General features: G+C 33.4%; 7 protein-coding genes across 9 annotated transcripts; 3 read left to right on the forward strand and 4 right to left on the reverse strand.

Moving 5' to 3' along the window:
* Positions 1–14,318: 14,318 nt before the first annotated feature.
* LOC120204526 (transcription factor bHLH120-like) lies at positions 14,319–15,303 on the forward strand. Its single transcript, XM_039204582.1, has 3 exons — positions 14,319–14,672; positions 14,757–15,104; positions 15,202–15,303. Exons 1-3 carry the CDS (start codon positions 14,409–14,411, stop codon positions 15,286–15,288), a joined length of 699 nt encoding a protein of 232 aa, XP_039060513.1. The 5' UTR covers positions 14,319–14,408; the 3' UTR covers positions 15,289–15,303.
* Positions 15,304–18,793: 3,490 nt separating this feature from the next.
* LOC120204621 (gibberellin 20 oxidase 2-like) lies at positions 18,794–20,468 on the reverse strand. Of its 2 annotated transcripts, XM_039204689.1 has the most exons (4): positions 19,814–20,468; positions 19,424–19,742; positions 19,075–19,352; positions 18,795–19,004 (listed from the first exon to the last, which is right to left on the reverse strand). In XM_039204689.1, the coding sequence occupies exons 1-3, from the start codon at positions 20,344–20,346 to the stop codon at positions 19,089–19,091; spliced, it is 1,116 nt and encodes a 371-aa protein (XP_039060620.1). In that variant the 5' UTR covers positions 20,347–20,468; the 3' UTR covers positions 18,795–19,004; positions 19,075–19,088. The 2 variants fall into 2 exon arrangements, with proteins under 2 accessions (XP_039060619.1, XP_039060620.1); XM_039204688.1 differs by having other exon boundaries at positions 18,794–19,352.
* An 11,374-nt stretch (positions 20,469–31,842) lies between these two features.
* Positions 31,843–33,101, reverse strand: LOC120204658. The gene is made up of 3 exons (XM_039204716.1): positions 33,033–33,101; positions 32,240–32,455; positions 31,843–32,187 (listed from the first exon to the last, which is right to left on the reverse strand). Exons 1-3 carry the CDS (start codon positions 33,099–33,101, stop codon positions 31,843–31,845), a joined length of 630 nt encoding a protein of 209 aa, XP_039060647.1.
* Positions 33,102–36,175: 3,074 nt separating this feature from the next.
* On the forward strand, positions 36,176–38,121 carry LOC120204659. Its single transcript, XM_039204717.1, has 4 exons — positions 36,176–36,445; positions 36,517–36,864; positions 36,906–37,373; positions 37,446–38,121. The coding sequence occupies exons 1-4, from the start codon at positions 36,176–36,178 to the stop codon at positions 38,106–38,108; spliced, it is 1,749 nt and encodes a 582-aa protein (XP_039060648.1). The 3' UTR covers positions 38,109–38,121.
* A 1,781-nt stretch (positions 38,122–39,902) lies between these two features.
* LOC120204624 lies at positions 39,903–42,033 on the forward strand. 2 transcript variants are annotated; one of them, XM_039204692.1, is made up of 5 exons: positions 39,903–40,086; positions 40,703–40,950; positions 41,247–41,460; positions 41,624–41,781; positions 41,891–42,033. In XM_039204692.1, the coding sequence occupies exons 1-4, from the start codon at positions 39,958–39,960 to the stop codon at positions 41,744–41,746; spliced, it is 714 nt and encodes a 237-aa protein (XP_039060623.1). In that variant the 5' UTR covers positions 39,903–39,957; the 3' UTR covers positions 41,747–41,781; positions 41,891–42,033. The 2 variants fall into 2 exon arrangements, with proteins under 2 accessions (XP_039060623.1, XP_039060622.1); XM_039204691.1 differs by having other exon boundaries at positions 41,903–42,031.
* Positions 42,034–42,906: 873 nt separating this feature from the next.
* LOC120204622 (transcription factor TCP19-like) lies at positions 42,907–44,031 on the reverse strand. The gene has a single exon (XM_039204690.1). The coding sequence runs from the start codon at positions 44,004–44,006 to the stop codon at positions 43,014–43,016; it is 993 nt and encodes a 330-aa protein (XP_039060621.1). The 5' UTR covers positions 44,007–44,031; the 3' UTR covers positions 42,907–43,013.
* A 4,838-nt stretch (positions 44,032–48,869) lies between these two features.
* LOC120204626 (dehydration-responsive element-binding protein 1D-like) lies at positions 48,870–49,537 on the reverse strand. Its single transcript, XM_039204695.1, has one exon. It carries the CDS (start codon positions 49,491–49,493, stop codon positions 48,885–48,887), a length of 609 nt encoding a protein of 202 aa, XP_039060626.1. The 5' UTR covers positions 49,494–49,537; the 3' UTR covers positions 48,870–48,884.
* Positions 49,538–67,262: the final 17,725 nt, after the last annotated feature.

Raw genomic sequence — 67,262 nt, forward strand, 5'->3', positions numbered from 1 at the left:
GCGTTACCAAAATCTGAGTTCGGGAGTCGGTTACGTGTGGGGAAGGATTAGCACCCCCACAACGCCCTAAATCGGTACCTAGTCGATTAATTAACGTTTTTGCAATGAACTTTACAAATTCGAACTTAATTTAATTTTTGATCCCATAAAACAATGACGTAAATTTAAAAACATTCAAAAACACTCAAAATAATTAAATTTAAATTACCAAGTCGTTTTAGAAAGATAAAGGATGTTCGATTATTTACAAATATCGAGACCAGATCTTAAATATATAACAACCTTTTCTCGATATATCTAAATAAACGAACATTTCTTTTTCTTTCGTTCCCAAATTTTAGGTGACGAATCAAATTTTTGGTTTCACTTTCGGGATACACTTTTATTTTAAAATCATTAAAAGCGGACCTCAAATCAGTTATGACTGCCCACTTCAATAATTTTAAATTAAAAGGGTATTACCCTTAATCCAATTATGTGATATATGTCAAGTTATGCAAATGAGGTTATCATGCATATTATGCAAAATAATGTCATGCAAAAACTAATTAAAATATGCCATGCACTCAAACAAATTTCTAAAAAAAACTAAAAATATATATATATATATATTTACGACATTAACATACATTAGAATAAAACCATATATACAATAAAACATACTATTAATAACTCGACTTCACATTCAAAATTACCATGAAGGACCATAATAAAATAAAATTAAACTAAACATGCAAAGTAGGAATTAACTATTAAATTAAAAAACATGCTAAGTGACTAAATTGTCAAACAACCAAAATTGCAAATTACAATTCAAAAATAAAACATAAAAACATTTCAGGACTAACATGAAAAGTGTTCATAAATATGAAGACTAAATTAAGAAGGCACAAAAGATTCGTTCAAGGACCAAAATGAAAGTTCTGTAAATTACACAACCAATGTAAAAAACAATGCAAAAATGACCCTAATATGCAACTGGACTAAAATGAGACACGCTGAAAGTTAGGAGACTAGATTAGCATTCCAAAAAGAAAAAAAAAACCTCGAATTGGGGACCACAACAGAACAGGTTGAAGCTACAAGGGTCTAATCAGCTATTATACCTAAAACACGGATTCCCCTTTGCCCACTAAACGCTGCCGTTTCACTAATCCTAATATATGATTTTTTAGGTGATGAGTTACCCTAATTTCACTTCCCTTATCCCTTCAGCCGCTCTCCCCTCTTTCAAGCCTTCATCATCTCTCGACTGTTCCTTCAACCTCACGAACGGAGCTGCCCAACATCAACCAAGCACAACACCGACCACCTCACCAGAAGAAGACCACCGGAGATCTAAACCACTGAAGACTGCAGACCCAACCCTACTATTTTCTCCTTCCAGTAACCCCAGGAGACCTCGACTACGCTGATGAAAGTGAGATAAGAAACTACGCGATGCAAGTAACCTCAAACGACCCTCTTATCTTCTATTTACTAACGACAACAACATCTGAATCATCTCTAATCGTCAACTAGACCACCTAATCAAACAGGTAATGTAGATCTTTTCTCTATACCTATTTAATTTTATTTAGTTCGAACATGCTTTAAATAATAATGAAAAAAAAATCATTACTGAAATAATGAAAATGGTTGAATACCTCTTGAAGCTTAGTTACTTGCGTGATCTGCCTGTTTTGTTCTTTAAACACGAAGGGAGAAATACCCTTGGTTTATATGGTTCAATTAATTGCTTTTCGACAAAAATAGTCGATGGTTTCTCGTTCTTCTGGTGAATTCCTAATCCTCTCTTGTTCTTTTTCGTTTCTGTCCCTAGTTCCTCTGGTCTCTCCCTATGATCCTCCCTTCTCTTTTTTTTTCTAATGCTCTCTAACTCTCTTTGTCTGTGTAATCTCTCTGCTCTCTTTTCTTCTCCCCTTCTTCTGTGTTTTTCGTTGGTTTTTGTTTTCACTGTCCCCGTGAAGTCTTTTTTTTGTTGTGTGTCTACGTGAAGTCCCCTCATTTCTGATGGTTTCCAGTAGTTAAACAAAACTGACCTCCCCTGTTCTTTTTTTGCGTGTCCCACGTTTCTGGTAGTTATTTCCCCACTACCTCTTTTTCTGGTTTCTAACTTCCCAGACAAATTAAGCATCTACACAAGGAACACGATGGTGCAGGAGGTGTCGTAAACGGATGCTCGGATTGTCGTGAATCGACGAAAAACCAATTGAAATCGAGTTATTACCGATGATACTTTCGACTGAAATTAACGACGAACAGCGATGATTCACGACAAAAGGTTTGAGGGGTTTTGTTCATTGGTCGACAACGAACACGATGGCGGTTTTGATTTGTCGATTGGAGGTCGGACGGCGAGTAGATCGGAGATCAAAGTTGGTTGACTGGGAGAGGAAATATGAACATTTTCTGCATAAAATGCACGGGAAATGGGGTTATATTAACTCCTAAAGAAAAATGATCAAATCATGAGTTTAGCCACTGAATTTCTTGCACTTTTTAAAATGGTCTGTCAACTTTGAAATTTTACAATTTAATCCATCGTTTCTTTCAAAATACCAATTAAATCCAATACTTTATAATTTCTTAAAATTTAGCCCCTAAATTGGGGTGTTACACAGAGATTCATTTTGAACAAGGGTTCGGGAGTCGATTATGCGTGGGGAAAGATTAACATCCTCACAACGTCCGAAATCGGTATCTAAGCGATTATGCATCATTTAAAAGTTGAAATTGGCAAACTTGAATATATATTTAAATTGTGATCATTTTTAGAAAAAAAAATATAAGAACAATTTTCGGAAATACCTTCCTTGTTAGTTAAGGGAGTATTTTTATTTATTCCTCGTACAAAATAATATTACCCTAATTTAGATAAAATACATTTATTGAATATATTAAAAATAAATTCATTTAAATATAAAATGCATTATTTTATTCGAACAATTCTTGGAAACACACTCCTTATAAGTTTAAGTGCGTTTCCACGGAATATCCTTATAAAAATAATATTATTTTAATAAATATTGTATATGCATTTGAAATTGATATTGAGAATAATACATATAAATAGTGGAAGCCATCAAGCATATATAAATAAACCTATAATATAATATATGTGATACAAAATATATTAATATATACGTAAATAAGTTTACATACAGAATAAGTTACAAAGCATGATAAAAGGGAAGCAAACCGTATAAAAACATATATAATGATAACAATATTACGAACTATATTATATACACAAATAAATAAAAATATGGATAACATTAAATATAAGTACTATATCGAAATAAAACAATAAATAACAGGCATTATTAAAATGGTATGCGCGTAAAATTAGAAGGCAAAATAAAAAACTTTAAAGCCCCAAAATAGGGATCAAATTACATACATATCGAAAATAAAGGGTGTCTATACATGATATACTCCAAGAAGGGTGACTAAGACGTAAAAACACGCTTAAAGTTGAGGGACCATTACATGGGTTTCCCTTAAACCCGTGACCTAAATGCAAGAACGCACCAAACTTACGGGGACCTATGCGCGATTTGACCCTAAATAAATGACCACAATGCACAAAGGAGCCTAAAGTCAGGGACTTGTACGTGAATAACCCACGTGGGTTGTTCATGATCTAAACGACGTCGTATTAGTCAGGGTATAAATACCCAAAGGATCGACCTTTTGACCCTAAACCCTATTTTCAATTTTTCTCTCTCTCTGAAAGAGAGAACTCTCTCGCTTCTCTCTTCTTTCTTCGTCGGGGGAAGGCCGACAACCTCCGACCACCGTTTACTGTAAACCATTTATTGAAATCCTTCTTCTGACGCACACGACGGCCAACGACCTAAAAAGCAACCCCAAAATGACCCTCGACCTTCCTTTAACAGGCATTATTAAAATGGTATGCGCGTAAAATTAGAAGGCAAAATAAAAAACTTTAAAGCCCCAAAATAGGGATCAAATTACATACATATCGAAAATAAAGGGAGTCTATACATGATATACTCCAAAAAGGGTGACTAAGATGTAAAAACACGCTTAAAGTTGAGGGACCATTACATGGTTTTCCCTTAAACCCATGACCTAAATGCAAGAACGCACCAAACTTGTGAGAACCTATGTACGATTTGACCCTAAATAAATGACCACAATGCACAAAGGAGCCTAAAGTCAGGGACTTGTACGTGAATAACCCACGTGGGTTGTTCATGATCTAAATGACGTTGTATTAGTCAAGGTATAAATACCCAAAGGATCGACCTTTTGACCCTAAACCCTATTTTCAGTTTTTCTCTCTCTCTGAAAGAGAGAACTCTCTCGCTTCTCTCTTCTTTCTCCGCCGGGGGAAGGCAGACAACCTCCGGCCACCGTTTACTGTAAACCGTTTATCGAAATCCTTCTTCTGACGCACATGGCGGCCAGCGACCTAAAAAGCACCCCCAAAATGACCCTCGACCTTCCCTTAACTCGAATCCGAACACCAATCCACCTAATACTAAACCAATCGTCCTAGATATAAGAAAAACAAAGGGGTTACCTTCAGTTTCCGATGTTTTCTCCTTTCTCCGGCGGCGAGGTGCGTGACTTCGAATGGTAAGATCCTCATTTCTCTCTCTCTGTTTTCCTTTCCTACTTATCTATTCGAAAGATATCTGATCTTTTCTTCCTTTATTTCTTTTCTCTTTTCTCTGTTGTTGTTGTGGTTCTCGAATGGTTGTTGTTGTGTATCTTTGGTTCTTGCAGGTGGGTTCATTTTATAGGGATCCATGACTCTCCCTTCGAACTGGTCGGAGATGAAGAACCTTCTGAGTCATCGGGCTATGGCGGTGGCTAACTAGAGGCGGCGCCAATTTTTTTAGTTAGGTGCATTTAATGCACCCAGATCTTTCATATTTGGCCGGTGATATCCGAAAATGGCAACAACCGTGGCTGGAATCTAAAGAGTCAACTTCGGCTAGATCAGCGGCTCACGGGGCGGGAAGCGAGTGGTGAAGCTCACGCGCTGATGGTCATCCATAGCGGCTGCTAATATCTCCTTAGGGTAAAACCCTAATTCTGATCTAATCTGGATCGTTGATCTCTCAAGAGATCCAACAGTATACTTTGGGCGGCGCTGAGATTAGACTATAACCCCTTTCTGCATTGGGCTACTACGATTTGGGCCTGATTTGGGTTTTGTTGTTGGGCCGAGCCGATTTGCTTGTAAATGGGCTCCGAGTTTACTTGTAATTGGGCCTAATTTTGGGTTGTTGTATTTGGATATTGGGTTTGCCTGGGATGAAAATTTAATTATTTAATAATAATTATTATTATTATAATCATGACGAAAACCACTGTCTACAAAGATATTCTTTATTATTTAATAATATATAATTAAAATAAAAAATTAAATTTGAAAGTTGGAGTGATCAAATTATGAATAATTTAAATTATGAATAATTTGAAAGTTAAGTAATTAAATTTAAAAATTAAACTTCAGTGACCAAAATAGGAGTGAAAAGATAGTTGAGTGATGAATAATGTAATTTACCTATAAAAAAGTGTCATGTTGTAACAGTTCCGCTAAAATTTTAACGGAGATGTACCAAAATGAAACAAAAAGTAAACGTTATGTCTGATTTCAAAATAAATGAAAGTTTAGATACTAAAATAAATAAAATTGATAATTTACGTACTAAATGTGTAGTTTACCCTTTTAAAAATAAAAAGGGCACATCTAGTGGACGGATAGAGTAGAATAATTAATGTTTAAATTTATTTTTCTTTAGAAAATCTTTTTCTACTAATGTAAACCGACCATTTCACACAGTGTGAATCAATTAATAAAATTGTAAAATCTTTTAACTTGATAAGACTATAAAATTGGTGATTCTTTGCCCTAGGTTTTTGACAACTCAAGTAAGAATGATAGCCAAGAGACAAAGAAATGTCTTGACGTTATCTTTAATCTATTTTTTATATGTGCCGCAAATGACAAGGAAACGAATGCACGAAACAGTTAATAATATATATATAATATGTATGAAGTATCAATTATATTTATTTAATAAAATAAATATTTCCATTTATTTATTTTTATCGGAATTATATACTCTCATTCAAAGATGGAGGCGATTAGGCATAAAAGCAATAAGAGTAGGCATTACGAATGCAGAATCACCGAGAAAATAAAATAAAATACTTCTAAATTTTTTTGGAGGACGAAAATAAATATTTAATAAAAATAATATATATATATATATATATATATATATATAAAAATTTTACATTTTTACAAGGATAACTCTCTTACTTACCCCTTGATCTATGCCCGACGACAATCCCATGCGGCTCGGCACAGTGACTATTAATCCCAACAAAATTCACTTGTTTCGTGATATTAAATATGTGATATAATAGTAGACAGTGACAAAATACAAGAGGGACTACCGGGTATGTCATCGATTTTAAAAATTATAATTTAGATCTTAAAATTTTTAATTCGTCTCTTCAAATTTTTAGAAATTCATATTAAAGTTTAATTTTTTTAATATTTTAATTAAACTCAATCTCATAATTTTTAAAAATTCTCATTAAACCTCTCAAAATTTTAGAAATTTTAGCTAGACCCTAATGTTTTGTGAAAAAAATAAACTAAACCCTTCAAAAATTTATAAATTTAATTTAAACTTTTCATTTTTTTAAAATTTTAAGTTGATCCCAAACTTTATCACTAAGGTAGTAGATACCAATAGAAATATCAAGTCTCATATTTAATCTTAGACAATTCCTTTTTTTTATTCTTATGAAAAGATATTAATCATTTTATAATAAATCTTAAATTTGTATATTTTATTGTTTAATTTAAATTTGGGTCCATGATTTATGTCTACAAGGGATCTCAAATCTTCAAGCAAGTGATCTGGCCATTACACTGTTGGGATAACGGCTTTATTTATTTATTTTTTTAATTCAACCCCACACCAAACTCATGGAAAATCGAAACACCTTTTTTTTTCTTCCATTTTTGTAAGAAGAAAAACAAAAGATTTCCCACAGAATGAATCGAAACTAACACGTGCAAATTATAATTATTATTTTAAGCTATAAGCAATATTTTTTTTCTTTTTCAAATGATTTTTACTGTATTTTTTGTCGTCTCACTTGTGCACAAAAGAGCAATTTTGATGTTGGCTTCGACTATTAATTATATTTAGAGTGTTGAACAACTTTTCAAAAGTATACATTTAGGTGAATATGTCAACACAATTGTAAAATTTCTGACCATTTTTACAATTATTTATTATTATTTGTCGCTCTTATGTGCTTAATAATTTTTAGGTTTAATTCTGCCTCCAGCCCCTATAGTCTTTGGATTTTTAAAAATTAAATACCAATTATATATACAGAAGTAACAGAAAAGAAAAGAAATCTTAAATAGTTTTAATTTCAATATAAATATGGGTGTTTAATTGTCGAAGTCATGCATGATATATATGTATGTATGTAAATTATATAAATTACCTTTAGGGCGTGTTTGGATCAAGGAATGTGGGATTCCCATGGGAATGGAATCTACATTCACATGTTTGGTTGGCCGGGAATCTCATTCCCGGTAATGTTTTATTACCAATAGTATATTTTTGGGGGTATATTACCGAGAATGTCATTACCTCCCTTTCCTTAGGTATTGTTGGATTACCGGCGTTTTGGACTAAAATGCCCTTAAATTTTTTTTCTTTCAAAAATATCATTCTTCTGTCATTGAATAATAAAAATTCTATGAAGGTTAAATTACAAATTTATCCTTAAAATATTTTAGATTTACAAAAAAAAATCTATAATTAAAATTTTATATGAAGTTCAGGGGTTCAAATAAAATTTTACCCTTTTATTAAACCTTTTTATATTTTCAATTTTGTAAAAAATATATATAAATTTTATGAATTTAATTTTTTTAAAGAAAATATATAAATATTATATAAATATTTCCAACTTGTTAAAAAAATAAATATATAATAAGGACAATTTTGCCAAATATACATTCCAATAATCTTTTATTGCTTTAACACAATACGATAATATTACATTCCTGCTAAACCAACCAAACACAAAATACAACATTCCCAGTAATCCTATTCCCTGGTAATCTTACATTCCGTGAACCAAATGCACCTTAGAATGAAAGAGAATAAAGAATACATATGATAATAGTTAAAGGTAATAAAAATAAAGCAAGAATGATTCTCTTTCGAACTCTTGGATCACGTAATAATGCATTGAAAATAAAAAATTCACCAAATATTGTTCTCGAAGAATTAATTGCTGAAATGGAGCGATTGCAACAGTGATCTTGTAGGTCGCCAGGTGGTCCAAACGACTTATTCAGGTCATCATGGAAGTCGTGCGACCTTGTAGGACGCCATGCAGGGAGTGCGAACTCCTTCTCTTTCTGTTTTGCTAACACACGTTAATTTATTATATTATTATGGTGGGGTTAGAATTAGGTAATGTGTGATGTAGTGGGCATGAGGTTTTGTATCTTTTTAACATTATGTTGTTTTCAGTTTTGATTTTCAAGCATCAGTTTTCCTACAAAAAGTGCTTTACCATCAACCAAAAACTTTCCATTTGTCCAACTACAATTCCATGTAATTTGAATAATTTAATAATATATTATTTACCTAAGAATAATAAAATTCCATGTAATATAAGGAGAAACATTGTTCACATATGCAATTCTTTGGTCCCTCCCAAAGAATTATTTGAAATATTTACGCTTCTTCAACGCCTTGTATGTGTGTGTGTATATATATATATATATATATATATTAAAAATACAATATACAACAAATAATATAAGTAATTATTGATTTTATGAACCCTAAATCCTAAAAAATTTTAGTTGTTGATGAAAATCCTAAACCCTAAACCATAAATCATAAACCCTAAACCCTAACCATTCTCCCTCCAACCAATTTCTTCTTATAAAAAACAAATATGTTACCACCATCATGGTAGATATCACCATCCTCTACCCCTTTCATTGCCCTGAACATACCATGAATTTATAAAGGTTTTCAGTAACAACCAAAATATTTTAGGGTTTATATAATCAATTATTAGGGTTTAGGGTTTAGGATTATAGTTTAGGGTTTAGAGTTTAGATTTTAGTGTTTAGGGTTTAAGATTTTCATCAACAACCAAAATATGTAACCACCATCATGGTAGATATCACCATCCTCTACCCCTTTCATTGCCCTCAACATACCATGAATTATAAAGGTTTTAGCAATAATTAAAATATTTTAGGGTTTAGGGTTTAGGGTTATTATTGAAAACATTTATAATTCATGGTATGTTGAGGGCATTGAAAGAGATAGAGGATGGTGGTATCTACCATGATGGTGGTTACATATTTTGGTTATTGAAAATCCTAAATCCTAAATCCTAAACCCTAAACCCTAAACTCTAACCATTGATTTTATAAACCCTAAACCCTAAGATATTTTGGTTATTATTGAAAACCTTTATAAATTCATGGTAAGTTGAGGGCAATGAAAGGGGTAGAGGATGGTGATATCTACCATGATTGTGGTTACATATTTGTTTTTTATAAGAAGAAATTGATTGGAGGGAGAATGGTTAGGGTTTAGGATTTAAGATTTATGGTTTAGGGTTTAGGATTTTAATCAATAACCAAAATATTTTAGGGTTTGAGGTTTTGGGTTTAGGGTTCATAAAATCAATAGTTACTTATATTATTTGTTGTATATTTTATTATATATATATATATATATATATATATATATACATACAAGGCGTTGAAGAAGCATAAATATTTCAAATAATTCTTTGGGAGGGACCAAATAATTGCATATGTGAACAATGTTTCTCCTTATATTACATGGAATTTTATTATTTTTAGGTAAATAAACTATTATTAAATTATTCAAATTACATGGAATTGTAGTTGGACAAATGGAAAGTTTTTGGTTTATGATAAAGCACTTTGTGGAGGAAATCTGATCCTTGAAAATCAAAACTGAAAACAACATAATGTTAAAAAAATACAAAACCTCATGCCCACTACATTACACGTTACCTAATTCTAACCCACTATAATAATATAATAAATTAACGTGTGTTAACAAAACAAAAGAAGAGGAGGTCGTACGACTTCCATGACGACCTGAATAGGTCGTTTGGACCACCTGGCGACCTTCAAGATCACTGTAGCAATCACCCCATTTCAACAATTAATTCTTTGAAAGCAATATCTGGTGAATTTTTTATTTTCAATGCATTATTACGTGAGTTTTGCCCAATTGTATATTATTCATCGGATGACGGCAGCACTATATTCAATGTTAGACCGCCGAAGAAAGCAAGAACTTGGGCGATTTTCCTGTTAAATCACCCTTTAAATGTTTATTTCCCTGTCAGACACCGTTCAGACTATATTTCCCGATCTAACACCCTTTGCAGTAAAGCGCCCCCGGAGCCGCGCTTTACGCTGATTTGGCGCCACGTGGGGTAAGGCGTACCCCCTGAAGCGCGCCTTACACTGACATGAATACACGCTGGCTAAAGCGCGGCCCATGGGGGCACGCCTTACGCCACGTAAGGTAAAGCGCGGCCCCCGGGGCACGCCTTTGCTTTTTGCATTTTTAAATCGGTGACTTATCCATTATCAAAAGAAATTATTTCATCAGCATCATTTAGCCATTCTTTACGTATATAATAATATTACTATCTGACATGGTTAACGCGGCTATGGAAACCTAAAATTAGATTAAAAGTGGCTCCATCAACTCCAACGACGTCAACAAACACATGTTTTAAGGTGCACTGAACTAGTAACATATGGGGATGCACAAATCAACCTGAAAAACATTATTATTTTGATAGATTGAATGAAAATACATAATGATTTCAACCAGCATATGTTTTTTTTCAAGGTAAACTACATATTTAATTATTTATCTATTCTTCCAACTTAATTAATCATATATAATGTTATATTTTAATTCAATTCTACATATTTAATTATATTATTTTTAAATTATATTTATTATTATATTTTAATTTAATTTTAATTACTTGCCGTTATAACAATAGATAAACCATTAAGATGATGAATTTTTTTATTTTTCAATGTCACAATTAATCTTTTAACAATATATGATTAAAATGGTACCAAAAATAACATTATATATGATCTAAAAAGAATAATTATGTGACCAAAATAAAACTACAAGAATAGATAAGCTACTAAATAAATAATTTATTTTTAGCCAGATTTCGTAATAAGCTCTACAAGTTGTAAAAACTCAGGAACTTTATTTACCTCTCTTTGCGCTTTTCCAAAAATCTCTGCAAAGATTTTCTGCGAGCAATTGGAAGATCTAGCGGGCTGAGATGTCTGTCACCATCTGACATAGATGTAACCCATGTTTTGGTATTGAGATTGGCGGGTTCATAAATGATACTGATGAAATATTTTTTTTTTGATATGGACAAGTTACTGATTTAAAAATGTAAAAAGCAAAGGTGCGCTCCGAGGGTCGCGCTTTACTCTACGTGGCGTAAGGCGCGCCCCAGGGGCCGCGCTTTAGCCAGCGCGTATCCATGTCAGTGTAAGGCGCGCTTCAGGGGGTGCGCCTTACCCACGTGGCGCCAAATCAGCGTAAAGCGTGGCTCCGGGGCGCGCCTTACTACAAAGGGTGTTAGATCAGGAAATATAGGCTGAACGGTGCCTGACAGGTAAATAAACATTTAAAGGGTGATTTATCGGGAAAATCACCAAGAACAGGTAAATAAACATTTTTTTAGGGTAAATTACCTTATATATCATTAAACTTTATGTGATGTATAGTTTTTAATACTAAACTTTAAATTTATCTAATTATAACCATAAAATTTGATTTTGACTTCAACTATTCCATTGGATCATTAAATTTTAATGTCACAATGACATGGACGAATCTTTCTGTTACTGTGCTAATGTGGACAAAATGATGTCGTTTTGATGTGGACAATCGTTATCCGTCATCGATCATCTTTCACAACAAGAGTGATATCAAAATACTCACATTCCACTCCTCTTTATTTTCTTAAGAATGTTTTCTTCATGAAATCACTCAAAATCGGCGAAATCTATTTAAAGGTTCGACGTGCTAATATTCATCTGATGAGGGTAGTTTTAAGATGTGTTGTTCGTCTTCTCGAAAAATACTTTTCATTGTTTGGATTTTTAGCTAACACCCTAAACCCCTCAAATCTTAAAACCAAAATAAAATTGATTTTTTTTATTTAATTTTTCGATTTTGAGTGAGTTTCGTAATAATTAATCACTTAAAAAGAAAGAGAAAGAGGAGTGAAAAAATATCCAAAGTCCAATAGTAACAATTTTAACCCTCTGACTTTAATAAAAAAAAAGATAAATGACATGTAAAATTTTGCAATTTTTATTTTTATCTAGTTTAGTCTTTAAAAAGTTTATTTAATCCAAAATTAGCTCCTATTTTTTTTAATCTTTATAATTTAATATAATATTATTTTTTTTATTTAGTATATTAAGTCCATTCAATAAGAAGATGAAATATCAATGCCATCTATTATTAAAGTTTGTATAATTTATGCTGTTTGAATTCTATGAATCTTATTTATAGTATTTTTTTCATAGTATCATAATACATAAAGAAATAAATCCATATAGAGAAATATGAAGTTGAACAAAAGGTAAAATTTCAAACACCTTGGCTCACTAGCAAGAACGGATCGAAAGGGTAGGTGGAGGCAGTTGTCCATTGAAAATTTCAAATTCTCATATATTAGATATTGTATTTGATAATATGTTTTCGTCCTTTTAAAATTTTGTAAATTTGCTTCTCATAAAATTTTATAATTCGTCTCACAATATAAAATTATACGTCGGTTCTTGCTCTTTAGATAATTACTATTTGAATAGGCAAAGGCCTCTCAATGTTCCTTGAGTCAAATACAATTCAAGGGTATTATACAATAAGCTTATCCAACGGTAGGTGCCTCAATGGGAGAAAAAATGTTCCCCAATCAACAAGCACTACTAAATAATACTCTAACAAACAAACAAATAAAGTTAATTAAATCGGAATTAAAATAAAACACCTAATATCTTTAATGATAATATTTAGATGAATGTGAGTGTTCACATTCATATTTAAAATTAAGAAATATCCTTACTAAGATAGGTAAATTGTGTTTTTTTCGTCACTCAGTTTGATCCATTTTGATTGTGTTTATATTTTGATCACTTAAGTTTAAAGATTTTAATTTCACCACTAAACTTTTAAATTACTCATATTTTGATCATTCATATGTTAAATAAAAAATAATAGGATGACATGGACATTTCTTTTGATGACATGAAAGACACATATTGTCCACATATTTTTTATTTTTTATTTCTATTATATCATCATCCCAACAAAAAGAATCTTTTAGAGTTTTATCTCATGTTACGATATCGTCAAAACTATCATTTTATATGTCTTCTTTAATCACTCTGGATACTGATGAGTTTTCCTCATCATCCCCTATTACTCTATCAATTTAGATTTTTATATATTCTTTTTAAAATTCATAAAATTCAACTCAGAAAACAACTTTTATCTATATTTGTTTAATCAACATATTATCAAAATATATTACTCGTCTCTTCTTTTTCCAACTTCCCACTATTGTGATTTACTCATGCGTGAGAAAATCAAAGGGGAATATGAAAAACTAGGTTAAAACTTTTAAAAGAAAGATTCTAGGGATATTTTCATAAAATGAAAAGAAAGCATTGGAGGTTTTTCATAATTTAAAAAAAATGTCATGACATAAAATCGTTACATAATTAATAATAGAGTGACCAAAATAGGAGTAACTCAAAAATTTAATGATGAAATTCAAATTATTAAATTTGAGTGACCAAAATATGATCATAGTTAAAGTTTAGTATTATTTACCCAATTAAGATTTGGGGCTTAATTTAAAAAGATATTCAATTAAATTTAATGTTTTATTCCCAGCATTTGTATTTTTTTTCAAAACATTTGTTCTCATTAATCAATATAAAAACATGTAAAACAATTTTCTTTAATTGGGGTTAGGTGGCTTAATTATTAGCTAAAGCATAAAATAGAGTTTGCAAAAGGGACTACATATTAAATGGGTTTAGATATCAGTTCATATCTCTCATGATCTTACAATTATACCTAATAGAGGATGGTATGGAATCTTGACATCTTCGTCCCCATCTAAAGATCTCTCACCCTAACAAACGTATCCATTGCTTTTGTCTGAACTCTTATTTTGCTGTCTTCAACCCCAAATCCCAGACAAAGTTCAAAATCAATACTCCCTCAGTTCCCACTTAAAGAAGAATGGATGAGATGTTCTTCCAGTTTTCTTCCAATTCCGACCCTCAAAACACAATTCCACAGGATGAGATTTTGGATTTTGTTCCCATGGGTGGCAGCAGTAGAGGCCGGCAACGAAGATTATTGGCCAGTGAGAAGAGAAAAGACAGTCATGATGATGATGATAAGAAGAAGTCGATGCATAGGGATATTGAGAGGCAAAGAAGGCAAGGAATGTCCACCCTTTGTGCTTCTCTCCGAACCCTTCTCCCTCTAGAGTACATCAAGGTAAAACTGCTTCATGTATCTACTGATTTTACTTGTTTTTGCATATAGTTATGATTTAGGGTTACTTTTCATGGGTTTTTTCAGGGAAAGCGTGCAATATCGGATCATATGAACGGAGCAGTGAGCTATATAAAGGACCTGCAGAAGAGGATCGACGAACTGAGTGCGAAAAGAGATGAGTTAAAGAAAGTATCGTTTGATTCGACTTCGAGTGGTTTTCACCAAGGGACGAGCTCCAACGAGTCTTTCCCAAGCACTGCCGTCGTTCGGAAATCGTTGGACGGTGTTGATGTTGTGGTCAGAACCGGTCATGGTGCTCAAGCTTTGACCCTCTCGAGGGTGGTCCAGCTGCTGCTTGACGAAGGACTTGATGCTGTTAATTGTATCTCCACACGGATTGATGGAGGACTAATTCACACCATAAGACTTGAGGTAAGATTCTTCATTGATTACTAGGTTAATTAGGGGTTTTTGCATGGTTTTAGGCTGCTTATTTACCAAATGCAACTCTTTGTTTTTGCTGTTACAGGTTAATGATCTGAGAGGCGTTGATGTACCTTATCTGCAGAAAAAAGTAAATGAAGAAATTTCATCCTTGCTCGAACTCCCCAGCTAGATTAAACCATGCTTCTTTAATGGAGATTTTTCCCATCAAAGCTCCCACGTTTTTCATTAGAATTTGAGTAAGATTGATCTTTTTCTCTACTTAGTATGACCCATATAATATATATCTGACACATTTCCATCTTCTGCAAGTTGCTTTTTGCTTTCAGAAAAAAAAGGTGTGGTACATTTATATTTTTCCTATCATCACATGTGTCAGGGAGTGGAGCTTTATGTGTTCTTATTATCATAAATATTGTCCTTTTTTTAAGATTAATGATTTGATAAACTAAGCACACATATTAATTGTCTTCCATGCATTGCATGTTAATGAAAACCAGATTAACTTCATTGTTAATCCATTTTTCTATGCATGAATACTTTCCTAATTAAGTTGATAGGAACCAGAGACAATCGAGGAGTGTTGGGTACGATCGTACTTCTTGGAAATTTCAAATCTTGAATATTTTCTATTGATGATTTCACTTCACACCTTTAAAATTTTGTAATTTAATACCTCTTAAATTTTTAATATAATTCCTTAAATTTGTACCCTTTAACCTAAATTGTTTTAGTTCAGTCCCTAATTATAACATAATATGTTGAGGTTAGTGTTAGGTTTTGATTTACTAGGTGGAACAACTGTTTTGATCTCCCTCATAGTTAATGAATTCTGTAGGAGCTATTTCATCTATAAATTGTTAACGACAAGTAGAAATGCTTTAATATATATATAAGATGGACAACCGTGCAGGAGATTTTGATGTTAAGGATAAAGGCCAAGGCTCCAAACCATTACTTTATAGTTGTCCAAATATCCAAATTATACAGGCATGCACATCTAAATCCTTATTGTATGGTTCCTAGTTGAAGATATGATACTATATTTTTTTTTAAATTTAATTTATGTCCCAAACCTATCAGCAGGAATGAAGAATCTTTATGAGTTTATAGTTGTTTATGTGATGCATGGAATAATGTTCTACTTCATATTATATATATAATATATATATATATATATATAATGAAGTAGAACATTATATATATATATATATATATAAGGGATTATATAATTCTTGGTATCAAGCATGTCTCATTTGACTGATATTTGTGTTTTTAATCTCTTCCTAAATGACATGTTGATGTGGACAATAAGTGTTTGTTTTAATGATTTAGCTCTTTTGATTGAAATAGAGAATCATAGAGAATAATTTGATGAGTTGAAGAGATGATGAGGGAGAGAGAAAATTTCCTCTCTCTAACCTTATATGATGATTTATATACAGGTTTTGAGTTTGTGTCAATAATTCTTGGTATCAAGCATGTCTCATTTGACTGAATATTTGTGTTTTTAATCTCTTCCTAAATGACATGTTGATGTGGACAATAAAGTGTTTGTTTTTAATGATTTAGCTCTTTTGATTGAAATAGAGAATCATAGAGAATAATTTGATGAGTTGAAAGAGATGATGAGGGAGAGAGAGAAAATTTCCTCTCTCTAACCTTATATGATGATTTATATACAGGTTTTGAGTTCTTGTGTCAAATCTAAAATGGTAATGATTATTTGTAGGTTAACATGAGAAATAAATCTGACAGTTAAATAATATATTTAACTGATAGATCGTGTGAGTCTGATCATTTTAAAGAACTTGTCATGTCAAAAGATTACAATATATGAAAGAATGATAATGAAAATGTAGTATATAAACAATCTGAAAGAGATACAATAAAACTTATACAAGTGTGAAACCATTAAAAGAAAAGTTTTTACCTTTTGGTGATTATAAAACTATTTAAACACACTCATCACGTGCCAAAATAATGGTTTCAGTTTGAAGCTATGTTTTTTTTTTATCTGCCGCCAAGGAAGAGGGAAGGGATTCCACGAAACTAGAGGTAATGTTTATCCTCGCATTATTATAAACCTTCAAAAGGTGTATCATGCATGAATAAGCTTGCCAAGTAAACCATTATTTATTTGAGTTGATCAATGCCACTGTCACCAAACACATGTTTATTCATATCGACTGAGATATATATTTAAAAGAAACAGGACAAACAGTTCGTCCTTTATTCCAACCCCACCTCTAACATGACATTAGGAACGATGTTCTTTGATTCTGAATCTCGATGGAACAAACTTGTTGTAGCAATTGAAACAAGGAAATCATTAATAAAACTAACGCAAGTACTCATTGTTATATCTTCTTTTTAGACATTATTTTAGAATGACATGTCTTTAAAATTTATTAAACGACGTTAATAGTTAAAAAAAAAGTATTATTTTTTAAAAAGATTATATAATAAAACCTCTACTAATTAGGTAGAGTATCTCCTCTAGGGATGGCAATGGGTCGGGTCGGGTTTTTGGGCCACTCGACCCGAGAAGAAAGGGTCCTCCACCAGTGACCCGATCCGACCCGACGAAATTGAAGTTTCACCCGACCCGAATATATGACTTAGAAATCCGACCCGATCCGAGATATATTAAAATATGATCTTATACCCATCTCATCTTCATATGTCTTTTTCATATCATCTCGTTAATTTAATAATTAAAAAAATCTGAACATATACTACCTTTAATTTACTATTAAAAAAAACAATATACTATTTACAGAAATCTGGACATATATATATATATATATATTCGCAGAAGAATACAATATTTAAGCGAAAGCCCTGCAATCCTCAGTGGATTCTACCACTCTGCTCTTCGTAATCATTCAATAGGCAGGCCCAACGATTGTCTTTTGCTGAGAATCATATTGTAATTTGGGACACGCCCATTGGTTATACATGTTGGATTTATTTCCTCCTTAATAGTGAATGTAGATACGATAATTGCACAAAAATCCCTAAACTATGATTCTCATTTTAAATTAGTCCCTAATCTCTAAAACATTCTATATTAGTCTCAAACTCTAACCCTGTTCTAACTTGATCGCTAAGCTTCAAAATATTTTATATCAATCCTCAAATTATTCCTTAAACTATCAATATCATTATATTTTTAATATTTTTATTAACTTGACATTAACTCTATTGGTTAAAAAAATAATATATTTTTAAGGTCATGAGATTGAACATGTGACATAAAAAATCTCATGAACTTCTAAAACAGATTAACTTTTAACCGCTAGAGTTAATGACAGTAGAAAGATTAAAATGGAGTGATACTGATAGTTTAAAAATTGATTTTCAAATGTTTTAAATTTTAAAGATCAATTTAGAATATAGTTTATAGTTGGTGGATTAATATAAAATATTTTAAAAATTAAGGACTAGCTTCAAATGGGATTCATAGTTTAAGTATACTGTTCCAATGTTATACCTAACCAATATAAATCAAATGAGATGAATGATATGCAGTGAGCCGAAAGCTTTAATAGGCACAAAAGCTATACAAAATTCAATAGGGCTGTGTCCTTTGGTACTAGAAGAGAGATATAGCAGCTTGAGAAGTAGATGAAGTTGCTGGGTGAAATAAAGGAAAACTAGTAAAAATTGAACCCTAAATTTGTTTTTACAGGAAGAGAGGTAATTGTACTGATAGCCCTTTTTATATTATCAATGGAGATGAAAGAAAAAGTTAAAAGCTGATTGATATCTTTATTGTGTTCCCTTACTTCCTTACAGTATCCATTGTCGTGCCTTTTGTTCATCACTAAGAAAAAAAAAGGTAGCAACTTTGCCTTTTTGGTCTTCCTTTTAACTCGTAGCAGGAAAAAAAAATCACATTTTTTCTCTCTCACCCGCACATCAATGTCATTTTGTTTGGCAGACATGGCCTGGACTGTAATGACAAGTTCAGCTGTTTCTGTGTTGAACCCAGTTGGAGAATACTTCAAGTGTGTTCATATCGGCTCTGTAATGCTTTTGTGTGAATTCAAGCAGCATAGGCCAAGTGAAATCTGGGTATACTCTTGGATTAATGGCGTCCACCAACTCTGTTGGTGGGGTTATCACTTTATCTCCCTTCGGACACAGGAAGAAAGCGAGTGATTTCCTTGTGGTGTGTCTGTTCACCACCGCACGGTGCAAGCAACTCTTGTATCTCCCGTTTGAAAGTGCCTGACAACACCAACACCCCTCGAGATTAAAAATTAAGCATTGAAAAAAAAAGGTAAAAACTTTATTTTTACCATGAAGGTGTCGCCGATGTTGACGACGAATGCTTCGGGATTTGGGCTAATTAAACGCCACTCGTCTACGAACACTTGAAGGCCACCAACTCGGTCCTGGTGAAGTATGGTTAAAGACGTTGGATCGCAATGAGGTCCTGTTCCTAAAGTGAGGTCTGGTTTTTGACATGGTGGGTAGTAGTTCAGCCTCATTATTGAATCGTTTTCCTCGAAAAATTCTCTGAAATTTGATCTTTTTACACCAAGACTAATGGCTAAAAGCTCCATTATCCCTAGTGAAAGCTTGCTCATTGCCTCGCAGTAGTCTTGGTAAACTCTCCTATACAAAGAAAAAACAGTTTTCATTTCATCTTTTTTTAATGTTAAGTTGACAACATCCATATTTCTTACCCAAAATGCTCGAATTCGTCTCCCAATTTGTCGACGAGGTACTCTTGAACGATCTTGGAAGAGTTTTTCTCGGCCGAGTACCGGAACGAAAGCGTTTCCTTCCAAGGCAGCTTCGAGGAGAATCTACCGGTGAAGCTACTAGCATATCCGCAGTGCTCTCCGAGTTTCCTCTGAGCCCTTTGCTTATCAGCGAGTGTTAATTCGAAGAAGTTATCCATGTGACTATGAGCATCAGCCACAAGTGTGGCGTCGACCCCGTGATTAACCACTAGGAAGAAACCGTGCTGCTGGCACGCCTCGCCGACAAGCCTCGACGCTTCCATTGCGGAAACAGGGTCACCGGAAAGGAACCCTCCTAGGTCAATCAATGGTACTTGGAGCAGTGGTGCATGAACGCTAGGCTTTTCATGGTCGGGCCATATAAACTGTTTCGGTATGATGGACTGATATTTAAGCACCGAGGCATCGAACACCAGTTGTTTCTGCTCGTCTTTCTTTTCGTCTTTAGGATGATGAACAGAATCAATCGCCATTGCATCAGCAAAAATATCTTTAACAAAAATGACAAAGAAACTAAACAAGCCTAAGCCTGGGACCTTGCTTTCACATAAATTTTCATGTAATGGAAACCATCAATCAGATTTTAGAGTGCAGCCCAAAGCCCCAAACTCTTTACATTATAAATCTGTGGGAGTTTGAGGTCTATTTATAAGGTTGCCGGGGACTACAATTTGATCCCAAGGCATGCACGTTATTTTCTCGATTATATTTGCAAGGTATATGTGCGTTGTCAATAATTAAAAAGATTATGAACATATACTATTAAAATCATCCCACAATATTAATTTTTTTCTATATTTGTATCATGTAATAATGCATTGTTTAAAGGTTTGTGGAAAATAAAAGTAGTGTTTAAAATATATAAATCTAATTAATTATCGATCAGGTTAATGAAACAAGACACTAATTTCTTTAAAAACATTTAAGGATTAAAATTTAAAGTTGTAATTGAACAAATTAGTTAAGAGGGTCGTACTCATCCAGCATGAAGGCACATTGTAGGTAGGAGGGGTCACATCCTCTAAATTTAATGGTTTAATTATATTTTAGTGCATCAAAAGTTTTGAAATCATTGAAATTAGTCGTGGTCTTTCTCAAAATTAATAAAATTAAGTCCTAACTCTTTTGATTTTTATAATTTAGTTACTTTTATAACTATGTTCGTTACAGAGTTAAGAATTTAATCTCCATAGATCAATCTCAACTATGTCACTGGTATTTATAGTGAATATTTAATTCAAATTAAACTTTTTTTAAAGGGTGTTTAAACTAAAATATTAAAGCCAACTTAAGATAATTTTAACATTTTGGATTAAACTGTTCACATTTTCAAATGTATAGAGATTAAAACAATCTCTTTTTTTATATATATAATAGATAGATTGAAATGAACTTTTTGTTTTAGTACAAGGACTTACTGTAGACTTTAACCCAAATTAGTACTCTGGAATCCCTTCCTTTCATTTGAAGCTAACATGACAACCTAATGCCCAAATTAACATGGATGGACCCAAAATTTTATGTTGAAGATGTGAGTCTCTAAAATTCAAAGGGATAAAAACAAAATTTCAATAGAAAATGCGTATAAAAAATCTAAAATATATGATAATTTTAAATTTTCAATGGAGCAACGATCCCACCCACCCCTTCGTTTAATTCCTGCAAACTAGGGCATTCATTCATTCAAATGACATTGCCCTGCTGATTTTCACGTTTTGAAAATTATTTAGCAAAAGCATAAGAGAACTTTAAAAGAAAATGATTAACTTTACATTAATTATTTTATTTCTTAAACCCAAAATTAAATTTATATTGATAAATACATATTAAAAACATTGGAAATTTAAAAATTAGGTTGTAGAGTGAGCTCTTATAGAACTAATTTAGAAAGAAAACTCAAAGCACTAGACCAAAATTGAAATCCCTATCCTGACAGGAAGTGGAGAACAAAATGTGGCAATTAAAGGTGTTTTGGACTATATATGTGTATTATATTGGTTGATTTGACACAATGTGACTGTCACTCACACAACACTCACAAGATCAAAGAAAACAAACCAATCAACCATTTTAAATACTTATTTTCGGATATATGTTCGTTGTTAATAATTAAAAAATATTTTGAACAGATATTATCTTATAATCACCTAAACTATTCAGGAAAACAAATCAATCAACCATTTTAAATTTGTTTAAAATTAAATTTAAAAGAAGTTTGACAACTTGAATTTGAACGATTCGTTTCTAATAAAAGAGAGAAATAAAATTTACTCCTAATGAATTTTGACCCTACATACCACAACATTATAGTGTTAAATTTTCTTTTACTCAAAAATGATTTTCTTTATTAAAAAGTTAAAGGTGATTGCAAAGTATTATCTAATATAAGTACTCTTAATCATTTGACAATTAACGCTTAATCATCATTATAGTCACTGGTGCTCGAACTCGTTATCTCCAGGAACAATATGATTCTTTAAACCACTGAGATAAATTGGTTAGTATATCCAAAAATAAATTTTAACTTGAAAGAATATTTATGTAACAAAAAATTTGAAAGACAATTATTTAAAAGACACAAATTTAGATTAGTTTGAGTATCAAACAAGTGTCCATCTTTCAAGGAAAATACAATTTCGTACCTCTCTTTATGTGTAATAAAAGTTTGTTTGGTCTTATTTTCCCACATTTATACCGTCAATAACTGGTGGGTCCAAAATAAAATTAGAATATGCTTTTTGTGTGGGAGAAATGAGCACACACACGGACAACCCCATTTGATTTTGCTTCCAGAATTTTGAGTAAATAAAGATATGGTTGCCTTCATGTACTTAAACTTGCGTCAAGAGTCATTCTATTGGTCAATTTTTAGTTTTAAATTATATTTTTTATTTAAGTTTTATTAAATACCCAACAGGCTTTTAAATATAATTTTTTCAAGTTTATTCTATTTCTTTCTTATAAATATTTTTTTGTTCAGTTTGTTTGGTCTTTTGACATATTTTCCATCGTTTGGCCATTATTTTCATTTATCATTTTCTCAAGTTAGATTTTATATTGTCACAACTGATCAATATGACGCTTATTTATTATCATGTTGATTTTCTCTGCTTTGGACATTCATATTGGATTTAGATATGCAATTAGTGTTCTAGGATAGTTTTCTCACGTCGCTTGATTTTGATTTGTAGTTTGTCAGTTGTCTTTCAATAGCTTGATTCTCTTTTGTGGTTCGTTTGTCGATGATGTCAGATAAATTTCTATCTTTTATTCGAATTTATTTAGTTAGATTTTTTAACATTTTCTTTATATGATCATTGTGTGATCTTAAGTAGCTAGTTTCTTATATTAACGATTATAGGAAAATATTTCTTATTATGTGTTTAGTTTATGGTTATGATCGTAAACCTTTATTGTAATTTGAATATTTTCTAATTCAAATAAAACTAACGGCTTCTATCTTATAAAAAATGATTGTTTTTATTAATATTGTCTTAAATTTTAAATTTAAATTATTTCATTTGAAGTATAATGTATCTTACTATTATTATTATTATTATTAATCTTTCATTCCATATATTCATGAAAAATAATTAGTGGAACAACTGCTTTGCTTAGACCATAGTCCTATATAGTAGAACATAATTAGATTTGGAATAGACAGCCACTTCATTTTCAGCATTTATAGATTTGGAAAAAAAAAATTTGCTTATAATCCTTTTTTCCACCGATCAAATAACAACCTTTCCCTACTCTGCCCTGCACCCCTCTAGGGCTTGTTTCCACCATTTTTTGTCACCTTCACAATATGGAAAATTCCTTCATATTTTGCCTTTTATTAATTAAATAAGAATCTGCCTAATTCATGTATATAATACTAACCACGGTCTATAATTTCCAATAAAAATATATAATTATATTTTTAAAAGAATCAATATATCAGTTTCACTAAATATTCATTAATTGCATTCTTCATGTGTGTGTTTTTACTATCACCTTAACTAATACCTAATATGTGATCGGCATTCACCTAACGGTGAGGAAACTATATAAGCTTAATGGTAAGGAAGACATCTTAGAATTTTGAGTTCTTAAATTCAAACCCTATCACAGATAGGTTGAGAGGGAATCACACTCTTGAAAATCTTAAATCCACATATAATTTAAATATTTTTTATATATATTTTGTTGATGATCTAATTTCACATTTCTTGAAATTTTATGATTTTATACACTTAAATTTCTAGTATAACTTTTTAAGTTGACGCTCATAACATAAAAAAAATTTGGTCCCTAAACCTCACCATTATAGGTATACTAGATCTAATTTGATGAGTTAAAATATATTAGGTAACATGTAACTTAAAATATATTAATAATGTGATATTTTATATGTGTTAAGTTGATGATGTGATATGTAACACATCATTTAAGATGACGACGTAACATGTATCACATCATTTAAGGTGATAATATGATATATGTCATATCATCTAAATAAAAACATTATATATGTCACATCAAACATTATAATAATATGATATATAACATATTATCTAAGGTGGTGACGTAACATATATCTCATCATTCAATATGATGATGTGACATGTGTCATTAGTCAACTAACGATATTCATCAAAATGAGTTATTTTACCAAAAATTAAAACGTTAAGACTGAAATACTCTAGAAATATATGGGTTAAAGTGAACATCTAGATAAATGTTATGGGCTATTTTTGACATTATATTTATACCTATTTATAATTATATATGTATAGTATCTTTATCATTACAATTATATGTAAATGTGTAATTAATAGATTTTTCATTTGTCAATCAAATATGTTTAAAATTTTGAAATTTTTATAACTATAATATTACTCTAAACTTTTCTATCACTATCTTGTGGTATGCAAATACACTTACGTAGAATATACTTTTATTTTTTTAAAACTATTAGGGATGCTATCCGTGGAGAAAAATAATTGATGATAAAATATAATATATTTCCATGAGTGATAACCACATTCATCTAAATTTAATCATATAAAATATAATGATTTTTAAATAATAATTAAACCATGAAACTATTAAAAAGTCAACGCCTCAAAATTTTAATTTCAAACCAAAAATCATGGATTCTCTACCACCCGTAACCATCCCCATTAAACACTTGACTTTGGCATATCCCCGACAACATCTAGTGAAGAACATTAATCACTTCTATAATGCCCTTAACTTGGCTTAGAAGAATAAGAAAAACGCTTTACGATCATTTTTAATTCCTTCAAATTTGGGTTTCTATAGCGTTTGCCGACGCATATATTGCGAGGTAGTAATGGACGTAAAATTTTATATCAAGAGGCGAATTTATAAAAATTTTAAGGGAAATAAAAAATATATTATTAATAGAAAATATATATGATATATGAAATTTTTAAACTTTTGAAATTTTGAAATTTACTTTTATTTTGTCCTCAATTTATTAAAAAAATATGTTACAAATTACAAATTCGATGTCACTTTGGTTGACTTCGAAATCATTTCAAAGAACACTGTTCGTTCTCTTCTTCTTTGCTCTTTTTTTTTTATTATTTAAATGATGACATTTATTTTATTTGTTTATCACGTCACATACCAATTTTGTACTTGATATTTTACTAAAATTAAGGGTAAAGTTTAAAATGGTCGCTATATTATTCTATAATAATTGTTTGAACACTAAATTTTTAAAAGATATAAAATAGATTCTTACAAAAAAAATATAAAATAGATAGGTAAAATGGTAACTTTTGCTCCTGTAGTAGACCCAATTTATCATTTTTACCCCTATCGTATTTTCACATCAATTTATATCTCGAGGTTGTTCAATTGCATCATCTATACTATACTCTTAACTTAAAACCCTAAATTGAGGGTTTTAAGTTAGGGTTTAGGTTATCAATTTGGGGTTTTAAGTTAGGGGTAGGGTATAGAATGATACAATTGAACAACTTCGAGCGATAAATTGATGCGAAAATACAATAGGGATAAAAATGATAAATTGAGTTTACTACAGAGGCAAAGGCGACCCTTAAGTCAAATAGATAATAAATTTTAGATTTCATTATAGAATAGACATTGCGTAGTTGTTATTAAGAAAATGGCGTATCATATTAAAATTATGGTTAATATCTCATTTGATCGTCTAACTGTAATTAAATTTTTTATTTTGATAGTTTTCTACTTTTTGAAGCAATCTTTCTATAAAAAATTAAAGAAAATTTTAAAAAATATTATATGAAAGTTATAATTTGTTTTAAAATTATAAAAAAATTAAAAGGTATAAATTCTAAAAAATTACAAATCAGAAATTTTAATGAAACAATTAATTACAACTTTATGGTACGAATAATTTATATTATTATTATTATTATTATTATTTATTTATTTTACTTGACAATACTAACAAATCAGTTTTAGTATATTCCTATCAAAAACAATATATTTTTTCTTCAAGTACTTTAGCCCTATTAAGTAATGTAAGAAATGAGTATATAATATATATTTTATTGTTTTTAATCCACCCATTTAAAAGTGTTAGTGGAAAAGCCGCAAAGGATAGAGTGGAATACAACCATTAACTTGAAACAAATCAAAAGTAAAAAATGGAACAAATCCTTGTATGGTACGAATGTGTGTTCCACTTGACCTTGTTGAATCGTTAATGGAAACCATAATGAAGTGATGACCCCCTCACATGAAACAATCTCTTCAGACTCCTGTTTCTATGCTTTTATAAGGATGCTACTCATAATGTAAGCTTCCACTACACTTAGTTTTTATTTACTCAACAACCTTGTGCACCTTTTAGTTCCTGTTAATGTTCAATGAATTGGATACTGTAATGCTTGTGCAGTTAAAACTACATTGTTTGATCTTGTAAGACGATGATTGATATATGTGGTCTGCAAGTATTTATATATGTTGTAATTATGTATGATGATAAATGTCAGATGTCCATAATGTTTGGCCTGACTGCTATGGTAATACTGGGTCATTGATATATATATTGTTGGTTTTGATGATATCGTGTTCTTCTTCTATGGTCTATAGTTAATTGTTTTTATTATGTTGATTATTGGCTGAGAATTGTACCGAGGTACGTGTGAGGCGGGTTTCATCTTTCATATTAACTATCTTATTGTTGTTGTGACATTGGGTGTTAATATTGTGTTCATGCATACAATTGATGTATGAATTACATGTTATCTAAGGCAAGGTGAAACTAGTAGTTCATTGAGATTAGTACTATTGTGGGTGTAAACCAAGGCTAGAGACTAAATTGTGTGTGATGATCTTAGTATATAGATCAGAGTTAATTGATGAATATCATAATATCTTATTAAATGATAATGGATGCTAGACGAAGTTAGTTATGAAATGAGAACTTTATCATGTAGACCATTGATTGATATTTACTAGCATGATACTTTATTGATGACATTGTATGTTTAGACTTGATCCTCTATGCTTATATTGCTTATCATGTATACATTGATATCTTACTACCGTCACTTTTGGTGGACAATCTGTAAATTTTTATATAAATCTCAATTGGGTCTTAAGTATGACATGGCCCTAGACTGGAGGAGTCACTCTTGACCTAAATGTTTTTGTAAAAAAAATATAACTAATTAATGATTTGAGAAGTAACCGAGTAAGGGTACCAAAAAAAGGCATGTTGACCCTTTTTTCTTCTTATTTTTTTTTTTAAGAATAAAGTTTCTTAAAGGAAAAAAAATCAAGTTTGGGTGCTTTACATCAGCAGGAACCCCACATATAATTCAATAATTTCAAGTGTATCATGAGAAATCTTCAACTTGTCCAAACACCAATAGGTCCAAGCAAATGGGCTGTCTCATTTTCTTTATATATTTTTAAAATTATAGTTAGTTTGGTTTCATAAAATCCAAATTAGAGAACAAGATGATAGTGGGGATTTATATATTTATTTTAGGTCAAACTCTTAAATTTAAAATTTCATCTGATTTTTCTTTAAAAGTTTTGGCATAAATTATATTAGGTTAAAGTACATAAATGGCTCCCCGACTATAGGATAATACTTTATTGTCTCCATACTATTAAAAGTTACAAAATGGTCATCGATTATAGTGAGTTGCTTTGTTAAGTCCCTCAACTATTAAAAGTTATAAAATAGTCACTTGACTATTCATTATGTTTAAAAAATTAATAGCCAACTGAGCTAGACGTTAACATGTTGACTGAGATATGATAGTCGTTTAAGATTATGAGATTAGATTTTATCATATCTCAGTCAGCATGTTAACGTCCAGCTCAACTGTCGTTATTTTTTAGCGGAAAATGACGAGTTTGGAACATACAAAATAGTTGGGTGACAATTTTGTAACTTTCAATAATCGAGGGATTCAACAAAGCAACTCCCTATAGTTGAGGGACCATTATGTAACTTTTAATAGCCAGGGTACTTAACAAAATAATATCCTATAGTCAAGGGACCCATTTGTATACTAAACAATGAACTGGCCAGCGGGTATTAACAGCATGTAGGTGGGGTTGTTACAATGTCAATGGAAACAAAAGGTGTGGCAAAACTTAGTTCTCCATGTAGGAGCAAATTGCAAATCCCATGATATTGATAGACCCATCACATAACAATGAATACGCAGAAATTATAATTAAAAATAGGTATATTTGATCGGGTCATTACTCAATTATCTTTTCACTTTTATTTTAGTCACTAAAATTTAAAAGAAATCAATATAATAAATCTACTTTCGAATTACTCCTATTTTAATCATTATAAGATGACATAACTTACTTTATTAATTTTTCCCTATGACATAACATATTTTATAAATATTTTTGTCATGTAGGATTTAAAATGAAAAAAAAAATATTTATACCTTAATCTCAATCCTAATCTACAAACTCCAATCTCTAATTTATGAACCCCAAACCCTCAACAATCACACCCTCACTGTTATGACTCTCACCTCACTGCATCGGGTTATGGGGTATGATTTAGGGTTCAAGGATTTGGGGATTTTAGTTTGGGGTTAAAGTTAGGCAACGACATATAGGACTGTAAATTTGAGACGATAAGGGCGTTGAAGTGCATCACGCTGGCTAGGGCAGGTTGGTGGTGTCGTAGAACATATGGACGCTAAGGTGCTAGATATGACAGCTTGTATTAGGTAAGGGAATTGGGTCGCACGACCAAAGCAAGGTATTAGGCGGATAGACAAGTGTTGGGAGCATGAGTGAGAGAGTGAGGCCCTCGAGCATGATCATGAGGGTTTGAGATTTAGATGATTATTATACACGAAGGACTTGTGAGGCGCATCGCCGATGGACGAAGGGTGGCCAAAAAGAAAAGGGACATCGGCTTGGATGCTAGAGAAAGTTTAGGGTTTTATGGCTTTGTTTTGATTTGGGATTTACGGGGTTGCACATGGGAAGGCGCAACGCTGATGGTTGGAAAGAAAGGAGCATTGATTTGGATCGGGGTTAGGACGTTGTAGGTCCTGTGCAAATTCTTAAAAAGAGGTTCGAAAAAAGTTTATATACTAAAATTTAGGTATGATTTTAAAAATATTAAAAGTTTATATACTAAAACAGATCAAAATTGATAGTTTAAATACTAAATACGTAATTTACCCGAAAAAAGTGGATAATTAGGGTTGTAATTTATCATAATTGTTTTGCATGCAAGTAATTATATTAAGATATAAAAACATTTTAATAATAAGCATACGTAATAAATGCGGTTTTGTCCAACAATCGACACCGGCTCAACAAAGAAACCAGCGGCAAATAACGTGCTTGATTTGGGATTTACGGGGTTGCACATGGGAAGGCGCAACGCTGATGGTTGGAAAGAAAGGAGCATTTGTTTAAGGGTTTAAGGCTTTCTCTTTATTTAGGTTTGGATTTTAGGTATTTTTATTTTAAATCTTACATGGTAGAAAATATTAATAAAATATACCATGTCATTGGAAAATATTAATACAGTATGTCATATCATTGGAAAATATTAATACGGTATGTCATATCATTTTAGAGTGATCAAAATAGGAGAATTCCAAAAGTTGAATGATTAAACTGAAAATATTTCAATTTTAATGACCAAAATAAGAGTGAGAATAAAATTGAGTGATGAACTTTTGTAGTTTACCCTTGATAAAACCATGAAGACAGTTACAAACCCGAGGCAGAGTTGAAAAGAGTCGCCTTAATCATGTTTATTCACCAGTGTCAGCATTTCACAAGAACCACATGATTAAGCGTATCTAAAACAACAAAACTTTGTATAGATTTCAAGCACATCTCCAGAAGAAAAAAACAAAACTAAAAACACTCTATAGTTCTATACTGATGTATTAATACAAAACTAAAAACGATACATTTCATAATTATAGCTATGACAGTTCCATCATCTTATTTCTCCTCTGTCTCTACCATTAATTGTTGGTGGGTCTGGTGGTGGAATATCTCAATCACATTACAAAAATGGGGCAATGATATCAAGAGTTTGTGTTCTCGTGCCCATCTAGGATCTGTTGATCAACCCCAATCCAGATTCTTCAACTAGGAAATAACCCAAATAAGCATATTTTTTGTATACTAAATTTCAATGTTATCAGTGATATGTTACGTTAGCCACTTGAAGATGAGCTCTTTGATGCTGTAGGTGGCAATGATACGGGGAAAGACAAACAATAAAGGCGAGGCTTTTAGATTTCTAGCAGCCTCCTTGAAGAATTAAGGAAGGGGATATGGTCAGATATTGTCACATCCAGAGAAAGGTAGAAGAGTATGGAAGAAATTATGGGTGAACCGAGACAAATTTGGTAGTTGTTTTTAAAGATAAGCTAACTTTTCCCAACAACATAGCTAATGTTTTGAGTGCGTGTTGTGCTGCCATGATGTCACTTATGGGCTTTGCTTCATAGAGTTGGCTGGCTCGCATTTCGTTGGACATCGAGTCATTTACATGGTGCTTCTTCTCATGCTTGTCTTATTTGTTCCCTGACAACAATATGACCACACCATATCGTGTCGTGAAAACAGGAGGATCACCAGTGTTGGAAATCAAGACGGATTACTTATCATATTCAGGTATCAATACTGTTGGACTTGGATTGGGTTTGGGTTTCGATTATTGTTGGACTAGGATTGGGTTACTCTCGAATTGTGGGACTGGTACTATGATGTGCATTACAAAATATATCCTTTGCAGGCATTCAAGGGCAGGGTGCCTGGCCTTAAAGTTAAAGCTGTTGACACGACCGGTGCTGCTGGTGATGCATTTGCCAGCGGTTTATTGACTTGCATATCCTCTGGTTTAAAGCTATTTCAGCTTCTTATACTCCTTACGTGAGATACATCATTTACTGTGAATTTGAGGTTCAGAGTGCGAATTTGACTTTTTGACAGATCGAGGAGCTGTTAAGAGAAGCCTTACGTTTCACAAAATGCGTATGAAGTCCTCACAGTTACCGAGAGAGGTGTCTCTGCCACCGAAAACAGCTGTTCTCTATGCCTTGAGCAAATATTCTGCATTACACAAATGATAGGCATCCTTACTGCTATACATTTTTGTTTTATTAAGCTCTTGTAGTTTTCAGCTTCCTTGCTGAGTTTCAAAGCAATAGCTGCACGGATGGATCGAGAGATGTTAAGTGTTTAAAATTTTCAAATTGTTATATAGTTTATGTTTTTTTATATATTCTTCATTGATAATCAAATTTGGTATTTCTGAAATTGTACAATTTCAATAAGGGATCCTCGTTGAAATTTATGAGTGCTGTAGTCGATCATGTAGTCGTATGATTGCTTTCAAGTTATTGATAACTTATCTTGCCTTTAAATACTGCTGCAAATCTTTTATGAAACTGATATTTCTTTTTTTTTTTTGGTGAATAAAAGAAAACAAGAACTAGCACTTAGATCTCTACATCTAAGTTACACGCAGTGGACTCCTCTTGTATTAAACTAAAAACCTCCGGCGGTGGACTATAAAATATCAACTGAGTATCTCCTCGTCCAGCAGCGATCCTCGCCAACTTGTCGACTTCCTTATTCGCCTCCCAATTTATATGACTCAAAGTAACAATCCATTTCCGATTTAATAATTCAACAACTCGGTCAAGAAGAGATAAGAATGAACCTCTCTTGGTTTTCCCCTGTAGCATCCGAATAACTTTCAAGCTATCGGCTTCTACCATAACTTGTCGTTCTCCATGATTCCATGCATGTGAGAGACCTTCATAAAATACCCCATAGTTCCGCTTCAACGATAGAGCATATACCGATTACCTTAGAGAAGCCAAAAAGTCAAACTCCATTCGAGGATCGGAGGACAACCCCACAAGTCGCAACTCCGTTTCCTGTTTTACGAGAACCATCTGTATTAATCTTGCACAAATTTGAAAGAGGCGGAGACCAAAAAACGGTCCTATTATCCTGCCGATGAGAAGATTGGCTCCTCGACATAAAGGAAACAAGTATACAATTAGCTTCGAAGCAAAGACGTTTGCCTTGTTCCAAAACAGACTCCTGTTCAATATAATCCGGATAAAAAATTCTCTTATTACGATTCTTTCATAACAACCAAAGGATCGAACCAAATAATAAGTCCAATCCCGTTGGTCGCGTGCATTAGGTGCCAGTAAATTTTCTTGACTGCCAAGTTCTGGAAAATTGTTTTGACTTTACATGGCATCGTAATATTGACATTAAATAATATGTAGGAGTGTCTCCTCCGCCCCAGTCGGCCACGCCAGTCGCGTCGGTGCATACTGCATTTTTGTACAGTACTTTCACAATACTTCAGAAGAAGAATAAATTATCAAGTTAATTAATAATAGTAATAGCTTCGGTGCAGGCGGTTCTGATTTGTAATTCAATCTTCACGTAGTCGGCATTGTAAGATGAGATCAGACATCTGAGGCCACATTAATAAGGTTGTTGAACGCATTTATGTAATAAAAAATGTGGGTTTAAATTTGTTGTTTAAAAGAGTAGCATTAGACAGAGTAAGCACTGTTTGAGTGTACGAAGATTTGATGGTTTTAATACCATGCGCGGGGGGGGGGGGGATAGGGTTTCCCTTTGTCAATCAAATTGAAAAGACATGAGAAGAAAGAGTAGAGGATAACTTGGGGAAGTAATGGATGAAACAAGCTTCTGCAGGAGCTTCCATTTTTTGTTATTTATCGCCATTAATTACACCCTTATGGCAGCTTCTTTCATGCGCCCATGAAAAAGATCAATTACTCACACTTCACGAGAAGTGGAACTGTAGCTTTAAATGTAATGCTGCTACAGTATTTTTCTTCCTCTGCCCGCTCAAATTTCGATTGAGAATTTAAAAAGATATATTAGAAATATATTTTTGAAATCACATAATATCAAATAAAATACCTTAACCTTTAATTAAATAATTATATATATATATATATATATATATATATATATGGATTTTGTGGAGTATCTTAGTTCCTAACATTTCATTCTGAGATAAAATGTCTCTAATTAAATAGAAATTAGTAATTTACTAACGATCGACGGTAACCGCTTACGTAACAAGTCTTATGAATATAAAATAATGATGTGACATTATCATATATCTAAAGTGATTATGTGACATTATCGCATGCTTAAGTTGTGACGTGGTATTATCACGTGTAGAAAGCAATGATATGATATTGTCATGTTTTAAAAGGATGACATAACACATAACGTATGTCTAAAGTGATGATATAAAATAATATGTGTCTAAAATGATGACATGAAATGAACGTATATCCAAAATGATAATGTGATATATATCGTGTATCTAAAGTGATAATGTGGTACTATCAAATGTCCACAGTGATAACACGATATTATTAAGTGTCTAAACTCTAAAGTGATAACATAGAACATAACACATCATCAATTTAGACATATATGATTGCTACATCAATAAAAAGTAAATTATTGTTAGTCAACTAACAATTTACATCAAACAATAAATATTTTATCCTAAAATAAAATGTTCGACTCGAAATTTTTAAAAAAATGAATATAAACTAAAAAATATATTTTACAAAACGTAAAAAAGTAAATTTGACATTAGCCCTTTTAAAATAGAATCTGGTGTCGTTAGCCTTTGTGGTTATAATCTATGGATTTGGACCAGGAACATCACCACTACCACTATCACTAACTCCACCTGAGCCAATATTCAAAAAAATAACTGTCTCCCTCGCCCTACCAATAGGACAGACTTGAAATTGATGGTTGCCAAAACCTGAAAAGAAGGCAGGCAATTGTCGATGGCATCTTAAATTACGAAAACAAACAGCGCCGGTGGTCCCTGAGCGGGGGAAAGGGGTTGAGAGACGTGCATGGAAATCGACGAAGATAGCACAATCTGAGTCCCACAGTGGGGTTTTATTTATTATCAGTTTTAGGGATGCTCCCAACACAGTTAAAATCTTGTCTTAATGGCCATCCTTTGTCGGGATTCCTGCACCACTAGTTGACCATCATCCCTTCCATCACATGCCATGGATATTGGGGTTTTGGGGGTCCCCGATGATAAAACCATGGATCACAATCCCACTCTCTGATTTTTCTTTAGCCTTTTTCCTTGTGAAAAAATCCATCCTTCAGGACAAAAACTGGAATGGTCCTCTCGGATTCACCCATATTGTTGACAGCTACACTGGAATAAACTGATCTGTATATGATTGTTTTCGAATTTCGAAATGAATCTCCTTGTAATTGTGTCTGACAAATTAGAAAAAGAAATTCGAAGGAAGAACGAGGTTAAATCGGTTAAAAGAATTTTATCGGGGAGAAGTATGATGATAGTAAGATTAGAGTTGGGTGAATATTATAGATTAGGGTGATTTAAAGTTTTTTTGGTTTTAGGTTTTGGATTGAGTTTTAAATTGATTTATATAAAATGTAGACTAATAGAAGGATAGGAGACAATGAGATGAGCTCGTTGATATATTAAATGGTCAAAGAATACGTCAGATAATGATAATTTCAATATCAACGTGACACAGAAATGAAATTGTAAAAATCTCGTATTTGAAGGAATAAGATAAAAAAAGATAGGAAATGACATGGATGATATATGGTTTTCATATCAATAGAAAATAATCAGGATCGGCATGTATTGCTATCACGATATTTCATTTATGATTTAATACCCAAGTGATCGAAATAAGAGTAAATAAAAAAATTTAGTGACCAAAATAAGGGTGAACAGAAAGTTAAGTGATAAAATTTAAAATTTATCATTATAACAAGTGATTAAGGTGATGTATCTCTCATTGTTAGGGGTGTGGAAATCTCGGTATCCGGATACCCGCAATATTCAGGTCGGGACACGGGCCAGAAATCAATTATTCGGAGATCTGGGTACCGGTATAAACAAATTGGCAGTGATCATTGTAGTAAAAGTTTCAATAACAATGACTTTCTTTTCACCCCTTATTTCGGGTACTCGGGTCGGGTATTTTTATACACCACTACTCATTGTTATTGAAACTTTTACTACAATGATCACTGTCAATTTGTTTATCCAGTTATTCTTATTTATATTATTGTTTGTGCTCATTTTGAGATTTGATTTATTATCACTTATATTATATTATTAACATATGTGTCACTGCTAAAGAGAATGGCACGTGAATAGTAGAAATTATCAGTCTGATTGAAAAGAATAGTGTTACAATAGTAGCTGAGGAAGATGATTGCCTGTTTCAGTTAGTTTCTTGTAATGGTTTACGTGATTCGTTTCGACATGTGTATGTAATAAGAAAATCAAAGACAGAAGAAGAGAAAAGTTAAATAATGGAATTCCAGTTTACGTGATGTTTTCGTGTAAGAAAGGGTGAAAAAGGACGATGACATTGATAGTGTGCGGCTGCATCGGCCTCAGCACATTTCCATGAAAGTGAAAATCAAAGGATGAGAACGTGAGATGCTGACATTGATGATGCCCAATAAAACCACCTCGTATTTAAAACCCCAACGCCAAAGAATCACATTGTTTCTCCACTGGAGAAAAAAAAACATTGTTTATTGGTGTCTGCAAATCCCATTCCAGATGGTCCAACGCATGCTACTCTAGTAGTTACCACTGGAACACCTTCCCAACAATTCCATTTGGGAAACCCTCATTTCATGCAATTTCTTATTTATGTTTCACCTTCTTCCTGCAGCCTTGTATTTATGCTTTTCTTCCTCCAACACCACTCGTTGTCTTCCTCCAAGATGGGAAGGGATTGGTATTGGAGAAGTAAACATTCCAAGAGAGATTCTGCTACTGCTTCTGCTACTCTCCCTGGTTGCATCACTGCTGTTCTTCACTTGTTTCGTTTCCATTGTCTTTTAAATCACCAAACCAGTAGTGGTAGTAGCAGTACTTCTTACAAGCTGAAGCCCCACTCTTTTTCCTCTCAAGTCATCACCACCATTGCAGGTACAGAGGCGCCAAGGAACAGCTTGGAGTCGGAGGAGGAAGATGAAATCTTAAACATTCCTGTAAGTCTAATTAGTATGTTCTTGGCCTTATTCAGTTTCAAATGTTCACATTTTGGTTTTTGAAAATCTAGATGGGAATTCAAATCAAAACCAAAGTTGGAGAATCAAACAATGACATTGACACCCCAGGGACCAAGACACCTACATTGGTTGCCAGGCTAATGGGACTGGATCTTCTTCCAGAAACAAGGGGTGGCACACGGTCGTTGCCGGTGACTCCGAGAACATCGTCCGTAAGGTGGTCGGACGTTCATCATCGCCATTCGCTTCAAATTAACAAAGAAAACATGAGCGCTACCCAAGAGTTGATAATGTCTCGTCTCTCATCATTAATGAAAAGGAAAGAGCTCAAACATGAATATGTGAAGCAGATTAAAGAAAGTGTTTCCAGGAAAGTTGGAACGAATATAACCAACGCGGTTCGGAACAGAGAAGAGATTGTTGGCCATTTCAAATACAGAAAATTTCAGCTTTAACCAAAGTTGCTGATGATTCCACCATTGTCAAGCACTCTACACATCCCAGTTTACTTGCATCCAAAAGCAAATCAACTAATTATTATAATCCTCAACATCGGAAATCATCATTTTCATCATCTCCTAGAATCCAAAAGCAAACCAGTCACAAGTTGAAGCCTGTTGAAGAAGAACAAGATGAGCAGCAGAAGCCAAGAGCCGCAAGCAAAAGCAAGAAAGGGTCCAACAAGAAGTTCGTTTCCCGATTGAAGAAGCCTCAACAAGCATTGGAAATTATCCGAAACAAGAAAGAAGAACCTTTCGTTCGTCCTCGTTCAGCAAACAGAGTTAACATTCCCGACAAGAAATGCAGGAAAATCCCATTGTCCAATGATCTCCTGAACAGCAAGGTCCCCACCCTTCTAGTTAAAAAAGACCCTTCTCCTCCAGCCACAAATATCCCTCAAATACAGGTATCAACATGGAAATTTTTCCTCTTAATCTTACTTTTTTGGTTATCATCTCATTGTGTATGTGCCTTTCAGGTCTTACATGCTCGAAGACCGAAACATAGCTCATCTAGTTCGATCCAAACGTACATCAAACAAGAACCAGGGCAAGCACACGTTTCAAGATGTAACAATGCTACTATTACCACCACCGCCACCGTCTCCACCGCCGGTGGTAAAGCAGAACACGAGTACATTAGAAGAATATTAAGACGTACTGGGTTAGACAAAGATACCCGAGTCTCCATTTCGTCCTGGTTCTCTCCTTCCCATCCTCTCGACCCTTCCATTTTTCACTATCTCGAAAACGATAAGAAAAATGAAACCAAGTCTACCGAATTGAGCCGCCGGTGCAATAGGAAGTTGCTGTTTCATCTAGTGGATGAACTTTTGAGTGAAATTTTGAAGCCATGTTTCAATATGAAGCCTTGGGTGGTGAATTCGGTGGGGCATGGTTTTAGCTACACGGATGGGTCTCGACTAATAGACACGTTGTGCTCGAGAATCGGAAGCTTTCCTCGGTCTGATTGTCGTGTTCTTGAAGACATCGATGCGTTGATTGGGAGAGATTTGCCGGACGTTAAGGTGCAGGGTGTAATGGCGTACGAGGAACAAGGGGAGGGGATTGTGGCGGAGATCGAGAAGGACATACTAGAGAATCTGGTGTATGAAATGGCTGTTGAACTTTCCCAGGCTTGAAAGGATTCGTTTTAAGAATGAAACCACACCGTTTGCTTTGACATAGAGAGGGAAAGAGAGAGATTAACGTGATGAGATCCTATATCTTGACTTCCAGCTAAAATTTTAAGAGTGTAAAATTTTTTTTATTGATCAATAAATTACCAACAAAATTGAAATGCAGTGTTTTAGATTTTAGTATGGGATAATTCTTAAATTTACAGTGTATATATAAATTTTCATTTGGTATATATATATATATATTTGGGTTATGATTCATTTACATAATGTAATTTTTTTTTTAGTTTTACACAGATTTAAGACCATTTGATAAGTGAAAATAAATGGTTGAGATTGATTTATTATTTTTTTCAGGTGAATATACTTTTATTTCCTAGTATTAATCTCACTCATCTAAAAAATTATTTTAGATATATTTTATATTTAACGTGAGTTTAGTGGAGATTCTCTCAATAATATAATTATATGTAATGATTTTTTTTTAATTTTATATATTTTAAAAAATAAATACAAAATTCATGGAAGGGTTTCAATAATAAAAAGGATTATTATTATTATTATTGTTCAAACAATTTCAATTTAGGAAAGGGGAAAAGATAATTTTGCTCATAATGAGTATTGATCCCACAATCTAGGGAATACGTGTTATGTCAACTAAGAGCTTTTAACTAATTACTCTATAGGTTATTGACAAATATTGTTATTCTTAAAAGTCTTTAATTCGAACAGTTACGTCAGTAAAATGTATAATATTAGCCTTAACTAAGAAAAATTCTAAACATATATTATTTTATAATCACCATATATTATTAAAAGAATTAAAATTGACACCAAAAATTTCACACAACCAATGCCTAAAGAACCCTAGCATCCAAACCTTAAGTCGTCACCATGAGATTTTTCACTCAAACAAAACATTTTCTAAAATTAAATACTAAAATGATAATATCTCTAATTACTTTTTAAAGCGAGTCTCATTACTAAATTTTAAGAAAGGTGTGATTGATAGGTATATAAACACGTTTTTTTTTATAATTAAGTAATATACGATCGAGAGTAGGTATATTTAGTCGATTTATTTTTTTATATTTTCGTAAATTATGGGTTTTTAGATCCATTAAAAACTTTCTATTTTTTTCTTTAAAATCCCTATTTCTCTTCCGTTTAAATATGATTAGGATTAGATTTAGAATTTTGAAATTAACATTATTAAAGATTAAAATAAAGAAAGGAAAATAACAAAAGAAAAAATTAAATAAATATTATCTTAAAGAAGAAATACACATAATATACGTAAACATATAGGTTAATACAAATACGAGTAATATATTAATGACATCAAATATATATATAAATATTATTTCCTTTTTCTTGATAAATAAAAAAATTTAATATCTAACCAATATGTAATTTACAAAAAAAATAAATATTGTTTTTCTAATACAAAACATAAAAAAGATAACATTTAACATTTACTCGGATAAAATAATTTTTTTATTAATATAGGCTAATTACAAGATAATATTGGTTTTAAAGATTCTTAATCACTAACTTAGTTCATATAATAAATTTTTTTGATTAATCGTATAATAACTTTAAATACTTAAATTCGTAATTTGAGTATTTATTTTTAAAATATTATTTTTTGAAGGATTATTTTTAAAATATTAAAAAGAAGAAAAGGAGATCGTTTCGAATTTGTTATATTGGCCCAATTATTGGCCGACTAGATAGTAGATATAGGCTCATAAATTTGTAATGGGCTTCAAACCTATAAAATGTTTGATTCTATGTAAAAAAAAAAAAAATCATCGTCTTCCTCCTGATTCCGTTCGCAGTTTCGATTTGAATGGCAGAAGCAGCAACAAAGAGGAGAGCAGCCGATAACAAGAAAGCACCAGCGAAGCCAAAATGGCCTGTTCTTCAACCCAAATTGAATCTCCACATTACACGCCTTAAAGACCACGATCTCTTCACCGTACGTTTCTCTTCAATTTTACCCTTTTTTTCCTTAAATAAAATCATGGGATTATGCTTTGATGTATAGTTTAGATGCCTTTTATCAAAGGAACTATTGGGTAATGTCAATTAGAAGAAATTTAATGATTACCATTGTGATTCAAGTCGTTGTCAAATCACCTGTTAGAAGGTTCAAAATTTCAAGCTTTTTTTTTACTCACATCGGGGTTCTTGAAGTCAGTTTGAAAAATGAATAGAGGACTAAAAACCCGGTTTTGATGTTTTAGCTGCTTATTCATTGGTCTAATGAATAACGAAAAGCTTATTATTATATTATTCTAAGAACAAAAATTATGAAATTGAGATTGATTGTAGGTGAAATTTATATCTTTATTTTGGAATTCCTTTGTGCGGTTAGACATATCCAATTACAAGGCTGACGAGTTGAACTTTTCAGTATAGTATGTAGAAATCACACTATGCTTTGTATATGTGTGTGTGTAAATATCAGGCAATAAGGTTTTGCAATCTAATTCTGGCTCATATAAGTAATGGTGGGAAATTGCTTTCGTGGTGGAATATGATTTCAAGATCCCTGAATGTTAATAATGTTCTATTGTTTTCAACATATGCAGGTGAAGAATTTCTTCTCGCCTGCAGAATCAAAGGCATTTATTAAAGCCGCAGAGTTGGCTGGTTTTGAACACCAAGGAAGTCTTGGTCCAGCAAAAGGCGAAGCTTATCGAGACAATGATAGAATATCTGTTAATGATGCAGCTCTTGCGGATATGATATGGCAGTCTGGACTGAGCAAATTTTTCTCTGATATTAAAATTAGGGGGAGAGTTGCGGTTGGCTTAAACCCAAATATTAGGTTTTACAGGTACATTTCATATTTCCTTTTATGTGAATAAATTACATAATTTGTTGTTGGTTGATACTAGATTTTCTTAGCTTTGAGATGCTTTCTTAAATAGTAAAGAATAATTTTGCTATGCCTATTGCCTAGTTGACAAGGAAACCACATATGTAACTATGAATTAAGTAATATCCGGGTTGGATTACAAAAATGTTACTGTATGCTGACAGTTTCTCAATCATTCTGTTTAATATGATTCTCTAGTCTACATGAATGCTGGGTTTTTAGTACTTACCGTGCAATCTATAATATTCTTCCAGATACAAGGTTGGTCAGCGCTTTGGACGGCATATCGACGAAAGTGTTGATCTCGGAGAGGGAAAGCGCACCGTTTATACTTTGTTAATATATTTAAGTGGCTCGCCCAAAACCAAAAGCAAAATTGATTCAAGCAGCCCAAAGGATCCTGCTTTGGAGCCTCTAGTTGGAGGGGAGACTGTTTTCTATGGATCAAGGAATAGTGTTGTAGCAGAGGCAAATCTCTTTTCAATTTATGTCATTTTCATTTTGTTTTAGTTGGTCCCCTCCCCAAACAACAGTTTTCCCCTTTCACTTTGTTAACTTTTCCAAATTCCTATTTGATTAGATATACGGTTTACTTTGAATACTCTTTATAAATATTATAGTAACTCTGCAGGTAGCTCCTGCTGAGGGAAAGGCTCTCCTACACATCCATGGTGACAAATGTATGCTGCATGAAGCTCGAAACGTCTCCAAGGGTATCAAGTATGTTTTCCGATCTGATGTGGTTTTTGCTTGAGGAGAAGCTATAGTTTTTTGAATAGAGAAGGTTTGGTAAGTGTTCCTCTATAAAAATTTGATGCATATTCAATGAGAAGCCTTCTCCAGGGGCTCGTAAGAGAATTTCTGCAATTTTTGTCTAATTGTAGTGCATCCTGGTCAGGTTGAATGCCAGGCATTTCTGCAAACTCACAACTCAACGAGGAAAGCGGACACGCATTAGCAACATACTGTAAGTCTGTAACCAGGTATTATAGGTATGCCATATTTTTATCTGCCAAGAATTTGAACCTCAACTTCGGTTTAAGAGCTTTGTTGACGTTGGATAAAAACTGAAGTAGCCGTCTTCTTAGAGAAAGTAGGAACTTTCCGATTAGTGAGTCCTGTTTCTATTTGATTTGTTTGGACTTTGCATTATGAAGATTGTATTGATTCTCTATAAGACATTAAAAAAAATTGCAGAAACCAAGTCTGAAAATTTCATTTGCAATATACTTGTAAAAGTAAGATCAGAAAACAATTGCTGTTGTAAAACCCATATCTGTTTTTATCACTCGTTTTTTATACAATCCGAAATTATTTTATTTATTTTTCTTATTATGCTAAATCATTAATTTTATGCATTACAATAATCAAAACTTAAATGCTAGAATATCATCTGTTTACATTATACAGACATTCCTAAAACAGGTGAGAAGATGACCAATTAAAACCAGCACATGACCAATAACCAGTTGATCTAGTGAGATGATATATTATGTCTCTTAAATAAGATCAACTTTTCAAATCCTGACGTTTACGAATGGAGTAAATTTAGTTGGAAACGCCCTTGATTTTACAGTACCCGATCTGGATTAGTTTATCAATAGATCAGATGCCATTGATTAATTTTAAAAAAACCAACAAACTTGTCATGCCCCAAAACACATTGCGGGAGCCCTGTAAAGTTAGGTTTGGAGTAGGAATCGAACCCTGAATCCAAACCCATAAAGATAGAGGCAAGAGATTTTGGTTCGGTGGAGCACGCAACCCTAGGTGCACGTGTCATCCTCACGTGACATAGCACGTTTTTTCTCCCAAAAACTTTTCCAAGAACAATGAAAACCTTGAAAGAAAAGGTTGAAGATGATATATAAGTAAAAAAATAAAAATAAAAACACCAAGTACTGGCAACCTGTTGTTTTTTTGTACTTAGAGAACAAAACCCTCAAAATCCTAAACAAGTCTAGCTGTGTATCATCAAAATCAAGAAACTTATCATGTTATTTGACTACAAGGCAAACTCATTAACATGTTCTTTGACTACAATGCTCCGAACAAGGCGTTTGTTGATTTGCAGGACGACCCAATAACTGAAGTTCTCTCTTATCAAGAATCTCCAAAGAAAATTCTCTAAGCATCTGTGTAGTAGAACCATGATTCGAACTATTGTTATCACCATTGCTAGTACCAACAACACTTGTAGCACCTGTACTAGTACAAGTAGGCACAACACTCAAACCCATCGTCCCCACGCCAGAATCCTGCACCTCTTGTTGCATAGCAGACACAAAGCTCGATATCGGTCGACCAGAGACGTTGAAAAACGGTGTTGCGGTGGCTGGAATCGCCCACAACTGTGCCTGGTTTGAACCAGTAGCGGCGGGGATAGACCATATAGGAACCAACCCTTGTGAGTTCAAATTGAAACTATTGTTGCAAGTCATTGAAGCAATTGGTGCTAATCCTGAAGGGACTGAATTTTGATACTCGTTAACATCGATGAACTCACTGTTAGCCGGTCTTTTCCTACGTTTTTTCTGCAACTCGCCATCTTGTTGTTTCGTCGATGAAGTGGGTATCTTGAGAGTCCCATTAACTGAAACAGCGATGGCAGGGGCCGTGCCGGTGCCCGTAGCTTCAATAATAGCCGGTTCGGCATGTTCTAATAGCCACCCAATGGTTTCGCCGTCGGACTTGTGACCCAGTTCTCTAGTGAGCTGAAAAATTCTGGCGGCACAAGTGGCGGGCATGCGTATCCTCCGGCCACGGCCTTCGACTTTGGTGTGACGGTCCTTTGACTTGCGTTTGGGGGTTCGGGCGACTTGAACCAGGGTCGGGTTGAGCTCGGTATCCACGGATTCTTCCTCTTTCATGGGTTGGTTGGGGTCCATTACGGTGGCGTCAGAAGCAGAGAAAGTGGGCGTTGTTTGATGGCGTTGTTCATTGACTATGACAGCGGTATTGTTGTTGATGCTCTCGTCGATTTCATCGATGGTTTGACTCCGATTATACTCCATGGAAAAGGGATTTTTATCCTATGAAAAAGATTAGTAGAAGGGTTAGAAAAAAGAGTGGGACATGGGAATATAATTGTGTGAAAGGGGAAAAGAGAACAAACCCTAAAGCAGCCCCACCTTCTTGACAATCGGAGGGACCCAAAACGACTCGTATTTATCCTCTCTCTTACGACCGGAGATGATGACACCTGTTCTCTATCTTATTTTTTTTATTTACAAATAAAATTAATAAATCACGATATGTTTTAGGAAATTTTTTATCTAAATTTTGACTTTAAAAGTATGAGAAAATAACCTCAATGACAAAAAATCTCATATAATATACGATTTTGACCAATTTTTTTTGGATTTGCGAAAATGACCACGACCACGACCACGACCACGACCACGACCACGACCACGACCACGACCACGACCACGAGACGAGACGAGACGAGACGAGACGGCGGCGGCGGCGGTGCGTGAGAGTCCCCATTGTTCTCTATCACTCAACAAGGAAGTGAGAAAGCCAAGCCTTAAATACTATTCCAAATAGTGTTTTCAATACTATGTGGGATTTGAGCATTACCAACACTTGTTCCCAATACTATGTGGGATTGAGCCTTAATAGTGATATTATTTTTGAATGTTTGCTTAAAATTGCAATAATCGCGATTGATTGTAGATTGACTTTTAATTATGACATATTTAATCGTATAATACTAATGCAATTGGTTGCTAATTCAATTGTTTTAAGGTGCATGATTGTTAATTGTTTCCTGAATAATCACATTGTATTGGAAACAAGTGTTGGTAATGTTCAATCCCACATAGTATTGGAAATACTATTGGGAATGATATTTAAGGCTTGGCTTTCCCACTTCCTTGTTGAGTGATAGAGAACAAGGGGGACTCTCGCGCGCCGCCGCCGCCGCCGTCCGTCTCGGGTCGTGGTCGTGGTAATACGTGTCTTCGACACGTCCGCGCGGATAATATCTTTTTAGAGAAAATTCTTAAGAAACAAAATCTTTTTTTTAAACTACCACAACGAATTTGGAAAATCGCAACGACAACTGTAGACTATCGCAACAACAACTGTAGACTATCGCAACGCGAAATGGAAAATCGCAACGCGATTTTCAACTATCGCAACGCGAAATGGAAAATCGCAACGCGATTTTCAACTATCGCAACGCGAAATGGACAATCGCGTTGCGCTTTTCGACTATAGCAACGCGAAATGGAAAATCGCAACGCGATTTTCAACTATCGCAACGCGATTTTCAACTATCGCAACGCGAAATGGAAAATCGCAACGCGATTTTCAATTATCGCAACGCGAAATGGAAAATCGCGTTCTATCTCAACGCGAAATGCAACGCGAATTTGCGATAGTGGAGATCGCAATGCGAATTAGAGATTGCATTGCGATTTTGTTAGTCATTTTCGCAAATCCAAAAAAAAATTGGTCAAAATCGTATATTATCTAGGATTTTTGGTCACTGAGGTTATTTCCTCTAAAAGTATACTTTCTAAAAAAATTAAGTTATATTTAATATTATTTTAATAATATTAAAGATGACATGTCAGTAGATTCTTAAACCTTCTTTTTAAGCGGCACATAATGTTTAGAAAAAAATCTCAATGATCAAATCCTTTTAAAAAATATATCAAAAATGAAAATTATTTAGGGTTTATTTAACATGTTTCAATTATTTTATGATTTTTTACATTCTGTAAATTCTAACGGAGAGTAAATAATGTTAATAAATTGATGTAATTCTCTTTTTAATACATACATTTTTAATAAAAAGTAGTACATACATAATTAAATAAAATGAACTTATTTTTAATTTAAATTAAAGTAAATTGTTACTTTAATTAATATGTAAAAAGTTGTTTGATACTAACATTATGAATAATTTATTATTATTTTTTTTACAATTTATTATAAAATGCTTTTATGTTATTTTTAAATATTACATAAAGTTAAACTAATTATTGGTAATCAGCAAGCTATTATTTGCAATTTTATTATGCTACTGTTGCTCAAAGTTACTTGGACTATAATACAAATTACTCAAAACTATTAAAATTTTGATCAACAATAAGGCATGCCACTTGTCAAGCATATAGAATATGAACTCAAAAATATGTTCATATTTAGTGTAAGGTATTATTTTATAATATACAAAAAATAATATTTAATATATTGTTAGAGGGTATTTTAATTTTATAACTATTATTTAAATATATCATGCGTCTTAGATATTATATTATTAAACATCAATTTTAAGCCATAAATCTTAATCTATTAACCTAAAAATTAAAGTCTAATCTCTTAATAGCATATGTCATCCATTCTATTTCACTTATGAACTTCTTATCTCTACTCGTAATGTATATAATAATTTTTCATATATAAATGATATATATAATTATATATATATATATATGATGTTTTAATTTAAATATTTTATTTTTTTATTAAAAAAAGTTTAGATTAGGGGTGGCTCACTCAGTCTACGACCAGGGCATACCTAAGACTCAATTGAGATTTACATAAGAATTTGCATATTGTCCACCAAGAGTGACGGTAATAAGATTTGAATTTGGGCTTACAAATTCAAATTACTGAATTACAACAACTTATACCAACACTCGTTTGCTAAATATTTTATTTTAAAAATTTTATATAAGAACAATTGGATATAATGTTTTGAACTTATGCGTTGTTTGGTATTGAAGGGGTGTGCAAATACGGGTACCCGTAACATCCGGGTCGGTGATTTCTCGGCCCGTCTCCTGACCCGGATGTTGCGGGTACCTGGTAATCGGGTACCCGATACCCAATTTTTTTTTATTTTCAAATTATTAATTTTAAAAAAATATATAGACAAATTTAAATGTTTGAAACTTCGAATTACATACTCGTTCGAACATAAAATTTAAAAGTTCGAAATAAAAATCTAATAATTCATAATGTATATATATATATATAAACTAACCGGGTACTCGGGTAACCGGATACCTATAAATTTTCAATTTTGTAACCCGAGCCCGACTCGAGAAATGTCGGGTCGGATACCCGATCCGGCCGGATAATTTTCTTTTAAAAAATTAGTCATTTTTTAGGTTCAAATCGACGGGTCGAATAGTTTTGCACACAGTGTATTATATTGGTACGATGACTATAAGCGAAATCTTTGACCTGTTGAAGTTGGTAACATCATTATACGTTATATTGTTTTGAATCAATGAAATAAATTTAAATAAAATATATATATATATATATATATATAAATTGAATCTTGTGGTTTGAACGGAAGATGACTTACCAACAAAACAACTATGCAAATGATTTTTAAACAATTTTAAAACTACGATCATATGCAAATATTAGTATATAGTTTTACATCATGTGGATTATTGTTATTATTTTTTTATAATTATTGATACGTAGTCTATTCAAATTTAATATAAATTAGATATTATAAAGTTTAATTATAAGATGATTCTCTCAATGTAATCCATTTTATTCTTAGGGTCAAATTTTAAATTTTAAATGAATTTTTAAGAGATGTAACATCTCATTTCACTATATCAACTCTTAATTAGTAGCTATTATTATTATTATTATTATTATTATTTTGATATAATATCTAAAAGATTGGCTATCTTTTAAGTCACTAAAATCAAGGTTATTGTGCTAATATATAGATTTTAGAATATTATAATAATAATAATGTTAATATCTAAATCGCATTTCATATTTTTTTTATTAGTAGTAGTAGTAACAATAGTTTGTATGCTAATATATATGGTAAAATACATAAATAGTCTCTCGATTATATGTTATCTTTATTGAACAAATTGATTCTTTTATGTTAAAAGTTTATCAATATCTGACATGAAAATTAATAAAATCAAATAATAACAAATTTATACCCATAACTTTTACAATGTATTTTAATTTAAATGTAGTCTTATTTCTAAAAAAAATAACCCTAAATACTTCAATATTTTATCAATTTAATCCCTCTTCTAACTTATTTTCTATTTCTTCTCCCCTCCACTATCTTCACCATCCTCTCTTCCTTCATTAATAAACACCATCACCAACAACCTCTACCTTAATGCCATCTCCAATTACCATCAATGTGTGCCTATGCTTCCCCACAACAGCTCTTTCACCCCCATCCTTCACCATCTCCATATTGTACTAACAGAATAAAAAAAAGGCTAAAAATAGTAAAAATGAACCAACATATTATCATCCCTTTATACCCACTAGTCCTAACAAGGTTAACTTATTTCCATTAAGCATTTTCTTATCATTTGGATCATCTTACCCTGCTTCTATAACTTGTTGGTCAAAACTAATTAACCTAAGGCTTGCTTAGTTACAACCATCTCTTGAATCATTTGCTCGGGTTTCATTCTTTCACCAACATCGAGATCCTTCACAGTTCCTGAAATATCATAGTAGTCTTAACACATTATTAGGATGGATGGACAGAGGGGATGGATTGAGACGATCGCCCCTCTCCAGGAAAATTTAAAATTATCATATATTTTAGATTTTTCTGTATATTTTCTATTAAAAATCAATTTTCACCACCTATAATTTGATAAGATTGCTCATTTTTAAAATTTTAAAAGTTTATATCCCATAACAAAAAATCATACATCTGTCCGTGATATCAGCAGCTCCTTTCCAATGAACATGGATAGTGTCATCAATAGTTCAATGGTTGGTTTATATTTGAACTATAAGTTTGCAATACATGTATACATAGAGCGATGAAACAGTAAGAAATATATCAAGAGTCGAACTTCATTCTTGATATATGTATATATACTAAAGCTCCTATTTGTACTTGAGGAACACAACTAGTTTTAAATGGAGTGACTCCATAGACGCACATAATCAAACTCTGCTTCCTCCACATTATATCCACACCGAGGAGGCGACATCATCATCCCCTCCGCCATGTTCGCCATAAACCTTTCCGTCCCCAAAACCGCCTCCTCATCCAAATAAAACACGTTTTCACAACCCATCCACGTCTTTTCATCTGTCTGCTCAACCACTTGAACAGCCTCAACCGCCTCTGCCGCCGCCTTCTGGATATCCTTTGGATCGGTAGAAGCCGGCAAACGAAGCCTCCAAGCTGAGTCCGCGAAGTTCAGACAAGCTGACCTCCCTCTCAGAGCAATAGCCGCCACGTCGTGTGCACGCGCCGCCATTTCCGCAGTGGGATATGTCCCCAGCCAAATCCTCGACTTCTTGTTAGGCTCCCTCACTTCACAAACCCACTTCCCGGAGTTCCGTCGGCGCACGCCTCTGAACACCGGGTGCCGTGTCTCCTTGAATTTCTTCCTCCCGGCTCGCTTTTTCGGACAACTCGAAGCCAGTACCACATCCTCGTCTGAAAAAATCGCCGGACGTCCAGTTCCACTTCCGCTATCAGACATCGGCGAGGAAACCGACCCAGAATCCATCATCTCAGACTCAAAAACTCCATTTTTTGTAATAAACCAGTAAATTAGAACACTTGAAGTTTGACTTAAACAAGTATCTGAGTGAAGCTTAACTAAAAGAAAACAAACTGAAACAGCTGAGGATATGATTTGCTGATTGGAGTTTATAAAATGACGAGTGAAATATATAGGAAGCTTAGAATGTCGAAGAAACACGGAAAACTGAAGAGGATACAGGCTGTTGGGGGGTGGGTATCCACGCTTTGTACTGTAAGTTTTCGAAGATTCAACCCTTTTTTGGATAAGTTGTGGGTCAACATAAGGACGACACGTCAGCTTATATATATATATATATATATAATTTTTACAAAAGTATCAGTTTGTGTTTGGGTCAAATGAGTCAACATCAGTATTTGTCGGTTAGATTTGGAGTTGACAAGCCAACCTTTCCACTCAAGACTATTACTTGAATATCATCGTTAAAAAAATTATTTCTCATTTTAATACCCTATTTTCGATTATTTCTCAAATTAACATTCTTTTCGATCACGTAGGTTTAAAGGTGTCGAGAGTGACTTTGAGTAAAATAAAACCCTTTCAGAATTGTTGACAAATAGATAAAATACATTTTCTGTGTAAATCACTTAGATAAAACAAACTTTACCATGTCATTATTATCACGAAAATCCGAAAATACCTATGGAAAATATATAAATTATATTTTTAAAATTGAGGTCTCAAGTTAATTGGTCATATATAGAGTATTTTGATATTTATTTTCCAAAGTAAAGGAAAAGTGTAAAGTTAGAGTTAAATTGGTGAGAAGACACGGTTGACAGTTACAAAATTCCCAACTGTCATTGTGAGCAGCTAATTCCGTGTCCTTGGCTGGGATTTGTCGTTTTGCTTAGCCGTGTTAGTTTCGTGGGCATCTTCAGTAGCTGGACCACCTCATATTCAGTCCAACACCACCACGTGTTTTGTTATTATAAAACCAGACCTTTGAATGAATGGACATGCCTTTTACGTTAGTTTATTTCAATTTAAATGTTTTAATAATTTAATTCATCAAACGATTTATATGATAAGAACAATGACATTTCTAGGATATATATATCAATCAATAGTTAAGGGAAATTTTAAATAGATATTACATTGTATTTATCTTGAATTATTTAAAAAGTATATTCTAATATCTAATTAAATTCATGTGTATTCTATATTTTAACAATTTTAAAAAAAATTATAAGGATATTTCGTATATAAATTTAGTTTTTTTTGTAAACTAATTATATTATTTTAAAAAATAGTTTTCAGAAATTATTTTTAATGTTGGATGATATTATTGTATAAAATATTGTTCAATATTTGTTATTTTTTTAGAAAATATTTAATATAGAATATAGAATATAATAATATTATTTAATACAAAAAATACTTTTATTTTTAAAATATTATAATAATTTAGTTAATATTAAAAATACTTTTTATTTTTAAAATATTATAGATATTAAACTATGTCTACAAATGATTTTTTAGGAGAAATAATTCCTTTTTGCGAAGCTACAAGTATTAACACAATCAAAATTAATATGTTTGATTAAATTGTTTGAACACTTTGTGATATAAGCCATGTTCCATATTATAAATATGGTTTCACTAGATAATTTTGATGCAAAAAGGTATAAATACTTTATTGAAGGTAGAGTTATAAAAATTTATAAGGACTCTCTCGTTGTGATGAAAGGGCAATAAATGATGTTAAGTTTAAGCGATGCAATTGTTGTTTTTTCTTTTGTGTCAGATAACGACGTTATTGATGAAAATATTGTAACTTAATCAAATAAAAGAATATCTTATATTGAACAAGACAATTGTAGGCATAATAATTCAGAAAAAAGTTTAATTTTTGGACATAATGAATATGGAAAGAAGAAGAGAGTTAATTCATCAAAAGATTAATAATATCACAGATAGAATTATTTCTTCATAGTATTCTACTATGAACATACATATAAAAGAAATTAGACCTCCACAAAGATTCAATAAGATTGATATATTATATGTGATTAAAAATAAAAGTGTTATTATTAATCATGATCATGTTATACATGATATTGCTCCTGATGATACAACTGTGAGCAAATTTGACTTTACTGATATGAAGATTAAATTACTACATACATTCAAGTTTATGAATTTGATTCACATTCATCGTTGATTAATACTCTGTAAGGTGTTTTGTGGAAGAAGTGGAGAGATCATTTTTCGTCTTGTCTTTCACTTTTAGAATTTATGTCAAAGTATAACTTGTTAAAGTTTGATTCAAATTCTATTTTGATACGCATAACCGCATTCCTCTTGTATTCTTTTTTTGATATTGATAAAATTTTATTCATTGTTCTTTTCCGTTTAGGAATTTTTACGTAAAACTCTTTTATTATTCTATCATTATATTTGACATTATCTTATAATATGGAACCTATAGGATGATAGATGTAGCCTGATAAACACGAATACTATAACGTCGGCGACCTACAAAGGTGGCCCATATGTAAGCCGGTCACATAAAAAAGGAAAAGGAAAGGTGATTAGTTGTCGGGGTGGAAAGGTAAAGTATGCTTCACTTCCACAAGACAAACTATGTGCTGTTGTAGTAAAAATCAGAAACATTAATCAATGATATAATTGAACACAGATTTCCCAATTTGTGTATGTCTTATTTTTTATCATTCACATATTATGTACAAATCATTGCTTAGCTTTCCCACTTAAATTTCGATTTGTAAGCCGGTTTTAGTACAGTCATCCACACCCATTTGTTAATTCAATCTAAACCACTGCAATTTAATATTGTATTTACCCATTCTTTAAATATGTTTTTATTTCGATTGAGCACTAACATTATTGTTGTAATCTTCAATCATATAACTCATCCACTTTTACCTAGAATTCATCCATTATCTGAAAAAAAAATAAACTTATGTATAAAATGATCTTAAAAGTGTAATACCCCAATTTTGTCCGGGCCTTTTAAATTCCCTGGAGATGACCGATAATTAATTTGAAGTTGTTTGTGCTCGATGGGGAATGAATTCAAGTGATGAATCGTGGAAGCTTGCAGTTGGAAACTTTGGTGCTTAATTGGATTGATATCGTATACGTTTCCTTTTGGAAATTGAGGTATAAATTAAAAGGCAATCCCAAATTCAAAATTAAGTGTCTAAACTCCATTGAGCCCAAACAAGACTCAATATACCCGAGACCCAACAAACAAAGCCCATCAATAATTACATCAAGACCCGGTCCAATACTCAATTAGAGATACTCCTTACGTGAAGCCCCACGATGTACAGCAGCTCCAGCTCAGCTCCCCACATTCTCGTGCCCATGCTCCACAACACCCAAGTGTCTCCACGTGAAGGATCAAACATCAGCCTTGAGCACCACGCCGATAACATCAAGCAGACCAAGGCTCGTCGCCCACGTCCGACAACACCATCGACATCACCACTGTCCATGCCCTGCAATACACAAACCCAGACAGAGAGAACCGAGACAAGAAGAGGTTCACGATAATAAACATAAAAACACAACAGGGGGCTCTCGGTCAGCGGAAATGGGTGGAAACCATAATAAAAAAAACCTTGAACAATAACTAAACACTTGATTCGGGGTTCTTAAACAGCAAACCAGTGGCGATCATTAACAACAGTGGGGGGTTCAGCGACAAGAAACAAAAGGGGAACAAAATAATTGTAACAGGGGCTTTTACTTCTCATCTGGAATTTTTTGTTTTGAAAGCAGTATATTAGGGGTTTCGACCTACCCCCGTTTTGGCCATTAGAATGAAAACATGTTTTTTTTATTTTCTCTTGCAATCACAAATCAAAACACTAAACTCTCAACAATCCATAAATCACTCATCACAAATAACATCAAATAATCATACGGGAGAACAAAGAAGAGAGAGAGAGAGGTTTACCTCTCTGCCGAAGTGTGTACCCTCATCGAGGTCCAAGACCGAAGCATGGAAGGAGCAAGGTGGCCTTACTGGGCAAATATCAGGGTTTAAAGCTGAAGAATCACGTTGACTTAGAACTTAAGGGTTGTTGTATATAAGTTTGGTTCGATTTCTGGGTTTAGGGAGATAGAATGAGGGCAAGGTTTAGTTTTCGCTTGAGTCGATAACCATTGACGGTAGTCAGAGGGGAGAGCCTCTTCGGTTCGTGGCTTTTAAATCTAGTTCGTGGAGGTCTTGGTGCAGAAGAGAGCCCTCGGGTTTCCTCCTTCGTGTGTTGGATCTTCATCGGAGAACCCCAAAGCAAGGCCTTGGTCGTGGGTGGCCATTGTCTTCATATTTTCTTCAAGGAAGGTGTAAGACGAAAGCCATGGTAGCCTTTGGAGGCCTTCGGCTGTGAAAGGAGTGGAGAAGAGGGAGAACGGCATAAAGGGGAGAGGTGTTAGCAAATGAAGATTAGGGTAAGTTTTCTTCTAAACGTTCATATATATTAATTCTCTAAAACGACGTCGTGTAGGGTTTAGGGCATCCGTTTCCCGCATGGTTTATTTCTTGTCGAGCCATTTAGATTATACATAAAATTCGTTTTAGTCCCTAAATCATGTTTTCATGACTTTAATTTTATTTCCATATTTTGCACGAATTTAATTTGGTCCTTAATTAGTATGGTACTTAGTTTCTGTGTTCTTATACATTTAACTTCTGAATTGTTGCATGTTCGTTTTAGTCCATAAATCAACATTTGCATGTTTATAGTTTTGTCTATTTATTTTACCCGCATCTAATTTTAGTCCTAAGTATTGTCGTATTTAATCTTTGCTATTTTAGACATTAAACTGTTAATCTTTGCGTGTTACATTTTAGTCCCTAGGTCGCAATTTGTATGTTTTTAATTTTGTTATGCATCTTTCGCGTATTTCATTTCGGTCCCAGGTGTTATGTTATTTAAATTTTGTTATTTTAGACTTTTGACTTTCTTTGTTTTGCATGCCACGTTTTAGTCACTAAATCCCATTTTCCAAGTTTATAATTTGATCTTCATGTTTGTAAGTGTTTCTTTTTTAGTCACATGTTTATATTATTTTTCTTTTTTTGTTCGTTTACGCATTTGGCACGTAATTTTGGTTAATTGGTGTTTTAGTCTTTAAATCTAATATGTTGTGTTTTTAATTTGATCTTTGTATTTCATGCGCATCTAATTTAGGTCATAAATGTTGGTTATTTTGTTTTTGTCATTTAGACATTAGGGATCCAAGTTTTTACATGTTACGTTTTAGTTCATGTTCAAGTTTCTTATGTGTATGCATGTATGATTAGTTAGGATCCGTTTAGGGTGTGTGCTTATCCTAGGTTTGAATGATGGTGATGTGTGTATATGTTACTACGTGGTTCATAAACATGGATTTAGATGTAATGTATCATTTTATTTAATTAATTTTTGCATGATATCCTTTTTCATAATTTGCATGATAGCCTCATGAGCATAACTCGAAATTATTACATAATTTGATTAAGGGTAATATCCTTTTAGTTTAAAATTATTTTAAGTGGGTTGTCTTAACTGATTAGATATCCACTTTCGACGATTTTAAATTAAAAGTATATCCCATCAGTGACACTTAAGAAATTGATTCATTGCTTTAAAATTTGGGAATGGAAGAAAAAGAAATGTTCGGCTATTTAAATTTATCGTGAAAAGATAGTTAAAACTTATCTAAGATCTGGTCTCGATATTTGTAAATAATCGAATATTCTTTATCTTTCTAAAGGCTTGGTAATTTTAACTTAATCAATCTTGTTGCTTTTGAATACGGTGGAATTCGTGTGTTGTTATTTATTGGGGATCATAAATCAAATTAAAATTGAATTTGTAAATTTCATTACAAAGACATTAATTAATCGACGAGGTACCGATTTAGGGTGTTGTGGGGGTGCTAATCCTTCCTCACGCGTAACCGACTCCCGAACTCATTTTCTGGTAATGTAAACCTAAATTTGTTGTTTTAATTAAAATTAATTTTTTATTTTAAAATGACAAAACATTTTTGGGTGTCCAATCACACCCTAATCAAAGATTGGTGGCGACTCTTCGAACCCGTATTTTTATCGTAAATGAATTTTCAAATTTTCGAAACGAGAGGTTTTCTTAAATCACATTGTTTTTAATTAAAATTCAATCATAAAGAGGATAATTAAAAATGATGTGGCTTTTCAAAATCTCGCTTCTCTTCTCGCCTTTAAAAATCGTTTCGACAGCTTGGCGACTCTGCTGGGGACTTTTTGTTAGAGAGTCATGCCTATAGTCAATTAATTGATTGTCTTTGCAATTGAAAGTTATAAATCCGTTTTAATTTGGTTTTTGATCCCCTGTTTGGTTTTAATATCGTTTGTTTGTAATTTGATTAACAAATAAATAGTTGTACTGGTCTGTTTGTTAATGGTTTCAGATTAAGTATTTGTATTAAAGGGTTTGATTTTTTGGGTGTTATGTGAGTATGTGTAATTTTATTTTCGCTTTTCCTCACACACTGCACAGTTGCATTTGCATAACATGAGCTAAAACCCCACTCCGTCCTAATTAAGTAGGAGTGAGAGACTACTCCCTCGTGTGGTTTTCACCTCCGCATGGGATAGTGGATCGCTCTTAGAGCTCACGTCTTATGGTCCTCGTGATGGTATTCACCTCCGTATGGACATAAGGAGGTGTGTTCTCTCAAAATTGAACTTGATCACCTAAAGCTTGTGATGGGCTAGGATTAAGGGTTCGGCAGCCCAATGGGGCACCGGCAAGGACAATTCGAGAACCTAATGCTTTAGAACCGAACCCAACATGTAGTGAACATAGAGCTTAAACTTAGGTTGAGCCTAACCTGAACCTTAAGAGTCATGTGAGGAGTGTACACAAGGAAAAGTTTTCGAGTCATTTATTTTCACTTTTCGAATAAATGCATGCGAACTAGAAATCATGCAGTTAGGTTTATTTCCTCGAACAAGCATGCGAATTAGATATAATGCTGTTAGGATTTTTTTGTGAATAACAAAACATGGGGGTAGATATCATGTTGGGTAGGATCTACTAGTCATGATTGGGTAATCAGCATGTGAGGGTAGGTTTTATTTGTTACGATACTCATCATTTTGTTGTTTATATTATGTGTACTAACCCATTTTTTTTGTTTTATGTCTATTTTGTTTTTGATTTATTGCATTTGCATCTTCATGTCATTCAAATGTGTTAATTTGCAAGTGATTGACTAATAAGAAGGCTGGTCATATCGGGGCAAGAAATTCTTAGCCATGTAGTCAAAATCGGGAGATCTAGAGACATTCAAGCGATTCATGAAGATGTACATCTGATGAATGAAGAAATCTGAAACTGATCAAAGACCGATCCGCGAAGAAAGACATCCGATGAGTGAAGTTAGAAGTTGATCGAAGACTCTTTTCAAATGAGCAAAGGTCGAAGATGTTCCCTCAAGGGATAGATGCAGTAATACCAAGGACGAGAAGACGCTTCACAAAGACATGAAGACTACTTTGCATTGAAAGTAAAGACGAAGATCCCAAGATTCAATTTAAGGACATCCGACCTCATCAAAGGTACGTTGACAACTTTGGAGGTGCAATGCCAGATTCCATGAAGAGTACGACTCAAGGAAATGAAGAGACGAAGAATCACAATTGTATTTTGGCTACATGATGTAATGAATTCTTGTTGTCTAAATGAAGGTTGTTCTATAGTGGTCACTTTTGGAATTAACACCTTTTGCATTTGCATTTAGCATGTGCATTTGCATTGCATATATTTGTTTAAGCATTTTACATGCATTAATTATGAAACCACAGAAATAATTTATGGGAGGTTATGTGACAGTAATAACAAGATCATTCATTCATATTATTCCTCATCATCATGAGAAAACAAATGGAAGCAATGGAGCAATCTAATGAGAAATCACAAGAGTAGCTGCAAGAACAATTAGTCGGGTTATAACAAGATACGAGGGATCAAGCATTGGGTTCTCTGCAAGGCGTATCGAATCAAATGATCAAGGTGCTGGCAACAAAGGTTATTGGTAGAGAGGAAATAGCTGATCAAGGACATCGGTCTCATCATAGTAATGCATCAAGAGCAAATTTGCCCCGGAGCATCTAACTCAAACCAAGGGAGCCTAGCCAATTATGGGCGGTTTGAGAACGAATTCAAGTGGTTGAATGAAGCCGTGAAAAATATGAAGGTTTTTAATGCCACTCACAATGAGTTAGAAGCCAGAGAACTCAATTTGGTCCCTGATTTGGTTATCCCATATGAATTTAGGGTGCCTAATTTAGAGAAATATGATGGCACCAGTTGCCCCCTACTTCATATAAAAATGTTTTGCAGAAAAATGGAAGGGAGGGTACTTAGATGTTGATAATCTGTTGATTCATTACTTCCATGATAGTCTTGCTGGGCCAGCTGTGGTGTGGTATAATCGTTTGAACAAAGAGCAGATCAAGACGTGGGTCAATCTAGCTGATGCTTTTCTAGGGCAATATCGATATGTTAAAGGCTTAGCCCCAAAGCGTCATCACCTCCAAAAGATGAGAATGAAAGCTACTGAGAGCTTTAAAGAATATGCCCTGAGATGGAGAGGAGTGGCGGCACAAGTTCAGCCTCATTTGCTAGAAGAAGAAATATCATGTATGTTTCACGATTCTCTTCCAGCTCATTTCTTTGAGTTAATGATGGTAAATTCGTTGAATGACTTCAAGGATATTATAATGGCTGGTGAGTCAATTGAAGATGCAATCAGCAAGGGAACTTGAAAGTCACTTCCAAAAGCTCGGGAAATAAAGAGCGGAGAGCTGATGAGGTGAATGAATGTCACGTCCATAGCTCCCACAACCGTAAGAGAAAAGGGGCAGCTGGTTACTCGAGTCATCCAAAGAAGGTCCCACTATCGAAAAGTACTTTGAAAGTGTTTCAAACTTCTATTTCGGATTTATATCCCCATTTGGTTAAAGGTCAATACCTCACACCGAGGCCAATGAAAGTACAACCAGACCCTTATGCTCACAGCTATGATCAAGATGGTGTTTGTGATTTTCACTTGAGGGCATTAGGGCATTCTACGAGGAATTGTAGGCCACTATTAAAGGAGATAGAAATGCTTGTGGAAAATGGGACGTTGATACAAGAATTGGTGAAACAATGGATGACGAGCTCGAGTGGGGTACCAGAGCACAATGTGTAGCACCCGATCGAATCAAAGGCCACTGCATCAGAAGAATAATGGGGCATTCTGACTGTGCATAAATCATTTTGTTCATCATGAAACTTTTTGTCATTTGCAACATCTTGTTTGAACATGTTTTTTGGGACTTTCTCATCAGTTTTTTTTATAACGATATTTAAATGAATTTATGTTACTTTAAAAATGGTGAGCATTGAATCAAATTCATGACTTGAAATTCTTTGAATATCAATTGAATTAAAAGCTCTTTAATGATTAGAGTTATAAATCTTTGACAAAATAGCAAGGTTGAAACCTGATAAAACAAGGACCTTGACCTTATCCCCAGAAGGTACAATCGAACACCATACCTTTTTATTACAGGGATCGATATAGCCTTCTTCTATCATAATGAAATGAACCATAGGCTTGGTATTCAGGTATGCATAGGAGCGGACAACATGGGGCATCTTTTGTGTATGTCATTACAAAACTAACTAGACCATTTTTGTTGACGACGTTCGATGATGATTATAATCTTTACGGATGGAATAGTCGAGTAGATGAGTCTAGTTTAGGTCAGATGCTTGGGAATTGAACTCTAACGATGAGATTTTCTGACTTTCAACAACACCTAGACTATAACGTGTTCTTCTTGACAAGCTTAAGAAATTGAATCCGTATACCCAAAAAATATATATATATATATATAATATGCATATACAATAAAGCTGAGCTATTGAATAGACCATGGCATTGATCGGGCACTCGGTAATTCGGTGTATGCTCCACTGTGATTGTCAAGTCAAAGACTTTGTGATGAGTTGAACCCTTCAGCTAGCCTGATAAAGGCAAATTACAATAAAGCTGATTTCAGCTAGCCAGACAATGGCAAATTAAATCAATTTTATAAATAAAGAGTTGCGACAAAAATGGACTAAGGGAGTTAAGGAACACCTGTTATAGTCAATTTTACACGTGCACTCAGAAATTTCATTTTTAGATTGATATTTCTGCACTGCCTTGGTTAGGGGAGTCTACGAAGCTTGAACAAATGGAAGATTTCAGAGAACTGAAATGGAAGTGGTCTACAAAGTCTAGTAATAGATTATGCTAGTTGCGTCATTTTGTCCGCATCCGATTAAAATACCAAGCTAAGAAAGAAGGGCATGTTGCAATATTCACGATGGTCGAGAAGGAAATAATATTTCGGTGGTTGAAACCTTAGAAAATAAGAAGCCAACCTGAAGCCAACCACTCAATTTTGACACTTGTCAAAGAGCTATAACCCTGAAAATATTAAAGAGCTATTGATTCTTTTGATATTATATGAACTCATGTCTATGATTTGATTTGATTGTGAGCCTGAATTAAAGGGCAATATTTTATAAAATTCTTTCATTCTTTTATCCCTAAAATAAGAGAAAGAGGAAAAAACATTTTCTAACAGGGCAGTTCAAATGTGAAAGGTCCTTGAAGCTGATGAGTCTCATTGTGCCTCTATGGGAGAAGAAGAATAAACAATGTCAGAACATGAAGCATTCCACAATCTTGAAGTAGATGGTCCGGGAGATCAGAATGGATGAAGGATATAACTGGCGGCATTTCCTTGTGACGCTGTCAGTAACCCATCAAGAAGTAGATGATCGCCATATTTGAAAAGGGCACACATTCTAGCTTGTATGAAGAGAAGAATTGATCACTTCTTAGGTAGTATGAAAAGAAGTCCTCAAACTATTTGACAACACTACTGTGTAGTGACACCAGAATGAGAACATCCAAGTTAGGATATTTTGGGCACGAAGAGATCCATGAGTACCCACTTTGGGGCACGACTGGACCCAAAACATGTTGAGATGACAAGATTCAGACCAAGAAGTTATTGAGAATGAGTCTCGCAACATGAAATGTCAAGGGCAAACCGTGAATTTGAGCAGAGCTTACCTTGTAAAACAAATCAACTGAGTATTGATCAATGGCAGAGTCCTGGAAGAACAACTCTGAAAGCATAATTGAGCCAAAGATGGAAATGGGGCAACACAGTTATGCTTCTAACCATAGCAACAACTTAAGAGAGATAAACACTTTCTCTGAAATGAAGATAGAGAACGAAGATGACGAAAAGATAGAATAAGATCAGAGGGCTCGTCAAAAATGCAAGTTGGAAACTATGAGTTGCTACACGGGCATATGAAGTAGCCCTTGAAAGAATGATCAAATAGAAGAAGATCAAGCTCACCACTCTGGAGCCAAGTGAAGATTGATTCAATATTTATGCTTTCATGAAAACATCATTTGCATAAAAGAAAATGCATTACACTGATACATTTGGTTGCATTAGTGTTTCATGCATAAACACATAGTTTTGACAGGTCTTCCAGTGAAAAGAGAAGATGCAGGATGTCAAAATCCCAAAAAGTTGAAAGGGAGATTTTAAACATCAAACGCAAAGAGTCGTGTTTAGAGAGGCATACCCTAAAGAATAGAGAGGTCTAATCCACAGAAGAAGCATTGCTTTGAAGTGAAGACCATCAGATGTAGAAGGAAAATAAAGATTTTCGTGTATGAAGAGAGACTTGTACACATGAGATTAGAGCAAAGTCAATATTAAGCCTTCACCGAAGAGGAGTGAAGCAGATCAATCTGAAGCCTTCACCGGAGAATAGTGAACCAAACAATCTTCAGCCTTCACCAAAGAGTAGTGAAGCAATTCATCTTAAGCCTTCACCGAAGAGGAGTGAAGCGAATCATCTGTAAGCCTTTAGAGCAGGATGATAAGTCCTTCGGGCCATCCGTAAAACCTTCGGGTAGGATGTTTTCACATAAATTTGAAAATGAAAAAAATGATATTTTAAGAAGATGGAATTTTTGAAAACGAAGAATGCGATTTTCAAAATTTCACCATTTATAAGTCCTTCGGGCCATCAATAAGTCTTTCGGGCATGATGTCTAAATCCTTCGGGTCATCTGTAAGCCTTTAAAGCAAGATGATAAGTCATTCGGGCCATCCATAAAACCTTCGGGTAGGATGTTTTCACCTGAAATTGAAAATGATATTTTAAGAAGATGGAATTTTTGAAAACAAAGAATGCGATTTTCAAAATTTCACCATTTATAAGTCCTTCGGGCCATCAATAAGTCTTTCGAGCATGATGCTTAAATACTTCGGGTCATCTGTAAGCCTTTAGAGCAAGATGATAAGTCATTCGGGCCATCCATAAAACCTTCGGGTAGGATGTTTTCACATGAAATTGAAAATGATGTTTTAAGAAGATGGAATTTTTGAAAACGAAGAATGTGATTTTCAAAATTTCACCATTTATAAATCCTTCGGGCTATCAATAAGTCTTTCGAGCATGATGCTTAAATCCTTCGGGTCATCTGTAAGTCTTTAGAGCAAGATGATAAGTCATTCGGGCCATCCATAAAACCTTCGGGTAGGATGTTTTCACATGAAATTGAAAATGATGTTTTAAGAAGATGGAATTTTTAAAAACGAAGAATACGATTTTCAAAATTTCACCATTTATAAGTCCTTCGGGCTATCAATAAGTCTTTCGAGCATGATGCTTAAATCCTTCGGGTCATCTGTAAGTCTTTAGAGCAAGATGATAAGTCATTCGGGCTATCCATAAAACCTTCGGGTAGGATGTTTTCACATGAAATTGAAAATGATGTTTTAAGAAGATGGAATTTTTTAAAACGAAGAATGCGATTTTCAAAATTTCACCATTTATAAGTCCTTCGGGCTATCAATAAGTCTATCGAGCATGATGCTTAAATCCTTCGGGTCATCGTAAGTCTTTAGAGCAAGATGATAAGTCATTCGGGCCATCCATAAAACCTTCAGGGTAGGATGTTTTCACATGAATTTGAAAATGAAAAAATGATGTTTTAAGACGATGGAATTTTTGAAAACGAAGAATGCGATTTTCAAAATTTCACAATTTATAAGTCATTCGGGCCATCAGTAAGTCTTTCGAGCATGATGTTTAAATCCTTCGGGTCATCTGTAAGTCTTTAGAGCAAGATGATAAGTCCTTCGGGCCATCCATAAGACCTTCGGGTAGGATGTTTTCACATGAATTTGAGAATGAAAAAATGATGTTGGAATTTTTGAAGACGAATAATGCGATTTTCAAAATTTCACAATGTATAAGTCCCTCAGGCTATCAGTAAGTCTTTCGAGCAAGATGTTTAAATCCTTCGGGTCATCTGTAAGCCTTTAGAGCAAGATGATAAGTCCTTCGGGCCATCCATAAGACCTTCGGGTAGGATGTTTTTAAATGAATTTGAAAATGAAAAAATGATGTTTTAAGAAGATGGAATTTTTGAAAACGAAGAATACGATTTTCAAAATTTCACGATTTGTAAGTCCTTCGGGCCATCAGTAAGTCTTTCGAGCATGATGCTTAAATCCTTCAGGTCATCTGTAAGCCTTTAGAGCAGGATGATAAGTCCTTCGGGTCATCCATAAGACCTTCGGGCAGGATGTTTATCACCAGGATAATAAGGCATCCGAGACATTTTTAGCCTTTTTCAGAATAATGTTGGAGCAAACCATCAGATCATCAGATATGGAAGAAAATCGAAGATTCTCGGGTATGAAGAAGCAGGACAATCAATATACGGGAATGTGCACGTGAGATGGAGGCGAAGGTAAAAAAGACTGAAGAAGGAAAATAGACGCTACGGTCAGACAAAATCAGGTTATTTTTTGTCTTTGCCACGTTCTTGTGTTCACAACAACGAGCAAATAGGGGCAGCTGTAATACCCCAATTTTGTCCGGGCCTTTTAAATTCCCTGGAGATGACCGATAATTAATTTGAAGTTGTTTGTGCTCGATGGGGAATGAATTCAAGTGATGAATCGTGGAAGCTTGCAGTTGGAAACTTTGGTGCTTAATTGGATTGATATCGTATACGTTTCCTTTTGGAAATTGAGGTATAAATTAAAAGGCAATCAAAATTAAGTGTCTAAACTCCATTGAGCCCAAACAAGACTCAATATACCCGAGACCCAACAAACAAAGCCCATCAATAATTACATCAAGACCCGGTCCAATACTCAATTAGAGATACTCCTTACGTGAAGCCCCACGATGTGCAGCAGCTCCAGCTCAGCTCCCCACATTCTCGTGCCCATGCTCCACAACACCCAAGTGTCTCCACGTGAAGGATCAAACATCAGCCTTGAGCACCACGCCGATAACATCGAGCAAACCAAGGCTCGTCTCCCACGCCCGACAACATCATCGACATCACCACTGTCCATGCCCTACAATATACAAACCCAGACAGAGAGAACCGAGACAAGAAGAGGTTCACGATAATAAACATAAAAACACAACAGGGGGCTCTCGGTCAGCGGAAATGGGGGGAAACCATAATAAAAAAAACCTTGAGCAGTAACCAAACACTTGTTTTAGGGTTCTCTAACAGCAAACCAGTGGCGATCATTAACAACAGTGGGGGGTTCAGCGACAAGAAACAAAGGGGGAACAAAATAATTATAACAGGGGCTTTTACTTCTCATCTGGAATTTTTTGTTTTGAAAGCAGTGTATTAGGGGTTTCGGCCTACCCCCATTTTGGCCATTAGAATAAAAACATATTTTTTTATTTTCTCTTGCAATTACAAATCAAAACACTAAACTCTCAACAATCCATAAATCACTCATCACAAATAACATCAAATAATCATACGGGAGAACAAAGAAAAGTGAGAGAGAGGTTTACCTCTCTGCCGAAGTGTGTACCCTCATCGGGGTCTAAGATCGAAGCATGGAATGAGCAATGTGGCCTCACTGGGGCAAATATTGGGGTTTAAAGCTGAAGAATCTCGTCGACTTAGAACTTAAGGGTTGTTGTATGTAAGTTTGGTTTGATTTCTGGGTTTAGGGAGATAGAACGAGGGCCAAGGTTTAGTTTTCGCTTGAGTCGATAACCACTTACGGTAGTCGGAGGGGAGAGCCTCTTCGGTTCGTGGCTTTTAAATCTAGTTCGTGGAGGTCCTGGTGCAGAAGAGAGCCCTCAGGTTTCCTCCTTCGTGTGTTGGATCTTCATCAGAGAACCCCAAAGTAAGGCCTTGGTCGTGGATGGCCATTGTCTCCATCTTTTCTTTAAGGAAGGTGTAAGACGAAAGTCATGGTAGCCTTTGGAGGCCTTCGGCTGTGAAAGGAGTGGAGAATAGGGAGAACGGCGCAGAGGGAAGAGGTGTTAGCAAATGAAGATTAGGGTAAGTTTTCTTCTAAACGTTCATATATATTAATTCTCTAAAATGACGTCGTGTAGGGTTTAGGGCATCCGTTTCCCGTATGGTTTATTTCTTGTCGAGCCATTTAGATTATACATAAAATTCATTTTAGTCCCTAAATCATGTTTTCATGACTTTAATTTTGTTTCCATTTTTTGCATGAATTTAATTTGGTCCTTAATTAGCATGGTACTTAGTTTCTGTGTTCTTATACATTTAACTTCTGAATTGTTGCATGTTTGTTTTAGTCCATAAATCAACATTTGCATGTTTATAGTTTTGTCTATTTATTTTACCCGTATCTAATTTTAGTCCTAAGTATTGTCGTATTTAATCTTTGTTGTTTTAGACATTAAACTGTTAATTTTCGCGTGTTACATTTTAGTCCCTAGGTCGCAGTTTGTATGTTTTTAATTTTGTTTTGTATCTTTCGCGTATTTCATTTCGGTCTCAGGTGTTATGTTATTTAAATTTTGTTATTTTAGACTTTTGACTTTCTTTGTTTTGCATGCCACATTTTAGTCACTAAATCCCATTTTCCAAGTTTATAATTTGATCTTCATGTTTGTAAGTGTTTCTTTTTTAGTCACCTGTTTATATTATTTTTCTTTTTTTGTTCGTTTACGCATTTGGCACGTAATTTTGGTTAATTGGTGTTTTAGTCTTTAAATCTAATATGTTGTGTTTTTAATTTGATCTTTGTATTTCATGCGCATCTAATTTAGGTCATAAATGTTGGTTATTTTGTTTTTGTCATTTAGACATTAGGCATCCAAGTTTTTACATGTTACGTTTTAGTTCATGTTCAAGTTTCTTATGTGTATGCATGTATGATTAGTTAGGATCCGTTTAGGGTGTGTGCTTATCCTAGGTTTGAATGATGGTGATGTGTGTATATGTTACTACGTGGTTCATAAACTTGGATTTAGATGTAATGTATCATTTTATTTAATTAATTTTTGCATGACATCCTTTTGCATAATTTGCATAATAGCCTCATGAGCATAACTCGAAATTATTACATAATTTGATTAAGGGTAATATCCTTTTAGTTTAAAATTATTTTAAGTGGGTTGTTTTAACTGATTAGATATCCACTTTCGACGATTTTAAATTAAAAGTATATCCCATCAGTGACACTTAAGAAATTGATTCATTGCTTTAAAATTTGGGAATGGAAGAAAAAGAAATGTTCAGCTATTTAAATTTATCGAGAAAAGATAGTTAGAACTTATCTAAGATCTGGTCTCGATATTTGTAAATAATCGAATATTCTTTATCTTTCTAAAGGCTTGGTAATTTTAACTTAATCGATCTTGTTGCTTTTGAATACGGTGGAATTCGTGTGTTGTTATTTATTGGGAATCATAAATCAAATTAAAATCGAATTTGTAAATTTCATTGCAAAGACATTAATTAATCGACGACGTACCGATTTAGGACGTTGTGGGGGTGCTAATCCTTCCCCACGCGTAACCGACTCCCGAACTCATTTTCTGGTAACGCAAACCTAAATTTGTTGTTTTAATTAAAATTAATTTTTTTATTTTAAAATGACAACATTTTTGGGTGTCCAATCACACCCTAATCAAATATTGGTGGCGACTCTTCGAACCCGTATTTTTATCGTAAATGAATTTTTAAATTTTCGAAACGAGAGGTTTTCTAAAATCACATTGTTTTTAATTAAAATTCAATCATAAAGAGGATAATTAAAAATGACGTGGCTTTTCAAAATCTCGCTTCTCTTCTCGCCTTTAAAAATCGTTTCGACAAAAAGTTTATACACTAAATTGAGCGAAAAAATATTGAATTTAAACTATTAAATTCCTACTTAATGTTTGATATAATAATTATAATTATTTTAATTACTATTATTTTTATTATGTAATTTAACATTCAAGTTTTATTTTTTGTCAAAATATTTTTTTGGAAAACTAATATTTGACCAACAATCAATCTTGTTGTTGTTATAGTGTGGCCACATGTTCTTTATTGTTGACATAATATATATGTCATGCGTACTTTATCAAGCGATCTAAGTGGTGAAAGAGATTGTTAATTTTCTTAGTGGTCTTGTGTTCGAGCAACAATATTTGTAGGGTATGTGTATGTTATCAATTAATTAATAAAATTTTAAATAAATATTACCTTTATAATCATCCCAGACTATTAAAAAAAATATTATCATAACATATATCACATGTGTGGAACAACGTTAAATTATTGTTGTTGATTGATTTTTTCTTTTTTCAAATTTGTACAGTCACCCAAAGATATATAAAAGAACTAGTAAATCAA

This window comes from Hibiscus syriacus, unplaced genomic scaffold, assembly GCF_006381635.1.
Source record: "Hibiscus syriacus cultivar Baekdansim isolate YM2019G1 unplaced genomic scaffold, ASM638163v2 tig00011079_pilon, whole genome shotgun sequence".
Classification (NCBI taxonomy): Eukaryota; Viridiplantae; Streptophyta; class Magnoliopsida; order Malvales; family Malvaceae; genus Hibiscus; species Hibiscus syriacus.

Bases quoted from the DNA above. Each gene is read 5' to 3' on its own strand.
- LOC120204626 (XM_039204695.1), bottom strand. From the start codon at position 49,493: ATGATGGATTCTGGGTCGGTTTCCTCGCCGATGTCTGATAGCGGAAGT.
- LOC120204526 (XM_039204582.1), top strand. From the start codon at position 14,409: ATGGATGAGATGTTCTTCCAGTTTTCTTCCAATTCCGACCCTCAAAAC. The intron at 14,673-14,756 runs GTAAAACTGCTT...GGGTTTTTTCAG, and splicing joins TCCCTCTAGAGTACATCAAG to GGAAAGCGTGCAATATCGGA. The intron at 15,105-15,201 runs GTAAGATTCTTC...TTGCTGTTACAG, and splicing joins TTCACACCATAAGACTTGAG to GTTAATGATCTGAGAGGCGT.
- LOC120204658 (XM_039204716.1), bottom strand. From the start codon at position 33,101: ATGGAAGCTCCTGCAGAAGCTTGTTTCATCCATTACTTCCCCAAGTTA. The intron at 32,456-33,032 runs GTCTTTTCAATT...TATATTGAACAG, and splicing joins CCTCTACTCTTTCTTCTCAT to GAGTCTGTTTTGGAACAAGG. The intron at 32,188-32,239 runs GTTTGACTTTTT...CTATCGTTGAAG, and splicing joins TCCTCCGATCCTCGAATGGA to CGGAACTATGGGGTATTTTA.
- LOC120204659 (XM_039204717.1), top strand. From the start codon at position 36,176: ATGGGAAGGGATTGGTATTGGAGAAGTAAACATTCCAAGAGAGATTCT. The intron at 36,865-36,905 runs GTTCGGAACAGA...TTTCAAATACAG, and splicing joins GAACGAATATAACCAACGCG to AAAATTTCAGCTTTAACCAA. The intron at 37,374-37,445 runs GTATCAACATGG...TGTGCCTTTCAG, and splicing joins CAAATATCCCTCAAATACAG to GTCTTACATGCTCGAAGACC.
- LOC120204622 (XM_039204690.1), bottom strand. From the start codon at position 44,006: ATGGAGTATAATCGGAGTCAAACCATCGATGAAATCGACGAGAGCATC.
- LOC120204624 (XM_039204692.1), top strand. From the start codon at position 39,958: ATGGCAGAAGCAGCAACAAAGAGGAGAGCAGCCGATAACAAGAAAGCA. The intron at 40,951-41,246 runs GTACATTTCATA...ATATTCTTCCAG, and splicing joins CCAAATATTAGGTTTTACAG to ATACAAGGTTGGTCAGCGCT. The intron at 41,461-41,623 runs GCAAATCTCTTT...GTAACTCTGCAG, and splicing joins GGAATAGTGTTGTAGCAGAG to GTAGCTCCTGCTGAGGGAAA.
- LOC120204621 (XM_039204688.1), bottom strand. From the start codon at position 20,346: ATGGCGATTGATTCTGTTCATCATCCTAAAGACGAAAAGAAAGACGAG. The intron at 19,743-19,813 runs GTAAGAAATATG...TTCTTTGTATAG, and splicing joins GACGAATTCGAGCATTTTGG to GAGAGTTTACCAAGACTACT. The intron at 19,353-19,423 runs GTAAAAATAAAG...TGGTGTTGTCAG, and splicing joins ACATCGGCGACACCTTCATG to GCACTTTCAAACGGGAGATA.